The sequence below is a fragment of the Miscanthus floridulus genome, chromosome 2 (assembly GCF_019320115.1).
Source record: "Miscanthus floridulus cultivar M001 chromosome 2, ASM1932011v1, whole genome shotgun sequence".
In the NCBI taxonomy this organism is placed as follows: Eukaryota; Viridiplantae; Streptophyta; class Magnoliopsida; order Poales; family Poaceae; genus Miscanthus; species Miscanthus floridulus.
In genome coordinates this window covers 64,226,263-64,296,992 of record NC_089581.1, presented here as the reverse complement: position 1 = coordinate 64,296,992, position 70,730 = coordinate 64,226,263, and the positions used below count along the sequence as shown (strand labels likewise).

General features: G+C 47.2%; 4 protein-coding genes across 5 annotated transcripts; 2 read left to right on the top strand and 2 right to left on the bottom strand.

Annotated features, from left to right (window-relative positions):
* Positions 1–3,124: 3,124 nt before the first annotated feature.
* On the bottom strand, positions 3,125–3,472 carry LOC136536643 (uncharacterized). The gene has a single exon (XM_066528866.1). It carries the CDS (start codon positions 3,470–3,472, stop codon positions 3,125–3,127), a length of 348 nt encoding a protein of 115 aa, XP_066384963.1.
* Positions 3,473–11,850: 8,378 nt separating this feature from the next.
* On the top strand, positions 11,851–16,546 carry LOC136538993 (ras-related protein RABC2a-like). Its single transcript, XM_066530917.1, has 6 exons — positions 11,851–12,393; positions 13,689–13,757; positions 14,533–14,598; positions 15,047–15,168; positions 15,448–15,576; positions 16,153–16,546. Exons 1-6 carry the CDS (start codon positions 12,246–12,248, stop codon positions 16,261–16,263), a joined length of 645 nt encoding a protein of 214 aa, XP_066387014.1. The 5' UTR covers positions 11,851–12,245; the 3' UTR covers positions 16,264–16,546.
* A 1,555-nt stretch (positions 16,547–18,101) lies between these two features.
* Positions 18,102–18,920, top strand: LOC136536642 (vegetative cell wall protein gp1-like). The gene has a single exon (XM_066528865.1). The coding sequence runs from the start codon at positions 18,102–18,104 to the stop codon at positions 18,918–18,920; it is 819 nt and encodes a 272-aa protein (XP_066384962.1).
* Positions 18,921–23,403: 4,483 nt separating this feature from the next.
* Positions 23,404–35,589, bottom strand: LOC136525477 (protein fluG-like). Of its 2 annotated transcripts, none has more exons than XR_010776513.1 (18): positions 35,205–35,589; positions 33,664–33,915; positions 33,336–33,402; positions 33,124–33,240; positions 32,932–33,037; positions 32,681–32,837; positions 32,503–32,598; positions 28,644–28,692; positions 27,794–28,059; positions 27,314–27,486; positions 26,191–26,311; positions 26,027–26,079; positions 25,814–25,943; positions 25,517–25,662; positions 24,600–24,788; positions 24,104–24,336; positions 23,786–23,893; positions 23,404–23,659 (listed from the first exon to the last, which is right to left on the bottom strand). XR_010776513.1 is itself a non-coding variant. In XM_066518451.1 (18 exons), the coding sequence occupies exons 1-18, from the start codon at positions 35,370–35,372 to the stop codon at positions 23,597–23,599; spliced, it is 2,529 nt and encodes an 842-aa protein (XP_066374548.1). In that variant the 5' UTR covers positions 35,373–35,589; the 3' UTR covers positions 23,404–23,596. The 2 variants fall into 2 exon arrangements, 1 of the variants encoding a protein (XP_066374548.1); XM_066518451.1 differs by having other exon boundaries at positions 23,786–23,928.
* Between the last annotated feature and the right edge of the window lie 35,141 nt (positions 35,590–70,730).

Below are 70,730 nucleotides of genomic sequence, written 5' to 3'. Positions count from 1 at the left end.
GCTACCCGTCCATACCCCCCTTAATAGTACGACCAAAGGAAAAACAAAGTCCTAAACTACTCTAAGTGTCTCTCCAACACCAAACGACACTTAGAACTAGTCCATCCTTAACCTTGTCATCCATCCTTTGAAAACCAAAACAATTTCATAGGGGCATAACAACCATGATTGCCTAATCAATCTCCATTACCATGACCTAACTTAATTGCCTCTGCAAAACACACATTAGTCATAGTAATTATGTATTGTCATTAATCACCGAAACCTAACTAGGGGCCTAGATGCTTTCACAAGGGATCAGGAGAGATGGACTCACAGACCCAGGCATCAGGCGTAGCCAAGGCATGAGAGGGATTGACCGAGATAGAGTCATGAATCTAGGCGTCGGTCATGCTAAGGCGTTTGGACATGCCGAGGCATTCGGATGCAGGCGTTGTGCACAACGAGGGATCGATCGAGCCGGAGTCGTGGATCCAGGCGCTGGGCGCAATGAGGGATCGAGCGAGTCAGAGCCACATATCCAGGCGCTGTGCGTAGCGAGGGATCAGGCAAGTTGAAGTCATGGATCCAGGCGTCGAACGTGCTGAGGCGTTGGGCATTCCGAGCCCCTGAGCCTCATTGGGCTTGGTAGGGGTCGGTCGAGTTTCGTGCATTACACCGTCCATAGTTTCTCACAATCGGAGAGGATGAGCTAATGTCCCCTGCCTCGATGGCTCGAGTGGTGCACTCGGTGAGCTCGCTAATAGGCACGTTCGAGTGTAATCTAGGTTCATCGTTTGTGATGGGGTCAACATAGCCCTCATGTGGTATTCCATTGCTCCTTAACCCACAACTCAGTAGATGCCTAGATTGTTCTAGAGACTAACCTAGGTGGCCCACTGGCCTCCCCTCGATGGAGATTTTGTGGGAATAGTTTGAGGTTAGGATCGAATGAGAAGGTTGAGATGACCTTGTCTGCTTTAGAGCGGACTGGGCGAGGGTCGCTCAAGGCTCATCTATGTTTTCTCCCCTAGCTCTGTTTGACACAGGATGGCCTCGAGCCCTTCGTGGGTCAGCCTTTGAACCTCGGTCGGTCATTGCTCATGTTGAATGAGGCAACTGCCGCTTCATGACACAACACGGAGCGTTGTGATGCATTTAACTGTATATGCGATGCTTTGGATGTATGGAATGAATGAATGCGTGCTTGGATGAATGAATGTTCATATAAAGAAATAGTGAGGGTTGGTAATGTTACCTTGATGACTCGAGTGATGGGGTTTGAGGAGCTCCTATCGGATATGTCCGATCAGGATCCACGCTCGTCATTCGTGATGGAGTTAGCATGGCTCACATGGGGTGTCCCTCTGCTCCTTACCTGCCTCTCAAAGTGTGCCTAAGCTGTCTGATTGACTCAGGAAGCCCGATGGTCTCTCCTAGGTGGAGATCCCATAGTTGGGCCTTTTCAAGTCCTGCCTAGGAAGGCAGAGAGCCACCTGCGCACAGTTGCGTCTTGTTTCTCGCATCCGGCGTGCAGTAGTGGTGGGCCATACCTAGGCCATGTCTCGTCTAACCAGGCACTGTCTCATCGGGCAGGGTGCGTCCCATCGGTCAGGGCGTGTCCCTTTGTATCCCATTCGCATTGAATGGGGGAAGGGAAAGGTTTTTTCACCCCAATCGCTCGCATTTCCCAACTATTGCGCCTTCTCTTTAAATAGGGGAAGGGAGAGGGCTTCTCACTGCAATTCTTTGCCTATTCTCCAACTGCAGCCTCTCCTCCTTCCTTCTCACCAAGAGTGTTTGTGTGCCATGGCGGTTCCTAAGTGAGAAAGAGGGTAAGCAAGCGGGAGAACTCATAGATCTATTCATGAATCTGGAGTGCAATGTTGAGCTGGAGGCCACTCAAGGTGGTGCTAGCCGCCTTCATCGAGAAGGGACTGCTTCCACCGAAGGAAATGGCGCACTAGATCCTATGCGAACTCCTTGATGAGCGGGGCCTAGAGCTACAGCGCCTCAATCTGACTGGGGTGCTACGTGTCGTCAGCTTTGTCATTGTCTATGAGGCCTTCTTCAAGATGGAGTCGTACATGGACTTTTTTGGCAGATCTTCCTCGAGAGAGCCTTGTCGGAGGGAAAGCCACCTAGGACCGCGCCGGTGGGGGTTTCGCCCCTGCAGCTGCTCAGGTCAACCAGTTCATAAAGTTTGATGAGATGTCAGAGACATCCACCAGCCATGGTGGCCATACTTTGGCAGGCAGCGTCCCTAGCCAAGGGCTGCCCTATCTGTATGGGAAAGTCTAGAGCTCCATTTTCTTCTGCTGAGCAACTATGGGGGCGACGCCCTTGAGGTACCTGTTGCGCTTCGCTAAAGTCAAGGGAGCAGAACTAGGCAAGGCCCTTGCGAGCATGACTGAAGGCGTGCATCAAGAAGATGTCACCCAGCCTACGGATAGAGTAGAGGTCGGGTCGGAAGCTCTGTCTGAGCCAAGCGTTGCCCCATCGAAGGGTGAGCAACCTTTTATCTTTACTGGTCGTGTTGTCAGCCGATGCCTCCTAGCAGCCACAGTAGAAGTAGCCAACAGATGTAATAGTTTAAGTTTGTGGGTGAGCCCCCATGTTTATAGTTGCTTTGACGAATACATCATTTTCATGTCTGTGATGAATTACTTCATTTGGGGAAGCTTGTCCCAATCGTTCCTTATTTTACCTTAGCATAGCTTTGTTTTTATTCTTTCTTTTTCATACCTATTCGTTCCTCCTGTAGGCTGCAACCTTAAGAGCCTGGGTGTGGCCCACGAGGCTCAGCCACCCGTAACCATAGGTTGGGGCAAGATGCGATCGGTTGGAATGTTGAAGCAAAGTTACGTAAGATAATTAAAGGAATAGACTACGCTTTTGTTCGGGTAAAAAATGTATTTACCATATGATAGTAAACAAGAAGAGAGGTGGTATTGCACCTTCGTGGAGCCCCTAAGCGACCCGGGCTGAAAGTGTTCGGGCCTGGGTGCTCTATAGGAGCGAACATTGAATGAAAAAACGGTAAGACTGAATTTTTAAGGGAAGAAACGATGTAACTGTTCGATGTTCCAAGTGTTGGTGAGAATGTTGCCATTGTCGTCCTTCAGTCGGTAGGCGCCCGGTCGGATTACTTCGGTCGTCGTATAGGGTCGATCCCCGCCGCCTTAGTTTCCTCAAATGGGCAGAAGGCCATTGAGGAGGTTGGTTTGTTGTAGTCCAGGACTACTGGGGTCGACAACTCCCCAAGCCATGGGGGCTTAGAAGAGTTGATGACAGCAGTGGTGAGCTCGTAATGCTCGCGGTCACACATGAAGGCGTGTGAGAAGGTGCTACCCACAATGATGATGCTATTCGGTCCTAGTATCTTCAGCTTTAGGTAGGTGTAGTTGGGGACTGCCATGAACTTGGCATAGCATGGCCACCCCAAGATGGCGTGGTAAGACCCCGGGAAGTTCACCACCTCGAAGGTGAGCATCTTCGAGCGGAAGTTGGCTTGGTCACCAAATGTGACGGGCAGGTCGGTCTACCCAAGCGGGTATGCCTGTGCTCCTAGGATCATGCCGTGGAAGGGAGAGCTCACTGGTCGGAGCTCCAACCAGGGGATGCGCTTGGTGTCGAGGGTGTCGACATAGAGGATGTTGAGGCCACTACCTACGTCCATCAGCACCTTGGTGAGGCAGTTCTTGTGGATGATGGGGTCGACGACGAGCGAGTAGCACCTCGGTCTGGCGATGTGGGACGGATGGTCTCTCTGATTAAAAGTGATCGGAGATTCCGACCTACGAAGGAAGGAGGGGACGGCCATTTCGGTGACACACGCCTCTCGGTAGCGCACTTTGTATTGGCGCTTGGAGTAGACGACATCGGATCCGCCGAAGATCATGATGCATTCCTCGGGGTTAGGGAAGCTGTCTCCATCCTTGCCCGACATACCTCCTTTCTTGGCTACTACCTCCTTGCCCTTTCCTTCTTTTGGCTCGCTGGCCTATTGTAGGAAGCGCTTGAGGAGCTCGCAGTCCTTGTAGAGGTGTTTGACTGGGTAAGCATGGTTGGTGCAGAGGCTATCCATGAGCTTCCAAAGTGGTCAGGCAGGCCCTGCTAGGGCTGCTTGCCTGTGCAATCAGCTGTAGCGACCAACATGGGGTTGGCCGATCGACGTCGATTCTTTTTGTTCTTGTTGCCCCTCTATGTGGAGGGGCCCTCGTCTTGGTCCTCGTGCTTGGCCTTGCCTTTGTCTCGACCTCCATTGAAGACCACTCTGACTACCTCCTCACTGGAGGCGTGTTTCATGGCAACATCGAGCAGGTCGCGGGTGGTTTGGGGCTTCAGACAGCCAAGCTTGTGGATCAAGGACTCGTAGGTCATCCTATAGAGGAATGTGCTGATGATGTCTGCGTCGACAACATCAAAAAGGGAGTTGCATGACTTTGAGAACCTGCAGATGTAATCCCATTGGGACTCACTAGGCTCCTACTAGTAGCTCTTGAGGTCCTAGGAGTTTTCGAGGCAGGCATCCGTCCCCTGGAAATTCTCAACGAAGACCCTCTTAAGGTCTGCCCAGTCACATATGCTGTCGTGTGGGAGGAATTTGAGCCACGCTCGAACATGTTCCCCCACGTAGATGAGGAGGTACTGAATGATGAAGTGATCATCATCCACTCCCCCGGCTCGGCAGGCGAGCCAGAAGTCTTTGAGCCATATACCGGGATTTATCTCCCCGGTATATTTAGCAATGTTGGTCGGCAGACGGAAGTGCTATGGGAATGGCGCTCTCTAGATGCACTGGCCAAAGGCCTATGGTCCTAGGCCATCCGGGCTAGGACTCCGGTCATTGGGTCAGTGACCATGCCTAGGGTGCGTCTCACTGGTCCCCTCGATGGTCCAGCCGGAGCTCATGTCACCTGCTCTCACTGTCGCCCGATGGATGTCATCATCATGCTGGGCCCGACACCTATTGCTGATGATGCTATGAGCGTCTTGGTTCGGCCCAAGGCATTCGCACATAGGCGGTCGGTGTGGAGCGGGTGCCATGTCAGGTTGTGGTGTAGCTGTGCCCTCCTATTCTATGCTTGGTGACTGTAGTGGCGAGCGGATGGAGTGGTGCAACTAGTGCGTCCCTGCTCCCCTAGTGGGGAGAGAGGTCACGACTCGATGGTGCGACATGGAGCTCTCCGCCTATTGAACGGCGGTGGTTTCCACCAGTGCCCGGAGGTTTCGGTGGATCGCCTGTTCCTAGGGGTTGTCTGGTTCGGGAAGGCCACATAGGAGCATCACCGCCACGGCGATGTTCTAGCCAGCTCGAGCGAACTTTGGGGATCACTCCCCCCATCAATGATGTTGTGCTAGACCTAGCGGGCATGACCCTGAGTGTCACTCATCGGGTTATGCGCATGGGGCGCATCGTGGTGCGTCGAGCGCGCTAGCGTAGGTGGTGGCTGGTTCTACCGCCTTTGTCATAGCTCCTCGCCGTGCGCCTGTGCACACGTGAGGGCATCCGCGCGAGGGTCCAGAGGTGTGTGGGTCTGTAGAGACTCTACTACCACCGGCAGCTATCCTAGGGCATCCACCATAGCGCACTCCCAAGACAGAGGGTGGCTAGGTGCCTTGATGTCACCGATGCTAGAGCCATCGCTCTCAACATCGTCATCCATGAGGTCGTGGAAATAGGTGGGAGCATGGTTCGCCATCCCCACAAATTCAGATGTGAGAGGGGGCGGCGCCAGCATCCTTCGGAGCCCCCGGGCATATGCGTCCATGGGGGACGCAAGGCCATAGGGGAACCAGTCGCATGGCGGTCGTGGCAGGGACAATAGGGTCCCTCCGGAGAATCGGTGAAAGATAGTAAATAGCGAGTAAATAACAAAGCATACATTACTCACATCAGGATTTGAGTAGAGCGTATGCTCAAAACATAGCACAAGCGCCTCGCCATTGAAGTTGTTGGGAGTCCCAGAGCCAACGGAGGGCATGCCTCCTTCGACGGTCACCGAAACAATTGCCTCCTCACGGAGGTGCAGCACACCGAGCTGGTCGGCGACAAAGTCTAGGCTTCTAAAGAGGAAGGCCTAGGACGTCTCTAGGATGGGTGGAACCCCCATCCCAACAGGTGGGAGTGCGGGAAACTCTAGTGAGTCGAAGCGAGTTGCTTGAGCCCGCCATGGCAGAGATGGTGGAAAGATGGGCCATCCGATGACCAAAAGTATGAACATACGACGTCTTCCCCATGGACGGCGCCAACTGTCGGTGCAGAAAGTGACCAACACGTACATATTTGTAGTTTTGCCATACGTTGTGATCAGACGTGGTCTAGCACTCAATGACATAGGGTTTATACTGGTTCAGGCAACATGCCCTACGTCCAGTTTGAGTTGGTCGGTGACTTTATTCCTAAGCCTAGGTGCTCGAAGTTTGTTGTGGGGTTACAAATGAGAGGGAGAAAGATGGGGGGTGCAAGAGGTCTGGTTGGACTCTGGTCTGAAGGGCCGAGAGTGACAGGAGCTCCGCGCGTGCGCTAAGTGTTTGAACGTTTGTTGTTCATTGGGATCCTTGGTTGTCCGGATCGTGTGTGTGTGTGTTGTTCGAGTTGTTGTGAACTGATCGATCTTCTTATTGGGAGAGAGCGCATCCCCTTTTATAGATGAAGGGGACAACCTTTATGAGAGAGAGAGAGAGTATGCATGCCACTAAGTCTTGTTGCCTACGCCGTCGGGTACAAGATGATTGTAGGCGCCCATAACACTGTTGATGTCAGACGCATGCGGGAGGTTTTTATTGTGTTCTCCATGTAGGGCAAATGATGGCGCCTACAACACTGTTGACGCCTAGAGGCATGTGGGGGATCCTTACCATGTTTGTCATGGTATGAGAGTTGATGGCGCCTATAATACTGTAGGGCAAATATCGACGCCCACAACACTGCTTGGGTTCTGATATGCCTAAAAGGTTGTAGGGCACCCTTCTAACATGTCCTATTGGTACTGTCCTACAGGTGTACAGGGTATGGTCCTTGGTTTTATGGTTGACTTGAGCGTCCTGCTTTACTTGCTCTGCCCGTTTTCCTGGTCCTCATCGAGCGGGCGTCCCCGATCGGTTGGTCCCAGTCAGCTCCGACTACACCAGTCGGAGGAGAGCTGTAAGCAAAGGTTCGGTGTGTCCCTAGTCGAAGATGTGGGTCGGAGTTGGAAGCATTGTTGGCCAGGCCTTTCGGTCAGAGAGGCAGGCTAGAGTCGGAAGCGAGGCCTTCCGGTCAGAGAGGCGGGCCAGAGTCGGAAGCGGGCATCGTTCCTTCTTGGCTAGGCCTTCCGGTCGGAGATTGGATCGCCCTTCTGGCCTATCGTTAGGTTTTTGGGCTGGCCCAGGAGTTGCGTGTCATTCGCAATGTTGTTTGCTGGGCCGAGCCTTTGTTGGGAAGCCGGTCCATGAGGGACCCTGGGTTTATGAACCCGACACTTACTATTTGATGATTTCCGTGGGGTCAACCGGATCGATAGCAGCCATAATAGCAGTTCTAGACTAGATTTATCAGCTACCAAGCTTCGCTTAGGGTTAAACACGTCCTAACCACATGCTATGTTCAATCAAGATTAGATCAAAACGGCTAAGCTAACTGAGACCATCGTCAAAGCGAGATGCAAATGGAGAAAAGCAACAAGGCGATGATTTGAAGAGATTTAAAGCATATCTGTTTCAATCTTAATCGAGCAGGGATGATTTTGTTACAAATAGTAAGAAACTAATTATAACAAGATTGATAACTAGCAAATCTATTAAAAACAACAAGAAAACCCTACCGATCTTGATAGATTCAGCCGATAACTAATCCGTATCGAATTTGTATGAGATACGTGTTGGACCGATATAACCGTACAAATTTTGATAAGAATCGAGGGTAACTTGTATTAGTAATTGTAAGAGATACGAGCCGGACCGATGCAACCTTACAATTAACTGACGATAACTAACTTCTACCAAGCTTGTAAGAGGTCAGACCCAACCGATGCAGCCCTACAAATAAAATATAAGTCACGACGAATACTCATAGACAAACCTGAGGTCGGACTTAACCGATGGCAGCTCTGCTTGCTGAAGAACTCACCGAAATTTACTCTACTACTCCTAGGGGGTGGCGTAAGCCGAAAAGTAAAGGTACTGGTTCTTGATTGATCGCTGAGATGTCTGTTACAATAGTCGGGGTTTAGTATTTATACCCAAGACTTGACTAAGAGTCCTGGTCGAATAAGTCCAATCACAAAACTTAGAAAAGAAAATGAAACATCCTAATTTAAGATAACTTGGACTCCAAACTTCTCCTTTTGTGGAGATCATCATGTTTTCCTGCTCCCGATCAATGCCATTTTCGTTGTCGGAGTCTCCTTCGAGATGACGATATTATTGAAATCCAGTTAACTCTAAACAGCGCCTTGATCAGCCGATTTGGAACTTATCATGGCTCTTTTCGGTACATTCTGAATTATGGGGTCTCATGCAACGAACCAAATTCTAGTGTCATCAGGTATCTAAATGTAGGCGTACAACAAAAGCTATGTAAGAGAAGTCAAAATAGACTATAATTTAAAACAGAGGGAGTACTTACTACACTTTGGTTGCACATTGAACACAATTTGATGGAAAGAAAATTCACCAAAACTAGGTCTTAGTTATTGTACTGTGTCTTAGAGCAACTCCAAGAGACACTCTTCTATATCCTTCGTAATTGCTAGGAATAGAGATTTTGATAAAAATACCCTTCAACAACTTCTTTAATTGGTTATATCCAAATATACCCATCTTTTATTCTGGATTTCTCGCTAGCCAAAGACAATGAGAATGGCTCTCTGCAGTGCAAATAAGATATAGAGAAACTGTTAGAGTGGAAAGATATAAAAACCGATTTTTTAATGCAAATAGCTCTCTAAATGATGATTCAGAGAGTGAGCTTTAGAAAGACTCTTGGAGATGCTCTTATATGTAAATCGTCCAACCATATCAATATCAAATTTTCCTTAAAAGGATTCCATCAAATTATTACACAAGTACTTTCTAGTATGCCGATACTATGCTAAAACTATAATTAAGGCCTCATTTGGTATGACTCTAAATAGCTTCGGCTCCTCGCTATGGTGCATGGATTGGAGCAGACGAAGCTAGTGAACCAAAATAGTAATTTTACCGGCTTCTAATTCATTTTGATAGGACAAATAAAAATATTTGCTTACTACAGTGCACGAAGGAACCGGTGCCAAAGCTAATCAAAGCTTCACCGTAGTTTATTTGGCATTGAATCGCCGCCGACAAGCTCCGCGCTACCGCTGGAGAGCTTCGTGTTGCACGCCAACATCCACGCGTTGTCACTGGGCTCTGCGCACACTGCCGCCGGCAAGCTCCACGCCACTGAGATCTGCGCCATCGATGAGCTCCGCACTGGCGACCTCTATGGCATCGAGCTTCATGCCAACGTCGAGCTCCGCGTCGATGAGTCTCCGTTCGTCCAAGCAGCAAGAAGATGCTACACTGAAAGCATATGTTATAAACCTATGTTTCAAGTATTTCGGTTGTTTCAGATGCATGTTGCAAGTGTTTCATGTGGAATGTTGTATAAGTAGATCAGGATGTTGTATATGTTGCGAGCGTCTGTTTTAAATGTTTTATCTGTTTTTTCATATGTATGTTGCATATGTTTCACACATGTGTTGTAAGTGTTTCATCCGGATGTTGAATATGCTTTGCAATGGATTTTCAAGTGTTTTAGATTTTTTGCAAGTGTTTCAGATGTATGTTTCAAGTGTTTCATCTGTCCTCAGACGTATGTTGCAAATGTTTTATTTGGATGTTTCAAAAGTAGATTGGGTGTTGCATCTCTCTCCTCGCCTTTTGCTGCCCCGCCTCAGTGTCTCCTCCTTCTCCTAGCGCCGGCTAGGCATCCGCTGCCCCCTCCCCCTCTTCTCGATGCTGGTGATGTTCGGGGCGGCATGGCCCCACGTGGGGGCATGAAACAGCACGAGAGACGGACAGTCCGTCCAGACGTCCAGACACTAGCAGGTCCATTTCTTTTTTCTTGAAGTAAAATAGAAGTGCTCGCCAGAGTGAATATCTATCTATGTCCTAATCTATCTATCTATTTATAATGTGGACGGAGAGGGGAGTGTCCAGTGTCAGTTTCAGATTTGTGAATGTGGCTTGGTTGGTGCGTCAGTTTCAGATTTGCGAAGGAAATGATTGGGCTATTGTCGTGCCTCTATGCCTATTCGTGAGGTCTGTAATGGCTGGGCGACAATTATGGAAAGAGTAGACTCCTGATGCACATTTTTATAGCACTACAATAAGTTACTAATAGCCACAAAGAAGGAAGGAAAGTAAGGCTGCGTTCTGTTGGTATGAAAACCAGTCGGATTTTACTGTTTTTGGATAAAAAACATTGTTTACGCTCTCATAAATTCCTCCAGATTTATCCAAATTCCTCAAAATTCCTCCAAACGAACAGGCCCTAAGTGGGTTGTAAATTGCACGGACAATTAATGGTCAGGATGGCGATGGCTCCTTAAGATCCGATGGCTGAAACAATGGTGATGACGTGGCACAACATGGGAGTAGAAAAGTAGGATTAGTGGGGGGTTTGTTTTATAAGAGATATAGATTAGGTTTTATGGAAAATCAAACTCAAAACATTATACTTTTATCATGGTATAGCACACCTGCAAATTTGAATTACCATTAGTTTTTTTTTCTCCCATTATAAGTTTATAACACACAGGACATAAAATCTAGTAATTTATTTTTTTCATTTACTTTCCCACGAGTGATTGCGTGCAGACGCCACTGCCTTTAGTTTTTGTTTCTTGGCAATGAGCTTGTCTCCCTTTTTTGGGTACCCTCCCATGAGCAAACTGGCAACCAAAGCGGTGGATGCATGGAGTCCTCGTGCCGGGTCAGCAAACGTGTGATCATCTACCTGATTTGATTTGCCGAAAAGGATGGATCAACAAAACGGACACCTTTGTCTTTACAAATCACCCCTCCTGTGATGCATCACGATAGTGCTCCGTCCTCCCTGTATACCAACACGCCACAACAAAAGCCAAGCTCCTTCCTTTTCCCTTATTTTTTTTCTCCTTCCAGGAGAGCCGAAGCAACGCAGACAGATGGACAAATTAAGGCCCCATTTAGATGCGAAAATTTTTAGCTTTTGGTTACTGTAGCACTTTCGTTTATATTTAGCAAAAATTGTCCAATTATGGACTATTTAGGCTTAAAAGATTCGTCTCGCCAATTACAGGCAAACTATGCAATTAGTTATTCTTTTTACCTATATTTAATGTTCCATGCATGTGCCGCAAGATTTGATTTGACGAAGAATCTTGAAAAATTTTGGATTTTGGGTGGGATCTAAAAATGGCCTAAACGAACACACCAACCGAGTCAATGCCGTTGCGTATACACAGTCGCGAAAGGTACTGTATGTCTGTATCGCAAAATCGTATCCAATGCGCCGATAACAACTGACAGATACAAGATACTTGAATGCATATATATTTTTATATACACACACCATCAGTATTCGCTTGTTTACACACCATCAGTGTCGAGGCAGAGCGTCGCAGTCACGCGCACGGCCACGACCAGGTGTCCCGTATGATTGCGAGGTAGTGGTACTAGAGTTTTTGAAATCGTGTCGCTGTCAGTAGGTAACCGGCGCATGCCAGCTCCTCCTCGGATCCTACCGCGAAAAAATGTTCCCCGGTCGCCCATAAAAAACGGGAGTACTGGCTGGAGTGGAGTAGCGTGGCGATCCATCGTCACACTCCATCCCCCGCGCCAGACCTCCAACAGAAACACGACGCAAGCGCAGCCGAGACGTCCGAAATGCGAGACGCCACGCGCTCCTGAGACGAAACAAGCCTGGCACTGGCCCGGGCGGCTGGGCCTCGTGTGCGCGCGGCGCTGACCGCCTGGCCCCCCCGCGCCCTTGCCCCAACCCGAGCGCGCCGCTTCCCTGAATGACCGCAGCCCTCTGCCACAACCAGCCGTCACCCACGTCTCCCTCCCTCGCTCGATCTCTCTCTCCCTCGGTCAAAGCCAACACGACAACACGCCAGTCTGCTGGGTAGCTGTCCCCCTCGCTCCCTCCCTCCCTCCACGGCGCCGCTGCCGGCCCCGCGCCCTCTATACCTCCGCCCGCCTCCCTCGTGCCACCGCTCTGCCCCGCATTCCGCGCCCGCCTCGCCACCGAATCGGGCGGAATCTGAGGGGGTATGGGGTCGCCGGGTGCGGGGAGCAGCGGCGGCCACGAGTGCTCCTTCAAGATCCTCCTCATCGGGGACTCGGGCGTCGGCAAGAGCAGCCTCCTCGTCAGCTTCGTCGCCGCCTCCCACCTCGACAGCGACATCGCCCCCACCATCGGTACGCACGGCATCCGTCGCCACGCCACGCCTCTGCTGCGCTCCACCTCCACTCCCTCGCTTGCTGTCCCTCCGCCGTACCACCACGCCGGGCCCGCGTCGATCGTAATCGATTCCGATCGCACCACTAGCGCTAGCTAGCCGCACGCGACTGCAGCACTGCTGCCGTGTCAGAACAGGGCAAGACCTAGAGCCTCGGCGTACGCTCCTAGCAGTAGCAGTGGTACATCACCACTAGGATTCCGAGCTGGACGAAGCCATCTGTGGTGGAGGCCGAAATCAAGACGGCGTCCGTGCGTGAGCCCCTCACTGCCTCACACCAGGAAGAAGATGGCGCCCTTGCTCTGCTGTGGCATCGCCATCACCCTCACGGGAGAAATTTGGAAACGCGCCTCAATTATTGCCTCTTCATTTTTTTTCTACTCCGAGTCTACTATGTGTAGCTCTATTAATTACTCCGCGGGGGGCGGGCGATCCACCACTTGTGCCAATTCTAGTCTCAGCGTCGGATCGACCACGAGCGAGACGGCCAAGTTTAGTGAGCAAAACTTCCACCATTTTTTAATGTCGGAGCTGGCTTCTGCTCTTGTACTGGGAGTTACTGCAATGCTTGCACCTTTCTTCCTGTCAGTTGGGGGGAGTTGGGAAAATTTCGCAGATGCTGTCACTGCTGTACCTTGCACTCTTGTGCACAGGTGGTTAAGTTAGCTTGGATAACTAGTTTACAAATTATGCTGGTTAGATTGGTTCCCTGATCCCACTTTCCCTTCCCTCGTGCTATGCTGTACCACTAAACTTTAAAAGGGCAATGGTGTTTTTTTTTCTTTTTCAAACAAAAAAAATACAGGTAATCATGTCTAAAATAATATTTCAAAAGAAGTGGTTCGCGTGCCCTTAAACCCGGCTTATCCGCTTCTTTTTTCATCCGGAACAGTGTTTTCCTCTCACAAATTCCTCCAGATTCTTCCAGATTTCTCTAGAATTCCTCCAAGCGAACGGGCTCATAATATGCTGAAAATAGCATATACTCTTTATGCAAGAAGACCTGATCGCACACAAATCTTCAAATAAAATTTGTTATTCTTATTTCCTGGCAGCCTGCTGTTTCAGAAAATTTCAACTTGAGTATTGTAGTTTATATGCTATCCACTGAGGATGGTTCTGACATGCCAATTATATTTTCCTCCGCGATTCCAGTTTGGTACTTCAGCATTTTTCTGTTTTGCATGCTTCTGGTGCGTGACACTTTTATCTAATTAAATGGCATGCTGTCTGAATTTTGTTACTTGTTGCCAGGTGTGGATTTTAAAATCAAGTTCCTTACAGTTGGTGGAAAGAAACTAAAGTTGACAATATGGGATACTGGTAAGTACTTAGATTATGCAAAAAATATCATTTTCTGTTTGTTATTATATCTCTGATTCTTGATGGGAATACACAATACTAGCAAGGCTGTTTTGCATGCAGTTTGGTATCAGCATCAGAACTTGTTGGGCATTCCAACTTTGCTGCTAAATGCTTCTGTTTCTACTCATTTTAGAATTCCACCCTTTTCTGCTCTCATTACTGTTAGTGGTTTGAGAATCAAGGTTTGCTTTTCAGCTAATATATCTGGTTTCTTCTTCCATGCCTGTCCTTACATCATGGCTATAGGGGTTTCTTATTCACAGATTTTAGCTCCACTTTGCTGCTTTGCGCCTAAAATAATTGGCTACTTTCGCCATGTTAGAACTCACATCCCTAAAATCATTGCGACCCTAGGTTCCATTAATATTAAAAGTTTTGTTGTTTAGCCCCACTAACTCCTTTACCCAAAGGTATCTCAGTGCTTCACCATGTTACCTCTGTCTACTTTTGCGAGAACTTGAAGGTTTCTAAGTTATCTATTAACAGCATAAATTATGTTACGTTGTTTTCTGATATTTTCAATATTCCAAAAAACTTGGAGGCCTTCGTGTGCTTTTTGTTTATGTTTCTTTGCGGGTTGGCTCTTTCTCAAGAGCTTGTGGTTGTACTGTAGCCTATTGAGGCATGTGTGCCATGGAGGCAAAACCTTCTGCTCTTTTTTCCCTTCAATGCAAGGCAGAGCTCCTGCCACTTTCTTTCAAAAAAATAAATAAATACTTACAATGCTTTGCAGCTGGCCAGGAGAGGTTTAGGACAATTACTAGTTCTTACTACAGAGGTGCTCAGGGAATTATTCTAGGTAAGACAATATTTTTACTACAAGTTGACTGCTTAAATATATTGGAACATCACACTAGTCATTTTTTATTTGGAAACCATATCCATATCTTTGTCATGTTTCGTCATTTTATGAATTGGATCTCTGACTTAACTTTGGACGATAATTCCAAATGGTTGCGTCCCATGGACAATTTAGTTGCTACATTTATGGAATCTGAATACCTCTTATGATTAATTTTTAGTGGTGAATAGTCTAGAGAATTTTTGGACATTTGGTCCATATTCTTATTTTTCATGCTTTAGTTATTGCATTTTATCTGAATCCTTCTGCCTAGGTTGATGATGTCGAAATGCATCATGATAACATCTAATGGAAGTTTTGCCTATGGAATTTCTATCCGGCCCTTCATCTTGTTCTTTCATACTTGGATTATTTAAGGTCTAATGACTTTGTATTTCACTCCTAGTATATGATGTCACAAAGAGAGAAAGTTTCTCAAATTTGTCTGATGTTTGGACTAAGGAAATAGAAGCAAACTCAACAAACAAAGACTGCATAAAAATGCTTGTTGGAAACAAAGTTGACAAGGTACCATCTCTGCCAGGAACTTTATTGTTATTTCTTTTCTGGAAACTTTTTTTTTTAGGAAACTCTTTTCAATGTTTTCTGGAAACATTGTGTCTCATCTAAGAATTTCTTAATACCTGTTGTTGCTACGCAAGTGGCATCTATACAGTCTTTACTCTTTTACTCCTTTTTAACCCCTAACATTCTGAAGTTCTAAAAAGTAAAACTGATGGGCTCTTTAGGGGAGAATAACTACATTTCCTACTTCCTATTTTTTATTTTGATGGCCTCATCTTGCAGGACGATGAAAGGATGGTCACAAAAGAAGAAGGTCTTGCTTTTGCTGAAGAATCTGGATGTCTGTTTCTTGAGAGCAGTGCAAAAACACGAGAAAATGTTGAGAAATGTTTTGAAGAACTTGCATTGAAGGTATGCTTGGAGAAAGATATTAGACACATAATGTTATCCACTTAAAATCCTTCTTTCTTTTAAGGGGTCAAGGTGGGGGGAGGTGGTTATTTTGCCAGGGATTGGGCCGGGAGCCCTGCCTGGATATGGGCCCCCCTAAAGAGGCTCTATGATTTGGTGGGTGCAATTAATTGCATGGGCTGCTAATGTTCCCATCGTCAGATACCTTATGGCACCATTCACACCGAAGCTTGAGACATTAGTTGGTTCTGATTAAACTAGTAATTCAAATAACCAAACAAAAACCTTATTACTCTACAGATAATGGCCACATATAATTCTTTACGCTTGCTGATGCTTTGCACAATTGCACATTTGGTGAGGTGTATTGAAGAAAGTGCAAAAATTCCCATAAAAAGCAAATGGAAAATATTCCTGCATGTTAGTGCTACAAGAAACGTGGCTGTTGCTGTTCCTAAATGGCATAAATTCATTAAATGACTAATACACGGAAGTAGATGTTTTCTTCTTTGCTGCTAGAAACCTATTTTATGTATTGCGTGAACTAAAACTCAGGATCTTGCTGTTATCATGCAGATTCTTGATGTCCCTAGTCTCCTGGAGGAAGGGTCTTCTTCGGTTGTCAAGAGGAACATCCTGAAACAGAAGCAGGAGAGTCATGCAAAGAACGGTAGTGGATGCTGTTAATAGATGCGCTGATCCACACGACACGGTTTGGCTGTCTTCGTGTGCGCTGCCCTGATGTTCTGCTGTACATGAGTTGTATCTAGATGGTCTTGTGAGTAAAAAGGGGTTAAAGAATCAGCTTTGTTTGGGGGTGGGGAGTGGGCATAATTGATTTGTACAAAGGACATGGCAGTTTGGTGTCATTGATTTTTTTTTTCCTCATCTCCAGTTTGGTGTAGCAATTTTGTTGTCGCCCTAGCAATGGAAATATGGAATCATCTCGTCTCTCTCCACAGTATTGTACTAGCTGGCCTGCTGAGGCAATTAGCGTTAGGATTGGGCTTACAACGCCTAGTAGTAGCGCCGATGCTCGGTAGCAGCACATGAGGAAGCAGGCTAGTTTTGGTTTGTGGTCGTTGCCTTTGGGGAGTTTTGGTTTGTGGTCGTTGCGTTTGGGGTGGACGGGGGATATCAGTTTCTACTGTTGTTTGATTGGGGAGTAAGTGGGATGGCTTGGTATAAAAAAAAAATCTTAGGGATACAATCATTCTCTGTGAGGAATATGTGTCTTAAATGCTAAAAAATTAGTTTAACTTGAACCAGACTTGGAATTACATCCTTTCTGGCATGGAGGGAGTAACAACGAAAATTCTCTTGCACCTGCATCGTAATGGTAAGAAGCAAATGCCGAATAGAACTTGGCTCCCAAGTCCCAACCTTAGATTAGGCCCTTTTCTCTAAAAAAACATAGGTTAGGCCCATTGCTATGGGTTAAGAGAAAATTAGGATTGAGAGACCAGGTGATTATAGGCGAACTGAAGGTAGCTTAGTTCGTTGGGTCCTTCACTTAGGTTCAAAACATCAGCTAAAAATGAGTGCTCATATTTTTTTCTGTATTTATTTTAGAATTTAATGATGCTATTTTTGCGGTAATAGACGATATACTCATCAACATCAAGACACCTGTGATTAGCCAATCTCAAGATATGCTAGTTTAATCTTTTTAGAGATGCTCAGAGGTGAGATTATTTTTTAGTGTTTGACGACATACAACCTGTTCGGTTGGCTGGTTCGTATCATTGCTGGTTCGTGAAGAAGTACTGCTGGCTGATTTGTGTGAGAGAAAAATACTGTTCCGACTAGAAATTTATGATCGTTTACGACAAGCCACAGCCAAACGAACAGGCTGATAGCTGTCGACAACGAGATACATATGGTTTGACAATCTCGAGATACATATGCCTGTTTAGTTTTTCAAAGCGCTTACGTTCATGTGAATCTGTTCTGATTCGCAAAAGAAAGATGCAAGATTATAGGCTGATCAATGGTAAGCCAACCAGTGAGGCAATAGGGTGACAACTGACAAGTGGACGGCAGGACGGGCATCGCGTGAAGGGCAGCAACCCATTTGGCCGGAGAGCCTAGGGCCGATGGTTGAAGGCTCTGTAGCGGTTACTCACCGCCAGTGGAAGAAAATAACGAGAGTTTACATGTGCCTATTGTTATGACCGGCTTAGCCTATAGCTGGAGGAGGCCCATTAGTGGCTGATAGCAGCCGCAGGGGTTAGGAGCCTAAAGGCCCATAGTATTATTTCAGTTATTTCTATTAGCTATAAATATCAATTGTAAGACACTTGGATAATTAAGCTAAGAGTAATCACATTACTCGGCTTCCCTCTAGGAGCCGGGAGTTCCAGAACCCTAGCCGTCATCTCTCTCTCTCTCGTCGTGCGATCACGGCGCCTCGCCGCCGTACGACGTTCAAGCCCCGACCACCGATCTCTCACAGCTACAACCTCCGATCGACAAGGCACAGAGAGCAGCTGCCTATCAACCTGGTATCAGCGATCTCGGGTTCGATGTCGCTCCCTCTGCCCACCTCTTCCACGCCGCCGATCGTGGCCTCCACCTCCATTCCGCTGCCGTCCACCTCCGTGCCGCTGCCACTCCCTACCACCAACGCCATGATTCCATCGTCCCCAATGCCGCTAGGCTCCGCAGGGGCACCCGCTGCCACCGGCGGGCCGGCCGTCCTCACGCCCGAGGAAGTCACGCAAGCCATCCTCGATCTGGGCCACGCAGTGGGCGAGATTCGCGCCTTCCTGGGCGGATCAAATCACGTGCAACCGTCTCCCCAACCGCAACTCCCACCACGCCCGCCGCAGCAACAACTGCCGCCGCCGCTGCCGTCCACCGCGATCGCTACGTCAGGGATGGCGCCCCAGTACGGCATGCCGCCCGAAGTGCACGGATCATCACCACGGCCGTCCGTGCCGAACCCAGCGGGTGGGGTGCCGATCCAACAAATTCAGTTCCCGCACTCCCCGTCCCCGCTGCCGCCCTGGCTGTTCGCGGTACCGCCGGCCTATTCATCCTCCACGACGCAGCCATGGCTTCCACCACCACCATCCTCTGCCGGCGTCGGGTCCTCCTACGGGGGTGCTCCGGCCCCGGGGGTCCTCTATGGTGGCACCGACGGGCCGCTGTTCCACGGCAGCAGCGTGCCATCGTCCCACCCTTCAGTGGCGCCAGCTCCGGACGCGTACGGAGGGGGGCCTGCCTACGGGGGCGTCCCAAATGATGGTGGCGTCGCATCCAACCATGGCGGCCAGCCGCCATTCGGCGCCTCCAACTATGGCAGCCATGGTAGCCAGCCGCCGTTCGGCTATGATCCGTAGGCCAAGTTCTACAAGCTCGAGTTCCCAACATACGACGGCACCGTTGATCCGCTGAATTGGTTGAACCAGTGCGACCAGTTTTTTCGCGGCCAGCGCACGGCGGCGACCAACCGTACCTGGCTTGCGTCCTACCATCTCCGCAGGGGCGCACAGACCTGGTACTACGCCTTGGAGCAGGACGAAGGCATGCCGACGTGGGAGCGTTTCTGCGACTTATGTCGCCTTCGCTTTGGGCCGCCACTGCAAGGCAGTCGGCTGGCTGAGCTCGGGCGGCTGCCCTTCGCCACGACTGTCCAGGAGTTCGCCGACCGCTTCCAAGCGCTCGCCTGTCACGCACCGGACGTCTCTACGCGCCAGCATGCGGAGCTCTTTGTCGGCGGCTTACTGGAGCACATCAGGGTGGATGTCGAGATCCACCGCCCGCAGGACCTACAGACGGCGATGCACTACGCCCGCGCATTTGAGCGGCGGGCGGCTGCGACTCCTCCGGCGCTTCCTGCACGCGCCGCCCGACCGGTCCAACGGGCGGGCCTTCCAGCGGCGCGCGCACCAGGGGCCGGGCCGACTGCGCTTCCTCCAGCGGCAGGAGCAGGCGCCCCGGGCGGCCGCGCATTCCGGCGACTCACGCCAGCCGAGCTGCAAGAACGGCGCCGCCAGGGGCTCTGCTACAATTGCGATGAGCTCTACGCCCCGGGCCACGTGTGCCCGCGCCTCCTTTACCTGGCAGCCGACGACATCATCGAGGAAGCCGCGCCGCCACAAGAGGCTGTGGTCACGCCGGCTCTGCAGGAGGAAGATGCCGCTCCCGAGGCCGATGTTGCTAATGTCTTTGTGGTCTCCCTCCGTGCTTTTGCAGGCATTCAGACGTCCAACACCATGCTGCTGCCGGTAATCATCAAGGGGGAGCGCCTGCTGGCATTGCTCGACACCGGCTCCACCCACAATTTTCTCAGTGGGGCGACGATGAGGCGCCTTGGGTTCGCTCCGGATGGCGGGGAACACCTCCGCGTCACGGTGGCCAATGGGGACAAACTTCGCTGCGCTGGGCTCGCCCGGAACGTCCCCATCACCATCGAAGGGGAGACCTTCACCATCACGTGCGCCGGCATCGACTTGGGCTGCTTCGACTTCATCCTCGGCTACAATTACCTGCGCATGCTCGGCCCCATCACTTGGGATTTGGAGGCCAAGACCATGGCGTTCTGGCGCGGCGGACGCCGGATCCAGTGGCAGGGCGTGGGCGGCCCTGACCCACCAGAGCCTTTCCAGCAGGCTACGGCGGCTACCGTCGCCGTCCAGCAGCCCCTGCTGGATCACCTCCTCGAGCAGCACGCGGCCATCTTCGATGAGCCACGCGGTCTCCCTCCGGCGAGGCCGTATGACCACTGCATCCACCTGCTGCCCGACACGGCCCCGGTTGTCGTCCGACCATACCGCTACCCCCAGCTGTAGAAGGACAAGCTGGAACGCCAGTGCGAGGCCATGCTCACCCAGGGCATCATCCGACCGAGCACCTCGCCGTTCTCTGCACCGGTGTTGTTGGTCCGCAAGGCGGACGCGTCTTGGCGTTTCTGCATTGACTACCGCGCCCTCAACGCCAAGACGTCCAAGGACAAGTTCCCGATCTCGGTGGTGGACGAGCTCCTCGACGAGCTCCATGGGGCTCGCTTCTTCACTAAGCTCGACTTGCGGCCGGGCTACCACCAGGTGCAGATGCACCCCGACGACATCGCCAAGACTGCCTTCCGCACGCACCATGGCCACTACGAGTTCCTAGTCATGCCGTTCGGGCTCTCCAACGCGCCGGCAACGTTCCAGGCACTGATGAACGACGTGCTTCGGCCCTACCTGCGGAGGTTTGTGCTGGTTTTCTTCGACGACATTCTCATCTACAGCTCGTCGTGGGCGGAGCATCTACAGCACATCGCCATCGTCCTCAACGAGCTTCATGCGCACCACCTCCACCTCAAGCGCTCGAAGTGCTCGTTCGGGGCCACGTCAGTGGCCTACCTAGGTCACGTCATCTCCGCTGACGGCGTCGCTATGGACGCCGACAAGGTGGCCGCAGTCGCGGCATGGCCACCTCCACGCTCGGCCCGGGGACTTCGTGGCTTCCTGGGCTTGGCGGGCTACTACCGGAAGTTTATCCAGGAGTTCGGGCTCATCGCGGCTCCCCTGACGCGTCTCTTGCGGCGAGACGCGTTCGACTGGGACACGGAGGCTGCGGACGCCTTCCAGGCGCTAAAGCGCGCCCTCACCACAGGGCCCGTGCTCCAGATGCCCGACTTCGACAAGCTATTCATGGTGGACTGCGACGCTTCGGGTGTGGGGTTCGGCGCTGTCCTTCACCAGGGCGCCGGACCTCTCGCCTTCTTTAGCCGCCCGTTCGCGGCTCGACATCTCAAGCTTGCAGCTTACAAGCGCGAGCTCATCGGTTTGGTGCAGGCCGTGTGCCACTGGCGGCCATACCTTTGGGGACGACACTTTCTTATTCGCACTGACCATTACAGTTTAAAGTTTCTCTTGGATCAGCGCTTGTCCACCGTGCCTCAGCATCAGTGGATCAGCAAACTCTTCGGCTTCGACTTCACGGTGGAGTACCGTCCCGGTCGCCTCAACACCGTGGTGGACGCCTTGTCTCGCTGCGACACAGAGCGGGGGGCTGAGGGCACGGAGGGTGCAGCGTGTGCTCTCTTGGGCCCCTCTTTCGCCTTCCTCGACGACGTGCGCCGCGCCACTAGGGAGGCCGAGGATGCCCAGCACCTGCTCCAGCAGCTGGCCGCCGGGGCGCTGGCTGCCCCCTGGCGCCTAGATGGTGGGTTGCTGCTACATGGCACCAGGATCTTCGTCCCCGACCACGGCGACCTGCGCCCCCAGGCGCTGCTGCTGGCTCACTCGGCCGGCCATGAGGGTGTCCAAAAGACGCTCCACCGCCTGCGCACCGACTTCTACATCCCGGGCGATCGTGCGCTGGTACAGGACTGGGTGCGCCATTGCAGTACCTGTCAGCGCAACAAGACGGAGACGTTGTAGCCAGCCGGCCTGTTGCAACCGCTGGAGGTGCCCTCCCACCTGTGGGCGGACATTTCCATGGACTTCATCGAGGGGCTGCCCAAGGTGGGCGGCAAATACGTCATTCTCACGGTGGTCGACCGCTTCTCCAAGTACGCGCACTTCATCACGCTCGGCCACCCCTACACCGCCGCGTACGTCGCCCGCGCCTTCTTTGACGGCATCGTCCGGTTGCACGGGTTCTCCTCCTCCATCGTCAGCGACAGGGACCCGGTGTTCACCGGAAATGTTTGGCGCGACCTCTTCCGATGCGCCGGCATCAAGCTGCGCATGAGCACGACTTTCCACCCCCAGACTGACGGCCAGTCCGAGGTGGTTAACAAGGTGATCGCCATGTATCTTCGATGTATCACAGGTGATCGTCTGCGCGCATGGGTGGATTGGCTATCTTGGGCCAAGTACTGCTACAACACTTCGTTCCACACGGCCCTGCGCGCCACGCCATTCGAGGTGGTCTACGGTCGCCCTCCACCGCCCATCCTGCCGTATCAGCCGGGGTCGGCCCGTTCCGAGGCCGCCGCGACGCTTCTCCGAGACCGGGACATGATCTTGGCCGAGGTGCGTCAGCGCCTTCTCCAAGCGCAGGAGCTGTCTAAGAAGTACTACAACGCCGGGCACCGCGACGTGGAGTTTGCGGTCGGGGATTGGGTTTATCTGCGCCTGCTCCACCGGACGGCTCAGTCCCTTGACCCTCGGGCGAAGCGCAAGCTCGGTTCGAAGTTTGCCGGTCCGTTCCGTGTTCTGGAACGCATCGGTTCCGTCACCTACCGCCTGTAGCTTCTGGAGGGCGCACGGCTTCACGACGTCTTCCACGTGGGGCTGCTCAAGCCCCACCGCGGCGATCCTCCTGCAGCAGCCGGCGAGCTGCCCCCGGTCCTCGACGGCCGGCATCTTCCTGCTCCAGAGCGCATCCTGCAGGCGCAGCAGCGTCGCGGTGAGTGGCGCCTGCTGGTCAAGTGGCAAGGCCTTTTCGACGACGACGCCACTTGGGAGTCTCTTCCGGAGTTCCGCGAGCAGTTTCCTGACTTCCAGCTCGATGACGAGCTGTTTGTGCAGGCGGGAAGAGATGTTATGACCGGCTTAGCCTATAGCCGGAGGAGGCCCATTAGTGGCTGATAGCAGACGCAGGGGTTAGGGGCCTAAAGGCCCATAGTATTATTTCAGTTATTTCCATTAGCTATAAATATCAATTGTAAGACACTTGGATAATTAAGCTAAGAGTAATCACATTACTCGGCTTCTCTCTGGGAGCCGGGAGTTCCAGAACCCTAGCCGTCATCTCTCTCTCTCTCTCTCGTTGTGCGATCACGGCGCCTCGCCACCGTACGACGTTCAAGCCCCGACCACCGATCTCTCACAGCTACAACCTCCGATCGACAAGGCACAGAGAGCAGCTGCCTATCACCTATCGTTTCACATTTTAAAGAACCTTTATATATTTGATAAGAGAAACACCGGGTATCAAGTTCAGTCACAGGATATGAGAATCCGAAGTTAACCGTTGGAACAGAATTTATTCTTCCACATAGTCTCTCGGTTGGTCATACAGTGAAACCCCCTTGCCACGCCCAAGAAAACGTAGCTTCTCATTCCGTTCGTTGGCCCTAGTAACGGTGGATGAGATCGTTAAATGCACCCGGATTCTTCGCGAAGTGATCGATCTCAGCCTGCGGGGAAAAAAAATGCCGGAATGGTGATGGAGTCTAAAATGTTTTCGTACAGAATATTTAAAATTAAAACAATAAAAAGAGATTAAAGCATGCTAAAAGAAAATAAAATTAAAGAATGCTGACCTTCCGTATAGCTATCGCAGCTGTGACAAGTTTATCACCAATTAATTCATGCAAAACCTTATCTGCAGAAAGCGCTTCTACAGATTCCTGCAGGCTCTGCGGTAGCCTCTTCAGTTTGGAAGCGTGATCAGAAGGGTTTGATTTTGCAAACAGCACGAATCACATAAGGTATTTGCATACTGAGGTAATGATGTTTTCTTCTAGACATATAGTACTTCATCCAGTACCGAACGGCAAACGCTTGTCACTTATCGGATCAAATGTTGTTAGGATTGTTTCCAAATATTACCGACAAGGCCAGGCAAAAGGAATTCATACCAATTGGTTCGGGCAACTTAAGGTCTCTTCTTAGCCCATCGATGCCGGCAGCAATGATAGCAGCAAGACCCAAGTACGGATTTGCGCAACCATCGAAGGATTTGATCTCGAAGTTGCTGACTAAATCAAGAGGCACACCAGGTGGGCATGCGGTTCTTAATGGAGCTTCCCTGTTCTCTTTCCCCCAGCATTGATAAGCTCCACTCCAAGTATCTGGTTGAATCCGGTCATAGCTATACACAAAAAAAAAAAAAATCAAGTGAACCTGATCATTAAATAGGGAGCACATAACATACTGTTGAAATGGTTTCATCAGTACAGTTTCCTGGCATTTTGTCAGAGGAGTAGCAAATTATGCTGTCTGGATTATAGGGATAAATGAATTGACATCTTGTAAATATCATGCAGCTTATGTGAGAAACAAAGAATGTCTTGAGTTATCAAGATTTCAATTGAATTACAGGGCATTCTTAGAAGAGTTAATAGAAGACATTACCTGTTTGGGTGAGGAGCAGTAAATGCCAATATTGATGGAAGATGATGATACACTCCAGCAAGGAACTGTTGTCCAGTTTTTGACATTCCATGAAAATTATCTTTACTTGACCCCATAAAAACATTCTGACCATTCTCCCACAAGCTCAGATGCACGTGAGAACCAGATCCAAGATCATTCAAATCAGGCCTGGAAAGTGTCCAGGCAGAAGAAAGAATCAGATATCAAATAAAATAGGGCCTGTTTGGTAGGCTGCACGAGGGTGGCCCGTGAGGATGGACTGGGCCAGAGCAGATATGAGCAGGCTAGGCTGGGCCGCTGGGGAGGTGCAACCAGCTTTGTTTGGTTAATGTGTTTAACCAGAGCCTTGCTCCCCATGTTTGTTCGGCTACATGAGCTGTGGGCCATAGCTTGTGAGCACGGGTCGATCCTAGAAGAAAAGAACCTCATTTTCGTTTCCCCAGGTGCAGGCTTTTGGCTGCTTTAAGCGGCATGCCAAGCCTGGCCCGCCAGGCTTTCCAGCCTACCAAATACAAGAAGCTGCAGCCCGTCAGCCAGGCCGCTCGTGCAGGCAAACAAATAGGCCCATAAAGTTTGAAATGATTGGTGATCATCCAGTATGGACCAAGTATAGCTCATATTTCGGCTCCCTTCAGCACCAAAAGAGTTTCAACTCTCTTTTGCCTGGCCAAATCTGTTCACAAACATTTTGCTACTAGCACAAAATGAGGTAAACAGACAAATCCATTCTATGAAGCTAGTACTTAAATTGTTTCTGTTTAATTTAATAAATTGTTAGCTTAATTTCACTTTACTGTTTTTCACCTATGGTCACAAGATAAGTTAGTCTCCATTATCGAACCATAATGTGGTGAAACTTAAATGAGCGGACCTATCTATGTTGACCCATAACTTACTTTGGAAGAAATGTTGCTAGCAGTCCATGCTTTCGAGCAATCGATTTAATAGTCTCACGGGCATATATGAGTTTGTCAGCCGCAAGAGTGCACAAGATATACTTCAAGGCTATCTCAAACTGCCCTTTTCCAGCCTCAGCATGCAACTGCCATTTTTTAGAGGAGAGGGGGGAGGTAGAGGTACACAGAAAAAAAAAAAATCAATCAAGAAATCATTGCAAATGAACTAATAAGTTTGACATCAAATGTTGTACTTCGACATGAAATTTTTGCACATGACAAGTGTAAAGCCCTTACCTGCTCAACAATAATGCCTGAAGCTTTGAGGGAAGAATATACTTCTTGTAATATGGATGATGCGCCATCGAATGCTGAAGTTGAGCAGTAATTGGTATTATCATATGGAACCCATTGCTCAACTCCATCACTGCAGAGATTTTCTATTCAGATCCATAAAGAATAAAAAAGGTTTTAAAACTTTCAATAGGAAACATAGCCTGGAAGAGCTACCTTACTAATTTTCTGCGAAGAAAAAATTCATTCTCAAAACCTGCCTTCATTGTCTGAAAGGATAAATAACTAAGCATGAATACCAAAACAAATGCAATTTAGAATCCATGAGGCGAAACGGCCTTCGAAAATTTAGACAGGAGAAAGTGTGGATTTATTCTTACCACATTGAACTCATCTAGCAGAACTTTTGTGACTTTCCTCAAGGCATTTCTAGGACAGTATTCCCAGCCTTCTCCAGGCCTTATTTGCATGTCAGCCATCACCATTTCCTCGCGTCTTGACCTTGTAACAAGAGTAATCTACCATTAACATAATTAGAAGTGAGGCTTCTACAAACATAAAATTTATACTAGCATAACCAAGCCAACTTTAATAGGTATATTAATATTATTAAAAGAATAAAACATGATGTCTTAATGCATTTGATGAATTAATATGAACTAAACAAGAAAACAGAATCACTAGATGGGCACTTTTGAGTCCTGCCCTGGCCCTGGTAGTTGTGTCACTTGCTTTTGTCATAGGCTAAAAATTTGTGCTTTCCCTAAGTAAGGTGGGTGTGTTGTGTTATGGGGTTTCTTATCTCTGTGTACTCATCTTTCTTCTTAATGAAATGATATGCAGCTCCCCTGGGTGTTCGAGAAAAAAACCAAGAAAATAGAACACTCTTAACCATAATGTAGCAATTGATTTTTAGAGTTATAACATAATTTAGTTTTTTATTTTACAAGAATATTATTAGGTGATTACTAGTAAAGGAATGAGACTGGCATGCTATTTCAATATACCCTATTCTAGTACTCTCTCCGTTCCAAATTTTAAGTCGTTTATGTATCTAGACATAGCATATATCTAGGTGCATAACAAAAATTATGTACCTTGAAAAAACAAACAGACTTACAATTTGGAATTGAGGGAGTAGTAGTTACCCATATAATTAACATAGGAACTTCAAATGCATAGATATGAGAGAGGAATAGGTGAATAGCAACAGAATGTAAGTCAGCATATCATTGATGTGGAAACAGGAGTAAGCAGAAGACAATAAATAAGAAGAACGAAAACAAGTGTCACAATGGGTGTGTCAACTGAAAAGTGTACTTAAGAAGGAACTGGGCTGAGTTCAATTGGTGTGCACTCCCACCAACCAGGTTAAAGTCCTCTTCAACACGAATTTAGGTGGTTCTTTGTTCATGTTTACATTCACAATGCCACATTGTTCCTCCTAGATTGATCAAGTTATTTAAAAAGGTAGTAAAGAATGTTCAAAACAATCAGAAATACCATGGGATCCTAAGAAGTGTTGGCATATCTGGTACAAGTCTGATCTCGCCTACACCAGTAAGGTTAGACCCATCTGCTGGGCCATCACAAAATGAAGTCATTCCCATTGCTGCAAAAGTCAGACCAACACCCTTATTCCTTGTAATCTCATAAAATCGTCCAGCTGGCACAACCTGGAAGAATTCTTTGAGAAGTGAATAAAATATGATGTACTATTTTCTCAAGACTCAGAAAGAACACTTGCAACTATAAGAACATACTTAACGTGCTATGTTGGTTGTAGGTGTAATATGCTGGGCAAAGTTCATTATACAAGCGTATATAACTTTGTATGGAGCAGATAACAGTGCAAGAGAAAAATCAACTGATAACTTTATTTTCCATGGTAAAACTAACAGAGAACTTTATCGATCCATGGATCATGAGAAGTATCAATACTTCGCATCATATTGCAGTATGTGGTCAGAAAAAGGTACTTACGCGGCATCTATATTGACCAGAAGCATCGCTCCAGATTATTCGAACAAAGAGCACATCTTCTTCAACAGAAGACAATGACACACTGTCACCAACTATGGTAGTTTCATGATTTATTGATCCGTTGACAACATTTAACTTGTACAAATGCAATGCATTTCTTCTAAAGATGTCCTCAACAGCTTCGATGGCTTCCTGAATGCTAAGGTCTCCATCTTCACATGCAGCAGATAGGACACGATAAACAACATCCCGTGCCCTTTTTGCACCTGTGAATCAGCACAATGTATGAATCAAGAAATGAAACATTAAAACAGCATATATTAAATACATATTCAATATGTAGATACACCCTTCCATGGTTCACAATACAAACTGTAGCAAACATATCTATAAATCAAAATCCCATCACACAACAACAACAACAACAACAAAGCCTTTAAGTCCCAAACAAGTTGGGGTAGGCTAGAGTTGAAACCCAACAGAAGCAATCAAGGTTCAGGCACATGAATAGCTGTCTTCCAAGCACTCCTATCTAAGGCTAAGTCTTTGGGTATATTCCATCCTTTCAAGTCTCCTTTTATTGCCTCTACCCAAGTCAACTTCGGTCTTCCTCTGCCTCTCTTCACGTTACTATCCTGACTTAGGATTCCACTACGCACCGGTGCATCTGGAGGTCTCCGTTGCACATCCTTTCTAATCTCTTTGTTCATGGTAAAAAAAAAAGTATTTTTGCTTATCCTAATGTAAGCTACCATTCGTGCACCTTGATTTCTGATAAGATATTTAACATTTGTACCGATATGCAATGCTCCTCGATCATTTTATGAACTATATAAGATGATGAATGTACCTAGATAATATGTCTCTGGAAAAGCATATCCATCTGTACTGAACATGACCTGAAAATTTTTGCAAATTAGAAATACCAAGCAAAGTGTACCTTGACAAGTTGAAATACATAGGTTGCTCATATCTAAGTGGCAGCAAGACAGTCACATTCATCAGGATATATATATAATCAATCAAAATGGAGTAATGTTACTAAGGTGACATGATACTGAATATTAAAGAAAAACACTAACATCAGTAAATTGAATGTATTGTAGCACAAAGTAGGAACAAGATACTTTGTAATGCCTAAGATGGAAGGTCTGACTAGCCATCACTGAATTTCTACGGACAGCTTCCAGGATAGGTACTTGTTATGATGAAAGAATCACTACTGGCAGGAACCAAGTAGCGTACTAGCACTAGCAATTTTTTTGAGAATGTGCATTGCACGTGTGTTTCATCAAGAGAAGTGGGAAGTGCAACAACGCGTCAAAAACAGTACAGCAAAACAAAGGGGGAAACAAGAAATTAAGCTGAAACGAAAGACTAAGAACTACAGGTGTAGAGTTAAAACTGAAATCCAAAACAGAAACTGAACAGGAGAACAGTACCACTTCCCACCGACTGCAGCCAGTCACAGGATATCAAAACTGACGATCAAACAAGGAAGGCCAAGACAATGAGAAGAGTACTTCATTTTGATTGACTATATCAAAACTGACACAGAGGCGTTGAAAAGGATGAAAGGAGGTAAGGCGATGGGACCGGATGGTATCCCAATCGAGGTGTGGAGATGCCTCGGGGACATAGCTGTAATATGGTTAACCAAGCTGTTCAACCATATTTTTCGATCGAACAAGATGCCTGATGAGTGGAGGAGAAGTATATTGGTACCGATCTACGAGAATAAAGGGGATATTTAAAGTTGTACAAATTACTGGGGAATTAAGTTGATGAGCCATACTATGAAGCTATGAGAGAGAGTTATCGATCATCGCTTGAGAGCAATAACGCGGGTCTCTATGAACCAATTTGGTTTCATGCCCGGAAGGTCAACCATGGAAGCCATTTTCTTAATAAGACAAGTTATGGAGCGGTATAAGAAGAAGAAGAAGGACCTACACATGGTTTTTATTGACTTGGAGAAGGCTTATGATAAAATACCAAGGAATGTTATGTGGTGGACTTTGGACAAACATAAAGTCCCAACGAAGTACGTCGGGCTCATTAAGGACATGTACAGCAATGTTGTGACTAGAGTTCGAACAAGTGATAGAGACACGGATGACTTCCCGATTAGGATAGGACTACATCAAGGGTCAGCTTTGAGCCCTTATTTGTTTGTTTTAGTGATGGATGAGGTCACAAGGGACATACAAGGGGACATCCCTTGGTGTATGCTTTTCGCGGACGATGTAGTGCTAGTTGATGAAAGCCGGACAGGAGTGAATCAGAAACTGGAGTTATGGCGGGAGACTTTGGAGTCCAAATGTTTTAAACTTAGTAGAACTAAAACTGAGTATATGAGATGTAACTTCGACACTACTACTCGGGAGGAGAAAGATGTTAGTTTGGAAGGTCAAGTAGTGCCTAGGAAGGATACCTTTCGATATCTAGGATCAATGCTACAGAGGGACGGGGATATTGATGAAGATGTTAGCCATATAATCAAAGCAGGGTGGATGAAGTGGCGGCAAGCGTCTGGTGTCCTATGTGACAAAAGGGTACCACAGAAGCTAAAAGGCAAGTTTTATAGGACGACGATTAGACCTGCTATGTTGTATGGTGCAGAATGTTGGCCTACGAAAAGACGACATATTCAACAGCTAAGTGTCGCGGAAATGCGTATGTTGCGTTGGATTTGCGGTCATACAAGAAGGGATCGAGTTCGGAACGATGATATACGTGAGAGATTAGGGGTAGCGCCAATTGAAGAAAAGCTTGTCCAACACCGGTTGAGATAGTTTGGACATGTGCAACGGAGACCTCCAGATGCACCGGTGCGTAGTGGAATCCTAAGTCAGGATAGTAACGTGAAGAGAGGCAGAGGAAGACCGAAGTTGACTTGGGTAGAGGCAATAAAAGGAGACTTGAAAGGATGGAATATACCCAAAGACTTAGCCTTAGATAGGAGTGCTTGGAAGATAGCTATTCACGTGCCTGAACCTTGATTGCTTCTGTTGGGTTTCAACTCTAGCCTACCCCAACTTGTTTGGGACTTAAAGGCTTTGTTGTTGTTGTTGTTGTATATCAAAACTGACAGTACTTTTGCAGATTGGTGACACAAGACGATGAGAAAAGTTAAAAAGGAGTGACCACTTTAATTATTCTCGGTGCCTGGATTATATGGAAACATAGGAATGCATGTGTGTTTGAGGGGGCATCTCCATCGGTTAACACAATTTGGAGTGAGCTGAAGGATGAGCACAGCCTTTGGTGCATGGCTGGTGCGAAGAAACTACAAGGGCTAGGACTTGCACTTGGAACCTAGGTCAGTTTGGGCTAGGTCGAGTCGTGTTTGTTCGCTGTGTTTGAACCATGAGTCTGTAAATGTGTTGACAGCTAAAAATGTCATTTTTGACATTTTGTCAATATGCATAATGGACTCCACCGTTGAGTTCCTCTCGTCAAGATGGTCAAAAAAACATATATGGAATGCTCAATTTGGAATCCGGATGAAGGAGTTATGCCCTCTGGAAGGCTTTCTATCCTGCGCAAGTCAGAACTTCCGACTTGCGCAGGGTCAGAAGTTCCAACCCAGGAGAATCCAAACTCTTCCAAACTCGTGGAAAACTTGAAGATTGCGTCTCGGAAGGGTTTCCTACTGGGATAAGACCACCCCCTCTATATATATTGGAGGATCATGGCCGATTGAGTTATCCAACATCCAATCGATCTTTTTTACATCTATTATCCTTTTTACCCTACTTTTCCAATCTCCTGCCGTTCGGCGGATCTCTCCGTGAGATTCGATGGCGTTCTAGTTGGCCTTGCCAATCCTAGGACAACCTCGGCATGCATCTCCCCGACGGGTCTCCCTAGGAGGTGTTCTCGAGATCTATCGGCGAAGGACGGGTTTCAATCGGCCTAATCGATCTCTAGATCGGTTTTGTTGGTCTTGAAGTTGTTCGCTGCTTTTGGCGTGTGCGACCTTAGGCGTTCTAGCCATTGCTGGTGTGTGATCCGAGATCCAATTCGGCGTCAACAAAATGCCTCACTCAGAAGACTTGGATGAATTCTATAATTTTTTTAATAAAAAATGCATAAGTCTACAGCCAAGAGTGGCACTCAAACAGAATGGTCATAACTTGTTCATAAGCAGTTAAACCCAGACTAAGAATGTCTGCCTATGATATGCATCAACCACTTCTGGAGAAAATAATCTGGCGCGACATATTTAACCAAGAAAAAACAGACCCTTGAGGAAAGATAGGCCTAAAGGCTTTGATCTAAGAGGCTGGCCACCCATGTGGCACTCCCCATGCCAGCAGCTGAAGATAGTCTAAACAGCGAGCGAGTGAGGGAACTTTTAATGCAGCACAATGGGGGCTCGAACCACATGGGTGGCGTCACAACTGATGCTCCCACCCATCACGTTAGCAGTGCGTATGCCCACTATATTTAACTGCAGTATTGTCTGTTACCAGAACTTGAATTCTGGAACATTTCCTGCTACTGCAGCATTTTCTGTGTTTATTAAAACTTAACCCAGCTAGTGTAGTGAGAGTACAGAGTGAAATATGAACAATATGATCGATAGTGAAGACAGGATAAAACTTAGTTCTGTTTTTAAGCAACACAGGATCATAAGGTAGACTGAATTAATTTCAGAACTTGAACTTTTCTAGAAACTGTTAGTCAGAAGATGGACGCTTTACCTTCTTTATGGGAGCTAGCTCCAGAAGCTCTTTCAGGGATGATGTCATTCCATGAACACTAAGTTTTGGAATCGCCAAGCCAAAATCAAGGTAGACCTGATTGTTGTTTTTTAGGGATGGATAAAACTTAAAAGCCATGAAACCAAAATATATGCAATAGGAGAAAATCAGGATCTACCTGGGAGTAAACAGATGCAAGATAGGATGCTTCCTTAGAAAATGGATAAGAAGCATGTAGAAGAACAATTTGGCACTTAGCAAATCTTTCGTCCTCAAGAACAGCACGCAAATGTAGTGGGTTGCACTTTCGCAAGTCCAGGTCCTTATCTCCAAAACTGAAAAATGTATAGGAGTATATGTACATGTATTAGATATTGAAACAACCAAAATATAACATTGCTTTCATACTAGGAGCCAAATTGTCGTCACCCTGTGTGAATTTGCACTGGCAGGTTACGTGAAACAGCAATTCCAAGACTGCAGGTAAATAGATAGTCAATCAGGTTCTTGTTTGTAATCCGAAATGGCCTAGGACCTGAAAAACATGGAGGAACATAATTGCAAATTTTGTTGAGATTGTTTTAGGCGTTCTATCTCCATGACAAAAAAAAAAGTGTCTACCTGTTAGCTCCTTACGAAGACCATCCTCTGCATCGGTCTTGCTAACATTGGGATTGATCTCTAAGCCGCTTCTATATGCAGCTATGCTTTTTAATGCAACAATTTGGTTAGAAATTGTGAGCAATAAGTTAAGGATATTCCTAAATCAAAATGAACTAAAGAAAAATAATTCAATTGGCTTGCAAAGGGTATTGAAAAATCTGGAGGATATGAATTCAGCTTAGCTATGTAGCTTTCAGTGAATGAGTCCAGTGTCCAGCTTGATCCACTGAATGACTCCTGAAAATGGTAATCGTGCAAGTTGACTAAACATTACTTTTTAAAAAGTAGTTAAAATGGATTATTAACTACAAATAGCTGATCTGATATTTCAGTATAAGAAATGTAATATAGGTTACTGGTTCCATAATGAATGGTCATGCTATTTTGCTAAAGTATAAATTTTTCCCAAGCAACCTTTGCACTTAGTAACAAAAAAAAAAGTGAATACAGAAAAAAAAATGTAATACCTAGAGAGAAAAACAAGAGAAATACACTCACATCATTGATGATTGTTTCTGCTAGCCTTTCTATTCTCAGAACTCTGCCAACTACAGGAGCAAATGCCTTGTGAGACTCCAAGTCTAGCATTTTGTCGAATGCTATGCCATCATCTATAAGGATGACAGATATGTTGGCAGCTTGGAAGCATTTGGAGCCAATCGATTTCAATCCTTCAGCACTTCTGAACTTCTCCACCTTCTCAAGTAAGGGCTTGCAGTTGTACAATGCAGCAATGTCCCTCAGGCTTCTCTGCATTTGAGCATTTCATGAGGTTCCACGGATGTAATGAGTTATATGATAGTGCACCCTTACGTAGGCTAGGTGCCTTATAAAAACATTCTACTACATAAACGGGCACATGCCTCGCGTCAGATTTCCCCACACGCTATTGAAAGAGAAATCTAACAAAAACATGTTGCAAGTGCTACAGTAATTGGCTGATCGCATGGCAAGGACAACGATACTTAGAGCAAGTATAATAGCAGGCTGTAAGCCGACTAAATACTGAGGTGGAGGAGAAAGGGGAGGAGAGAGAGGAGAAGCAGGCTGTAAGCTTACAGTCGGCTTGGGCACAAAAACCAAGAAAGCCTATGAGAGAGACAAGTGGGCCATGTATTAACTGTAAATAGCTAACTACTATATGAGTGAACTAAGAGAAGGCTGTAAGAACCTTACAACCAGTAAACCAGTTATATTATTAGCCTTGCTCTTAGGCCAAAAAGCTAGTAGAAGGCCTGCTGACTCTGTAATTACTAACATGGATAAAAGCTGCTGGAAAAATTGCCCCACAACCCCTGAGGCCATGGACACCAGCTCCTCATGTGCATATACGCAAGACTCGGTTCCAGTTTCGGAACAAGCAGCCCCACCACTCACAAGGACCCCAGGCATTCATGACTCATCAGGAGGCAAGGAGACAATCAAAGGCGGAGTACTATACAGCCACCACGTTCTACTGCACGATGGCAAGGCAGCCCATAATGCTGCTGCCATCTGCATGCCGCACTGTAGAAAACGACGAGCTTAGCATATTCTGCTAAAACAAGCTGGCCAACTGCAGTAAATTTGCATCCCTGTCTATCAGTTATATGTGCCCACCCTGCACAGCTGCACTACCCTCCAAAACCAACTAGTAGCACTTGTTAGTTAGCCGTAGGAGCAAATCTGCTAATGCAATCAAATCAGGACTACTTGCCACCTTCTAAAATAATTTTTTGAGTCGATCCACAGTACTAGTGAATTCAGGAACACGGAGCTGAATCGGACGTGTAGCAGCGTTTGCACATCAGGGACCGCCAATAAATAAAACTATTAAAAAATGCCAACGAAAACCTCAATCGACACGATCTAGCACGGTCACCTCCCATCAATGCCGCGATTTCGAATATACTGCTACCAGAGCACCGGTAGTACGGAATTAGTAGCAAGGTCCAAGAGCACAGGAGCGGGGAGGAAGCGGGGCCGCGGGGCGGGGTGGGAGTTGTGCTAGTGCGGAGTTAGTAGCGAGCTCCAAGAGAAGTGGCCGGCGGCGGGCGTACCTTGAAGGAGAGGGAGTGGGGCGCGAGCGCGAGCGCATCCCCCTCGGCCTCGGAGAAGCAGCGGAGAAAGGGGAACGCCGAGCCGTGCTCCACGAGGTTGTGCGCGTGCGCGTCCACCGCCGCCACCTCCTCCGTCGCGCGCCGCAGCGCCTCGTACCTCGCCTCCATCTCCCTCCGGGACCCCCCCCTCCGCGGTCGCCGCCGCCGCTCGCTGCCTCAAGGATCTAGTACGTAGAGAGGCGGAGCGAGTCCGTCACGTTTGACCAAAGCGGTGGCTCTGACTGCTGGATAGCCGGATTGGCGGAGGCGAACGACGCACGGCTGCAGCACGGAGTGCCGAGTTTTTATATAGCGGGGCAGAGGAGCACCGCCACGGGCCGCGCGCGCACGCGGCACGCCCCACCCACCCGCTCCCGTTGCCGCTGCTGCTGCTCCTGCTCGGCTCTAGAGTTGCAGGGGTCTTTGTTTCAAAAAAAAAGGGGTCGGGGTGGACGCGGTGGTGGAGCTGTGTCTGACATGCAGGTCCCGCCCGTCAGAATTAAAGAATTGCAGAGTTGAGATTTTCACTAGGGGCGTGTTTGCCTGTTTGCATCAGCGGAAAATTGCTACCTGTGCTGACTGGCCACTAGTATCTTTGTATTGACTGAGTTGACTAACAAGGCTCTGTTTGATTCCTCTAATAATAACTTTTTGTTAGGTGGTAATTCATTTTAAGGTATTAATTGGATTATTAGATGGGGTGTTTAATCCACTAGAGATAATAATTTTAAGAGCTAAATATTAGCCGCTTGGATAAAAACAAAACCATCAGCAGTACTTTTCAATAAAAGAACCATGCTTTTTTTCTCTCATAACAAATCAACATAAGTATTAGTATAAACCAAATTTTAGCGAGATGGGCAGGGCCGGATGATGATCAGCCTGTTCGCTTGCTCATAAACAATCGTAAATTTCCAGCCAGGAACAGTGTTTTTCTCTCACACCAAACTAGCCAGCAGTAAATAATCCACGATACGATACGGCCTCCCGAACAAGCTGGATGACCTCAAGAGTGATGCCAGCTTTAGAGTCCGTGGATCCGATTTAACTAGGACGCCTTTGGATGGACGACACCTGTGGCAACCAAGTCAAAATTCATCAGTTGGCCGTAGAATCGATACCATGAATTGTTTGGCTACCGTGTCGTAAGCACAGTTCATTTTACGAACCTCGCGCCAACAACTGACTCTAGGCGCTTGATCGAATCAGCCGCTAGCTGAAGGCTGAGGTTGTTGACGAACGATCACTAAGGACACACCACGTACGCCAGCAGGTCGATATAGCCGAAGAAGTCGTCTCTAGCGGCTGTGGCCAATAAAAAACTAACGGAATTTCTTTGTGGTGCTAAATATAGGTATGGTAGAGATTTGATGGAAAGCTAGCAAAGGCCAGCCACAGGGAGGAGGACCATTTAGCATGCGAGGAACACAGGATCAGGAGAGAGGGTGCCGGGCCAGCAAACAGCCGCTCGATCTTTGACGATTCTTTCTCGAACCCGTGATTCAGCCGGGCGACATGTTTACCGCCCGCGCCATTCTCTCATCTATTCTTTCTCCTCCAGCTCAGATTTTATTGACGTGGAGCAGCTCTTAGCCTGCTGACTAGACACCACTATACTTGTATACTTGTACTTGCTCTAATTAGCCCTGGGCATTCGGTACTACCGAACCGAACCGAACTGAATCCTCGGTTCCTCGGTTCTTCGGTTCCCAAGAAAGTCGCTACCGATCGGTTCTTCTAAAGAATTGGTACCGATGAAATTCGGCTTCGGTTAGTTCGGTTCGGTTCCGGTTCCGAACCGAACTAACCGAACAACTCCGGCTTCCAAAAAATCAGCGACTCGGGAGGGCGCGCCAGACTCTAGGCGGGGATGCGGCGCCGCGGGAGGTCGGCCGTCGCAGGGGGGCGCCGGGACTCCGGGTCTCCGGGAGGCGGGAGTTTGGTTCCTCGGGTAGTTCGGTTAACCAAGGGGAGGAACCGAATTAACCGAACAAATTTTGGTTCTTAGGAAATGGGAACCGAACAGGGAACCGAGATTTCGGTTCTCGATAAATTCGGTTCTGTTCTCGGTTTTTTCGATTCGGTTCTCGGTTTTCGGTAAAATTTGCCCAAGGCTAGCTCTAATGCGTCAATGCCTACGCCCTCTATGGCCCCGTTCGCTTCGCTGAAAAAACAAGCCGAAACACTGTTCTGACTGATTTGTTGTGAGAGAAAAAAAACTGTTCTGACTAAAAAACAAACTAAAAAAGACGGATTATAAGAGAAACGAACAGGACCTACGTAGTCTCCACGTATGAACAAGTGCTCATAAAGGTCTGTACAACGCACACACATGGCAGAGCGCTTATAAGCAGGAGACTTTTTATGCCATGGTGGAGGATACAAAGACGCTTCAGCCCGGCATCGACGCTCGCGCAAGCGGCCGATGCTCCAGGCGCCTGATGCGTCCCTAGGATGTGGGGCACAGACTAGTTTGAACGAAAAAATAAAGTTAGCAAGAGTTTGTTGCGTTGTAGAGTGAAGCTCTTATATTGTTTCTCTCTCTTTAAGAGTCTCCACCAGCAGCTCTATATTATATATGGCCTAAGGCTATTTCCAACAGAAGACTTATTGTAGAATCCAAATTTAAAATAGGTCTCTAACATAATACTTATAGCATCCAATAGAATACCTATATGGAAGACCCATTTTAGATGTCAGGAGAGACATAACACAAATCTGAGTATTCTCTCTCCTGAAGACCCATTTGCATAAAGGGTTGTCTTTTAGGTCTTGTTGTTGGAGAAGACCAAAAATAGATATTGAACCTGTCGGTGCGAAAAATGACCAACAAGTAAATATTTATAGTTTTATCGTGCATTGTGACCGGATGTAGCTTAGCACTCAATGACACAGGATTTATACTGGTTCTGGCAACATGCCCTATGTCCAGTTCCAGTCGGTCGGTGACTTTATTCCTGAGCCCAGGTGTTTGAGGTTTGCTGTGGGCTTACAAACGAGTGGGAATAAAGAAGGGGGTGTTAAAGGTCCGGTCGAGCTCTGAACCAAAGGGCCAAAAGTGACGAGAGCTTCAATCGTGCGCTAAGTATTAGAGCATATGCTCTGTATAGCTTTAGAGTTCTAGAACTGTGGAGCTGTTCAAATGCTTAGAATGTCTAAAGCTAGCGAAGAGAGAGAGTTGAAATAATCATCCGCTTTTTAAAAGAGAGCGCATCCCATTTTATAGATGAAGAGAACTGCCTTACAAGTTTAGAGAGAGAGAAAGATAGTGTGTGTGCTATCTAGTCTTGTTGCCCACGTCGTAGGGTACAAGACGGTTTGTCGGCGCCCACAATACTGTTGACGCCTAGATACATGTGGCAGGCTTCATCGTGTTCTTCTAGTATGGCAAATGTCGGGGCCTACCATACTATAGCACAAATGTCGACGCCTATAACACTGTTCGTGTTCTGACACGTCTGAAAGGTTGGAAAGCACCCTTCTAGCATGGCCTGGCGGTACTGTCCTATAAGTGTGCAGGGTACGATCCTTGGTATTGCGATTGACTTAAGCGTCTTGCCTTATCTGCTCCGCCTGATTCTTGGGTTCTCACCGAGCGGGCGTCCTCGGTCGGTTGTTCCCAATCGGCTCCGACCGCGTCGGTCGGAGAAGAGCTGTAAGTAGAGGTTCGATGTATTCTCGGTCGGAAAAGCGGGTTGGAGTCGGAAGCGAGTGTTGTCCCCTCCTTGGCCAGGCATTCCGGTCAGAGACTAGATTGCTCTTCTGGCCTGTCGTTAGGTATCTAAGCCGACCCAGGAGTCGCACGTTGTTGTAATGCCGTCTATTGGGCCGAGCTTTTGCTGAAAAGCGGGCCCATTGGGGACCCTGAGTTTATAAACCCGACAGGAGCCCTGAGCCCTTTTGAGACTTCTGCGAAGTCATGAAGGGGCTATTTATACTCATTGTACGAGAGCAACAGATGGGTGCAAGATCGTGAGTCGTTGTTGGGCGTGATGGAGCGCGGACCCAGACGTCGGGTGTGGCCGAGGGTGAAAGCATCTAGGCCCCTAGTTGGATTTCGGTGATTAATGTCAATACAAGATTACTATGACTAACGTGTGTTTTACAGAGGCAATTAAGTTAGGTCATGGTAATGGAGATCGATTGGGCAATCGAGGTTGTCATGCCCCTACGATGGAAATCGTTTCGGTTTTCAAAGGATGGACGACAAGGTTAAGGATAACTAGTTCTAAGTGTCGATTGAAGTTGGAGAGACACTTAGAGTAGTTTAGGACTTTGTTTTTTCCTTTGGCCGTACTATGAAGGGGGGTATGAACGGGTAGCTTGACCTAGTTGAGTCTAGTGAGTTAGGTGTGGTGCACACTTGTTAAAACTAGCTCTAGGTAGCTCCTATGAATGCCTAAAATCCTTTGGAGCAAACTTCATTCACATATGTTCGGAAGTTGGAAGTGAATGGAGGGTCAAATACTGACCGGACGCTGGCTCCGGTGCGACCGGACGCTGGCCGCAGGGTCCGGTCAGTTCATTTGACCGAGAAGATCAAGTCTGGTGTGACCGGACGCTGGGAGGTCATGTGACCGGACGCTGAGGGCCAGTGTCCGGTCAACTCCAGTAAGGGTCCAGACTTGGAAAAGTGTGACCGGACGCGTCCGGTCAGTGTGACCGGACCCTGAGTATCCAGCGTCTGGTCGTTTACAGTAAGCATCCAAGAGCGACCGGACGCGTCCGGTCGGTACTGACCGGACCCTGACAGCATCCGATCATCACTTGAATGCTGGTTCACGGGTTGAACTGACCGGAGCGTCCAGTCATCACGACCGGAGCGTCCGGTCATCCCGCAGAAGCTCATAACGGTTAGTTTTTTAGGCTGGCTTATAAATAGAAGCTCCACTCGTGAGTGGAGCATCTTTTGCTCATTCCAACAGCTGAGAAACACGTTTGTGAGTGCTAAGAAGAGCAAGATCCTAGTGAGGTGTTTGTGATTTGAGAATCCAAGAGAGTAGCCTCACTAGCAAATCAAGAGTAGCAAAGTGTGCATCCATCTTCTCATTAGGCTTCGCGTGGTCAAGTGAGAGTTCGTGCTTGTTACTCTTGGTGATCGCCATCACCTAGACGGCTTGGTGGTGATTGGGAGTTTGGTGTTCACCCGGCGGAGCTTGTGGGTGACCCAACTCAAGTTGTGAGCGGTTTTGGGTGATTCGCCGCGACGGAGTGTCGAAGAATCAACCCGTAGAGAGCACTTGATCCTTGCGCGGATCAAGGGGGAGCTACACCCTTGCGCGGGTGCTCCAACGAGGACTAGTGGGGAGTGGCGACTCTCCGATACCTCGGTAAAACATCGCCGCGTTCCTTTCTCTCTCTACTTACTTTGAGCACTTACTTTGAGTATTTACTTTGAGCAATTCAATACTTGTTTTACATCCATAGAATTGCTTGCTAGAGTAAGTTTGGAACATAGGTTGAGAGGTTGTCGTGCATTAGTTTAATATAAACACTTTTCTAGGCACAAGGGGTTAATTGGGCTATCCGTAGGATTTGATTATTGCAAGAGAATTTAGAATTAGCCCAATTCACCCCCCCCTCTTGGGCATCTTGATCCTTTCAATTGGTATCAGAGCCTCGTGCTCACTTTTTAAGCTTAATCGCTTAGAGCAAGATGTCTCACGGGGATGGACCTCCTCCTATCTTTGAGGGAGATGATTTTCCATATTAGAAAATCCGCATGGAGGCATACTTAGAAGCTCTAGATGTTGGAATTCTTAGAGCCGCCTCTCAAGGGTTCCCCGCACCTAGGAATGCCGCACAACTTCAAGGCGATGAAGTGAATTATGAGAAATGGAATGCAAAGGCTCGCAACACCATTTTTAGAGGCCTTTGCAAAGAGGTGTTCAATCGTGTAAGGAACCACAAAGACGCCCATGCTCTATGGTCGGACGTTTGTGCGCTCCATGAGGGAACCAAGAGTGAGCGTGAGAAACGCTATCATCTTGTGATTAAACAGCTAAATTCTTTTGAGATGTTTCCCAAAGAAAGTGCTAATGAGATGTATTCTCGATTAAATGTTCTTGTAGAGGAAGTCAATGGGCTTGGACTTACTCAAATGTCACCATCCGATGTTGTGAGAAAAATCTTGAGTGTCCTCCCCATTGATAAATATGGGCACATTGTGACCGTGCTACATCAAGGTGATCTTTCCACCGCTACACCGACACAAATCTTGGGAAAGATCAATGCTCATGAGATGTACATGCACATCACACCACAAGATGGCTCATCCTCTACAAAGAAGAAAGAGAAGGACCTAGCATTCAAAGCTAGCCAAGACAAGGGCAAAGCAAGACTTGAGTATGAGAGCTCAAGTGATGAAGATGATGAAGAAAGCCTTGCCCTCATGGTGAAGAAGACCACCAAGATGCTAAAAAGGCTAAACAAGAGTGGCATCAAGTTTGATGGCAAGAAGAAGAAGTTCTTCACTAGCTCAAGAAGAAAGCCAATCTCCGAGATGGATTGCTACAATTGTGGCGAACTTGGTCATCTAGCTCATCAATGCACAAAGCCCAAGAAAGACAAGTTCAAGAACAAGGGCAAGAAAGATGATTCAAGTGATGAAGATGAAAAGAAGAAGAACAAGCCATACAAGAAGAGAGATGGCAAAAAGAGGGAGTTCTACAAGAAGAAGAAGAGTGGCAAGGCCTATATTGTCGGTGATTGGCTCACGGACATTGATTCATCAAGTGGATCATCCGATGATGATAGTGACGATGAAAAGGTGGCCGCCATTGCTATTAATATTGCATCTTCACCACCACCATCGCCATCATCCTCTACGCACCTATGTCTTATGGCCAAAGGTGAACGCAAGGTAACTAAGAGTGATGATAGTAGTGATGATGAACATGCTAGTGATGATGATAGTGATAGCGATGATGATGACTCACCTACCTATGATGATCTTGTCAAAATACTAAGAAAATATACTAAGATCATTAGAAAGAGTAGAGCTACAAATGAAAAACTTGATGCTAAAAATGACTCACTCTTAGCTAAATGTGACACATTAGAAAAGGCCAATGATGAGCTCAAAGAAACAAATGATTCTATATCATCCAAACTCAAGGAGCTCAAATCTTCTAAGAAAGAGCTTAAAGATAAAAATGATAAACTTGAGTGGGTGCACAATGAGCTTATCACTAGTCACAATAAGCTAAAAGATGAATATGCAACTCTAAAGATCAATTATGATACCCTTATTATTGCACAAGAATTCTTACCAAATGAGCCACATGATGCTACTAACCATGTTGTTAAGATTGATATAGCTACCTCATGTGATGATTTAATTGATGAAAGCATTGAGCATGGATCTAGTAGCAAGGGCAAGCAAGTGGTTGAGTGCAATGACTATGATGAGTATGTCAAGCTCAAGAGTAACAATGAGAAGCTCATGAAAGATCTTGAAGAAATGAAAAGTCACAACACCATTGTGCTAGAAACTCTTGATCATGACAAAGAGGTGATCCTTGAAAATGAGAAGTTAAAAGAAGAAGTCAAGAAACTCAAGGAGGAAGAAGAACAATGATCTTCTCAAGGAAGAGAACAAGAAGCTCAAGATGGAGAAAGAGCATCTCAAGGTGGGATTGAGCAAGTTTGCTAGGGGCAAGCATCTCCAAAGTGAGCTACTCATGAATACCGTCATGAAGATGGATAGAAGTGGCATTGGATATATGGCAAGTATAGAGAAGAAGAAGGCTCAAGCTCAACACCAACAATCAAAGCCAAAGCCAAAGCCAAAGAGATGTTTTGAATGTAGACAAGAAGGCCACTTTGCTCATGAGTGTCAAACTCCACCGCCACAACCCTTGCCCAAGCATGCTAGACCCTTTGCTTTCAATGCTCACTACATGCTTAGAAAAGATTCAAGTGGAAAGATGAAAGTCATGTTCTTGGGTCCCCCCAACAAGAGTAGGCCTAAGAAAATTTGGGTGGCTAAGTCACTTGTTGAGAAGGTGAAGGGCCCTCAATAAGCTTGGATCCCTAAAGCTTGAATCTCTTGTGTGTAGGTGAACTACAAGACCGGTGGAAGTCATTGGGTTATTGATAGTGGTTGCACTCAACATATGACCGGTGATCCTCGTATGTTCACCTCACTAGATGAAGAGGTAGATGGACAAGAGAAAATAACATTTGGAGATAATTCAAAGGGCAAGGTTAAAGGATTGGGCAAAGTGGCAATATCAAATGATCATTCCATCTCCAATGTGCTCTATGTTGCTTCATTGAGCTTCAACTTGCTATCCGTTGGGCAATTGTGTGATCTTGGCTTTCAATGCTTATTCACCGAGAAGGAGGTGGTTGTATCCAAGGTAGATGACAATCAAGTGATATTCAATGGATTTAGATACAACAACTTATATCTAGTTGACTTCACCTCCGAAGATGCAAACTTGAAGACTTGCCTATTCACCAAAACAACACTTGGGTGGCTATGGCATAGAAGACTTGCTCATGTTGGGATGAGCTCACTCAAGAAGCTTATGAAGAATGATTTGGTGAGAGGGTTGAAGGATGTGAAGTTTGAGAAGGACAAGCTTTGTAGTGCATGTCAAGCCGGCAAGCAAGTTGCAAACACTCATCCAACCAAAGCTTTCATGTCAACCACAAGAGTGCTAGAACTCCTACACATGGATTTATTTGGACCAACAACATACAAGAGTTTGGGAGGAAATCTCTATTGTCTTGTGATTGTGGATGACTATTCAAGATATACATGGGTGTTCTTCCTTCATGACAAATCCGAAGTTGCATCTTGTTTCAAGAAGTTTGCCAAGAGAGCTCAAAATGAATTTGAAGTGAAGCTCAAGAAGATAAGAAGTGACAATGGCAAAGAGTTTGACAACACAAATATAGAAGCTTATTGTGATGAAGTTGGAATCAAACATGAAGTCTCCGCAACCTATACTCCTCAACAAAATGGTGTAGTTGAGAGGAAGAATCGGACTTTGATCACTCTTACAAGGACAATGCTAGATGAGTACAACACCCCCGAAGCTCTATGGGCGGAAGCAATCAACACCGCATGTTATGCATCAAATCGCCTATTTCTTCAAAAGTTCCTTGTCAAGACTCCATATGAGTTGCTCAATGGGAAGAAGCCGGACGTCTCCTTCTTTAGGGTGTTTGGTTGCAAGTGCTACATCTACAAGAAGCGGCAACACCTAGGGAAGTTTCAAAGGCGTTGTGATATAGGTTTTCTTGTTGGTTACTCATTGAAGTCCAAAGCATATAGAGTATTTAATCATGCCACCGGCTTGGTTGAAGAAACATATGATGTGGAATTTGATGAATCTAACGGCTCCCAAGGAGCACATGAGAATCTTGATGATGTAGGTGATGAACCATTGAGGGAGGCTATGAAGAATATTCCGGTGGGAGACATCAAGCCAAAAGATGATGAAGATGATGTACAAGTCATTAATCAACCCTCTTCATCAAATGTACCACAAGATGGTGAAAAAGTTGGGAGAGTAGAAAATGAAGATACTCATATCTCCCATGAGCAAATGGTGGTACAAGCACAAGATGTTGATGCTCCACAACCTCCTCCTCAAGTGGTCAATAGAAGAAATACACCTCTCCTACAAGATCATCCACAAGATCTCATCATAGGGAGTCCAACAAAGGGGGTGATGACTCGATCTCAAAAGCTTACTTCATTTATTGCTCATCACTCTTTTGTCTCTTGCTATGAGCCTACCAAGGTAGAAGATGCTCTTAAAGATCCGGATTGGATCAATGCCATGCATGAAGAGTTGAACAACTTCACTCGCAATGAAGTTTGGAATCTTGAAGAGCGACCAAAAGATGCAAGAGTCATTGGAACAAAGTGGGTGTTCCGCAACAAGCAAGATGATCAAGGTGTTGTTGTGAGGAACAAGGCAAGACTAGTGGCAAAGGGGTTCTCTCAAGTTGAAGGTCTAGATTTTGGAGAAACCTTTGCACCGGTTGCAAGATTAGAAGCCATCCGTATCCTTCTTGCATATGCATCACATCATGAAATGAAACTATATCAAATGGATGTGAAAAGTGCATTCTTAAATGGCTTTATTAATGAACTAGTCTATGTTGATCAACCTCCCGGGTTTGAAGACCCTAGATATCCTAATCATGTTTATAGGTTGTCCAAGGCACTATATGGGCTTAAGCAAGCCCCAAGAGCTTGGTATGAGCGCCTTCGGGACTTCCTTATTGAGAAGGGCTTCACCATTGGGAAGGTCGACACCACACTATTCACCAAGAAGCTTGATGGGCATATCTTCATTTGTCAAGTATATGTTGATGATATCATCTTTGGATCATCAAATGAAGACTCATGCAAAGAATTTGGTGAATTGATGTCTAAGGAGTTTGAGATGTCAATGATTGGTGAGCTTACATTCTTTCTTGGTTTTCAAGTCAAGCAAATGAAAGAAGGCATCTTCATCTCTCAAGAGAAATACACAAAAGATCTTCTCAAGAGATTCAAGATGGATGAATGTAAGCCAATCAAGACCCCAATGCCTACCAATGGACATCTCGACCTAGATGAGGGAGGTAACTCGGTTGATCAAACTCTCTACCGTTCCATGATTGGTAGCTTGTTATATTTAACCGCATCTAGGCCCGACATCATGTTTAGTGTGTGTATGTGTGCTAGATTTCAAGCTAGTCCTAAGGAAACTCATTTAATTGCCGTAAAAAGAATCCTTAGGTATCTTAAGCACACACCAAGCATTGGCCTTTGGTATCCCAAAGGAGCTTTATTTGAATTAATTGGCTATTCCGATTCGGATTACGCCGGATGCAAAGTTGATAGAAAGAGCACATCCGGAGGGTGCCATTTGCTTGGTAGATCACTTGTGTCTTGGTCCTCCAAGAAACAAAATAGTGTGGCTTTGTCCACCGCCGAAGCGGAATACATTGCCGCGGGTGCTTGTTGTGCACAAATATTATACATGAAACAAACTTTACTAGACTATGGAGTAGTTCTAGAGAAAGTACCTCTTTTGTGCGACAATGAAAGTGCGGTAAAACTTGCAAATAATCCGGTTCAACACTCTCGCACCAAGCATATAGATATCCGCCATCACTTTCTAAGAGATCATGTAGCTAAAAATGATATATCACTAGAAGGTGTAAGATCCGAAGATCAATTAGCGGATATCTTCACTAAACCGCTAGATGAGGCTACATTTTGTAGATTGCGGAATGAGCTCAATGTACTTGATTTTAGTAACTTCACTAAAAATTGAGCTTGTGTTGTCCCTTGCATTCATTGTAATATACAACATGTTTAATTTGTGGCAATGCATATAGGGCTTGTCTAACATGGTTAAGATAACCGCCGAAAAGCGTGTGAAGAAGCTTAACCTTGGATCAAACTTGACAAGCAACTAGATTTACTTACAAGCATTACATATGCATGAATGTTTGTTTGTCGTTTTGTTCCATTTGCCCTCTTGTTGCCTATTTTCTTAAAAAGAATTATAGCCTAAGGCAAAATATTTTGAAAAATATGAGGGTTTGAGAGAGGTCACTCACATCAGTCCCAATTGGTGTTTATTTGGATCTTATTCAAGTTGGGACTTGATTGGGAACAGGCAGCGCAAAGGAAGGTTGAAGGTTTGCTGAAAAAGGTGCACCGGACGCTGCACCGGACGCTGCTGTCCAGCGTTCGGTCAGTTCACAGGAGGTGAACTACTGATGAAGGAGTGATCGGACGCTGCGTCTGTGCGTCCGGTCAGAAAGGGCTCAGCGTCCGGTCGATCGGAGGATGACAAAGTTAAACTGACCGGACCCTGCCTGCGTCCGGTCATGGACCACCGGACGCGTCCGGTCACGATTCCAGAGGATTTGGACCTCTCTGAAATCGACCGGACGCTGGGTAGTAGCATCCGGTCGCTACCACCGGAGCGTCCGGTCAGTGGATCTCGCGCGTCAAGGACTCTTTTCCCTTTTCCTTTTCTGTCGCGTTTTGGGGGTTATTTATCCGAACCTTCATTCTTCTCCCTTGACCTAACCCGAGCCACCGTGAGCCATGCCGCCGTAGCCGCCAGCCCAAACGCCGGGTCGCCGCCGTCCCTTGCGCCGACCGTCGCGCCACCTCGCCCGGCCCCCGCTGCCAGCCTCGCGCCGCAGTCCCGCGCCTGCCCAGCCGCGCGTCTCCGTGCCCCTGCCCCGCGCCACCACCGGCCAGTCGCAGCCACGTCGCCAGTCTCGCAAGCCACCGCCTGCTCAGCTCCTCGCCGGCCTTCTCGCACCCAAGCTCGTCGTTCCATCGGTGCCAAGGCTGAAAATCCTCGCCAAGTGATCTTGCCCTATCCTCCCATTGTTTGGTAAGGCAAATCTTGTGGTTCAATCTTGATCTCCAATTGTGACCTAGATCAAATTCTAAATACATTGATTCCCCATTGCATTCAGGGCGTTTGACCTAACCCTAACCGGTTCCGAGATCCCCCACGTGACGTCTTATCTATTCTCGGATCGCTGATCGTCAGGTAGAAAGCCACTCGATTCAAGTTCGCATCTAAAATTGCTTTCTCTATTAGGATTTCGCATCTATTAGATATATGGTATTTATTTGTATATCCATCTATTCTATCGTGCAGCGAGTCGGTTCCGTTGTGTTTCGTCTGGCAGTTGGCAGTAAACTCGGAGCCAAGCTCGCGAGTAAGGATCGAGGCCAAGCCTCGAAAGCAGCAGTTTGACAGTTGATCTTCATCAGCGACAGTTCACCATCTTGTCAGTTCAGATGGCTCGCACCAAGAATGTTGGTGGTGGTCCAGGTGATGATGATCGGAGGCCCCCGCCTCGTCAGCCAGCCGGATCCAAGGGCAAATCAACCAAGCAAGTAACATCCAAGAAGCGGAAGTACCCCGACGCAGAGACAGCCAGAGCAGCAGCTGTTGCAGAGGCCGCAGAGCGTGCCGAGAGAGGTGGCACCCGCAGGGGAATTGTCATTGCAGATCAGCCAGTTTCACCCGCAGTCAGAGCTGCGATTGAGGAGGTTGAGCGTCGTCATGGTAGTCCAGCTGGGACTGCCACGTTTGCAGGACGACGGGTTGCCATTGAGGAGGGTCCGTCAGCACAGCAGCAGCCTCCACCAGCAGAGCCTCAGCTAGCCCAGGAGACTCAGGAGAGTCAGGAGACCGAGCCGGCACCTCAGCTACGCCGCTCGAGTCGTACCAGTGCTGCAGTTCCACTGAGGCCAGCTACACGGCGCAGGGGTTCACGCCCTCCGCCCAGACCATAGGGTCCGCCTCCAGTGGTTCACCTCGACTTGAGGGCCGCTACAGCCAGGCAGGTTCAGCAGCTGCGGTTTGTTGAGTTTGAGGTTTGGTTTCCTCCGAGGAGGGATGAGAGAGCAGCTGAGGGGTTCTACACGCCACTACAGGAGGATTTCTACAATGCATATCTAAACAGTGGGGCAGTGTTCAGATCACAGAGGGTCTGTTCGATAGAGTCCATTGTGGCAGCAGCCGAAGAGGGCATTCGGCAATACTTGTCATATTTGCCAGGACTGTCAGATCTGATTGGACGGACAGGGATATATGTACCTTCTTGGGTTCGTCAGTTTTATGCCTCGCTCTACATCGATCCTCATCACAGATTCATTCACTTTGCCTTCAACGGCAAAGACTATAGAGTGACGAGTAGCAGGGCCAGAGAGATACTGAGACTACAGGAGCAGCCTGTAAGGATGCATGAGGTTTGCTATGGACATCAGGAGCCTCCCAGGCGTCCTCATGGAGGGTTGGTGCCCCCTACAGACTTAGTGCGCCATTGCTTCAAGGAGCCATTTGGTGAGGGGTCGAGCAGGAACCCCAGTGACTTGACTCCTACAGCGAGGATACTAGAGGCCATCATCAGGAGGACACTGCTTCCCAGGTTGGGATACAGGGAGGGCCTGACTCGCTTACAGCTCTGGCTTCTCAATGCCATCATGCAGATGACAGTGTTTGACATCTGGGACCTCCTTCTTTCAGAGATGGAGGATACTATAGCTGAGGGATTCAAGGGTCGCAGGCAGCTTCCCTATGCTCACTGGATCACATTTCTCATCCGCAGAGTTGTGATTGATAAGCCCCCTGGCATGATGGATGAGTATACTAGGTGCCACTACAGAGTTCCCAGCTTACAACCTATCACAGAGGATCAGACACGCCACTCCTCAGGCACCCAGTCAGCCTAGCCGTCGCCCCGATGTGCCAGAGTCTGCAGCTCAGCAGGACGAGATCATCAGAGGGATTGCAGCCACTGAGGAGGCGGAGCTAGAGGCACAGCAGGAGGTGAGTGAGTACAGTGACAGCTCCGACGACGACTACCAGCCTATACCTCAGATGCCTCCACGCAGACACGATGTAGAGGCAGGTAGCTCTAGTTCTGCTCCACCTGCTCCACAGACAGACCCCGCTCTCATTGCTATTCTTGAGCGGATGCAGCAGGATCAGACACGACAGGCACAGGAGACAGCTACAAACTTCGCTTAGTTTCAGGCTCGTCAGGACGAGTTTCAGCGGCAGCAGCAGCTCCTTCAGCACCAGCAGTTACTTATGCAGCAGCAGCTCATGGGATTCATGCAGCATGTAGTGACAGCCATTGGGATTCCACTGCCACAGACTTCGCCCCAGCTTGCACAGCCTCCTACCACTTCGACGACTCCAGCAGTACAGCCCATCGGGCTTCAGAGTCAGGGACAGCCTCCAGCTCAGTTTACTTCACCTCCTGTACAGGTGTCTCAGTGGTTAGCCTTCACCTGGTGTAGCCCCGCAGTTCACTCCTTATCACACGGGTTTCTCACCAGAGCAGACTTCCTCGCTATTCGTGCCTGAGTCATCAGTCTCCAGGAGTCTTGGAGCATCATTCAGCGAGTTGACCGGCATGCCTACTCCGCCTCACATGCATACTGCCGGTCCGTCTACAGCAGCTCCAGCTATCATGACTACTCAGAGGCTCTCCTCGTCTGTCGCCTCGTCAGATCCTACGACAGACATACTTGCAGCTTCACAGGCAGCACCAGCACCAGCTCAGACCCAGACCGCTTCAGTGACATCTTCCTGCTTCAGAGGGTCAGTCAGTTCAGAGCTCAGGGTCAGATGATGATGGCGCCCAGTTCCATCCTTGCTCCACGTACTTCAGCGCCCGACTCATCCGCTGCAGCCCCGCCGACCGACCCTTAGGTTTTGGTGTTTGACGCCAAAGGGGGAGAGGGTTTGAGTATGTAGACTTAGGGGGAGCGAGTTTTAGGGGGAGCTAGTTATCTAGTATTAGCTTATTATATACATTTGGAGTTTTATTTGTGTGATACACTATTACTTATGCATTCGTGTGTTTTCTTTCATGCATACTATTATATATACATGTGATAGTGCTATCTACATGATTGTGATATTTGACATGTGTGATTTCTACTTTGCTTTATCTATATGTCATATCACTTGTGGAATGCTCATTTGCTTTTGCTTCCGCGTTTTTACTTCGAAGCAAATGAGCTTTGTTATTTGTACTCATGCTTAATTCATATCCTTTGAGTACATTGTGTTGGCTTGGGTCATATAAGCTTGACTAACTCTTTTGTTCTTATTGACAAAAGCTTATATGAACCAAGCCCGTCAAAAACCTCACTCCATAACATACTCGAGGTGGTATTGTCATCAATCACCAAAAAGGGGGAGATTGAAAGCATCTAGGCCCCTAGTTGGATTTCGGTGATTAATGTCAATACAAGATTACTATGACTAACGTGTGTTTTGCAGAGGCAATTAAGTTAGGTCATGGTAATGGAGATCGATTGGGCAATCGAGGTTGTCATGCCCCTACGATGGAAATCGTTTCGGTTTTCAAAGGATGGACGACAAGGTTAAGGATAACTAGTTCTAAGTGTCGATTGAAGTTGGAGAGACACTTAGAGTAGTTTAGGACTTTGTTTTTTCCTTTGGCCGTACTATGAAGGGGGGTATGAACGGGTAGCTTGACCTAGTTGAGTCTAGTGAGTTAGGTGTGGTGCACACTTGTTAAAACTAGCTCTAGGTAGCTCCTATGAATGCCTAAGATCCTTTGGAGCAAACTTCATTCACATATGTTCGGAAGTTGGAAGTGAATGGAGGGTCAAATACTGACCGGACGCTGGCTCCGGTGCGACCGGACGCTGGCCGCAGGGTCCGGTCAGTTCATTTGACCGAGAAGATCAAGTCTGGTGTGACCGGACGCTGGGAGGTCATGTGACCGGACGCTGAGGGCCAGCGTCCGATCAACTCCAGTAAGGGTCCAGACTTGGAAAAGTGTGACCGGACGCGTCCGGTCAGTGTGACCGGACCCTGAGTATCCAGCGTCCGGTCGTTTACAGTAAGCATCCAAGAGCGACTGGACGCGTCCGGTCGGTACTGACCGGACCCTGACAGCGTCCGGTCATCACTTGAATGCTGGTTCGCGGGTTGAACTGACCGGAGCGTCCGGTCATCACGACCGGAGCGTCCGGTCATCCCGCAGAAGCTCATAACGGTTAGTTTTTCAGGCTGGCTTATAAATAGAAGCTCCACTCGTGAGTGGAGCATCCTTTGCTCATTCCAACAGCTGAGAAACACGTTTGTGAGTGCCAAGAAGAGCAAGATCCTAGTGAGGTGTTTGTGATTTGAGAATCCAAGAGAGTAGCCTCACTAGCAAATCAAGAGTAGCAAAGTGTGCATCCATCTTCTCATTAGGCTTCGCGTGGTCAAGTGAGAGTTCGTGCTTGTTACTCTTGGTGATCGCCATCACCTAGACGGCTTGGTGGTGATTGGGAGTTTGGTGTTCACCCGGCGGAGCTTGTGGGTGACCCAACTCAAGTTGTGAGCGGCTTTTGGGTGATTCGCCGCGATGGAGTGTCGAAGAATCAACCCGTAGAGAGCACTTGATCCTTGCGTGGATCAAGGGGGAGCTACACCCTTGCGCGGGTGCTCCAACGAGGACTAGTGGGGAGTGGCGACTCTCCGATACCTCGGCAAAACATCACCGCGTTCCTTTCTCTCTCTACTTACTTTGAGCACTTACTTTGAGTATTTACTTTGAGCAATTCAATACTTGTTTTACATCCATAGAATTGCTTGCTAGAGTAAGTTTGGAACATAGGTTGAGAGGTTGTCGTGCATTAGTTTAATATAAACACTTTTCTAGGCACAAGGGGTTAATTGGGCTATCCGTAGGATTTGATTATTGCAAGAGAATTTAGAATTAGCCCAATTCACCCCCCCTCTTGGGCATCTTGATCCTTTCAGAGGGGTTGGGCGCAACGGAGCGTGGATCTAGGCGTCGTACCGTCGAACCAGCATGTTGATCAGCGGCCGTTTAGGGAGTAGGCAGTGTAGTGACCATGCGTCCGTCACTGTGGTTTGATGTGAGTCCCCTAGAATGACATGTCACAGAGATGGGTCGTGCTGAGATGTGATCGCTCCCTGCACAATACCAGAAGTTTGACCTAGGGTTGTATTTTCTGGCCCGTAGTGGTTGGCGGCGGCGCGAGCTTCTGTTAGGGACCATGTCCATGGGATCGGACGAAGCGGGGCCAGCCCTCAGACGTCGGTCGAGGCAAAGCCAACCTTCAGGAGTCGAATGAGGAGGAGCTCAGCAAGAGGTGTGGCCTTGGTGGTCTTAGAAATCATCTGGGGGATTTTTTGACTTGCTAGCGGGTGCGCGTGAGCCCGCATGAGCGCATCCGGTGGGTGCAGCCCCGAGCCCCCAGACGATTTGGGAAGAATCACCTGAGGGATTTTTGACTTGCTAACGTTTTGAGCCATTGTTTCCGAGAGCATGGACCCTAGCGTCGGGCGCCAACCCAAACATCGGGTGTGGCCTGGGGGTTAGGCACGACGGAGCGCGGACCCAAGTGCCTGGTGTGGCCAAGAGGTTGGCCTAGTTTCGTGCGTTATCCCATCCGTGGTTTCTGCAACCGGAGGGACTAAGCTAACGTCACTTGCCTCGATGGCTCGAGTGACGTGCTTGGTGAGCTCTCTAATGGGTATGTCCGAGTGGAATCCGGGTACGTCATTCATAACGGGGTCAACATAGCCCTCATGTGGCATTCCACTGCTCCTTAACCCGTCCTGGTAGATGTCTGAGCCGTTCTAGAGACCGACTCAGGTGGCCCGCTGGCCTCCCCTTGATGGAGATTCTATGGGCATGACTCGAGGTTAGGATCAAACGAGAAGGTTGAGATGACCCTATTTGCTTCTAAGCAGATCGGACAAGGACCGATGGAGCTCATCTGTGTTTTCTCCCCTAACTCTGTTTGACACGAGGTGGCCTTGAGCCCTTCGTAGGCCGTCCTTCAAACCCCGGTCGATCATCGCTCATGTCGAATGAGGTGACTACCGCTTCATGACGCAACATGAGGCGTTGTGATGCATCAATTGCATATGCAATGCTTTGGATTTATGGAATGAATGTGTGAATACGTGTATGAGGAAGAATGAATGAATGATTATGCATTATAAAATAAAATAAAATAGGAATGTTTGGTAAAGATACCTTGATGACTCGAGTGGTGGGTTTGATGAGCTCTTATCGGATGTGTCCGTCATTCGTGATGGAGTCAGCGTAGCCCACATGGGGCATCCCACTGCTCCTTACCTATCTTTCGATAGTCGCCTGAGCCGTCCGATCGACTTAGATAGCCTGTTGGTCTTTCCTCGATGGAGATCCTATCGGTGGGCCCTTTCAAACCCTGCCTGGGAAGGCAAAGGGTCATTTGCGTGCGATTGCGCCTTGTTTCCTGCACCTGGGTTGTAGTAGTGATGGGCCCTACCCAGGCCATGTCCCGTTTTAACCGAGCAATGTTTCGTTGGGCAGGGTGCATCCCATCGCATGCCTATCTGCGTTAAATAGAGGGAAGGGAGAGGGTTTTCTTCCCATTCCTTTGCCTTTCTCCAACTACTGTCTCTCCTCCTTCTTCCTTTTCTCCAAGCCCATTCATGCGCCGCGGTGGTTTCTAGGAGAGAGAGGGTAAGGCGAGGGATAGAGAAAAACTCATAGATTCATTCGTGAATCTGGGGCGTGATGTTGAACTAGAGGCCATCCAATGTAGACGAGGAGGTGCTGGCCGCCTTCGCTGAGAAGAGGTTGCTCCCGCCGAAGGAGGTGGCGCACTAGAGGGCTCCTACACTAGGGGAGGCTGTTTCGCAACCATGGGCTAACAAGGTTCTCTCCTTCCTCGCCTTACACGAGTGTGGGTTGGATATCCCACACACTGGTTCTTACGTGGGCTCCTCAACGAGTGGGGCCTGGAGCTGTAGCACCTCAATCTGGCTAGGGTGCTGCACATTGCTGGATTCATCACCGTTTGTGAGGCCTTCCTCAGGATGGAGCCGCACGTGGATCTCTTCCAATGGATCTTCATCGGGTGAGCCTTGTCTAAGGGGAAGCCACCTAGAACCACGCTGGTTGGGGGCTTTGCCTTGTAGAAGAAGCCAAGACCGTCAGGCTCCTACCCCGCGTACTCCCCCTATGACCCCAATCAGGGGTGGCATGGCAAGTGGTTCTATATCAGGAACTCAACAGAGGCGCCATTCCCACCGTTCATCAGAAGAAGGCCGGAGAGGCGGAAGAGCTGGTCATGGGGTCCCTCTAGTCGGTAGAATAAGCTGGAGGTCATCAAGGTAGAGCTTTAGAAGCTGGTGCAGCATGGCCTTGATGGGCTGTGGGTCTTCCACACCTTCTTGCGCCGTCGAGTTGCCCTACTGGCAAAGAGCAGGTGACTGATGTGGGTGTACTCTAGCCCAATGGATCCCGACCACGCGTCACTAGAGGAGTTGCTGAAGGACGAGGTGTAGAGTCGACTCGATCGGGTGCTGCAACTAAGGGATAAAAACTCCCTTGAAGAAAAGCCCGGACCACTTCACGCCGCGAAGCTATCCAATCTGGTATGCTCCCCTCTTCTTATTCCTTGACCTTTTCCCTCTCGCCTTCCCTTGTTTTGATTTTGAGTTGTCTGTTTCATAGGGACTCACGGGTTACAAATCCCAGCCGCATCTCTCGAGGGGGCCAGAGGGCGTAGCTCGGCAAGCTACTCTAAAAGTGGTAGCGCTTACCAAAAATAAGAAGAGAGTTGAGAAGGCCCAGAGGCAGTTTGAGAAGGAGAAGAAGATCTGCCGGTGAGTCCAGGGAGGTGAAAACTGGAGCGACGTGGAGGCAGAGCTTGAGTCAGAGGAGACCATAGAGATGGGTGGTGACGTGAGCACCTCCAAGGATGATGGAGACAGGGGCGTCGTCATGACCTCAGTGGAGCGTCGTGAGCCTATGGCCGCATCTGTCGGTGGTGGGCAGGATATGGAGAGGCATGGCAACGTTCTCGATTCAAGGAAGCACGCCACGAGCTTAGACACCACCATCAAGCGAGAGGCGAAGCGGGCATGGTCACCATGCCTTTAGAGGTGTCGTTGGCTTCGCACCCCCCCTGCTCTGAGCATGGCGGGGCATGCCGGCCGGTCGGAGGAGGCATCGTTGGCTTCGCACCCCCCTGCTCTGACTATGATGGGGCATGTCGGCTGGTCGAAGGAGTGTGCTCGTACCCCCACATCTTCAAGGTCGGCGCGTGCACGCGACCCATAATGGGGAGATGCCCCATCAGTTGCTCCAGAGCTAGCGGTCGTCGCCATTCATGGGCCGATCGAGAACCAGCTGGGTCGGTTCCTCCCTTGGTCTATATGAGGGGGTGTGGGTCATGACCCATGAGCGGTTGTCGTCTGTCAGGCTCATCGCCTGCAGGTCGAGGCTTCAGGGCCTTGTCACTTTCATATAGGTATGCATCTATGTTCCTTTTCGATCTCACAGTTGAGTTCTTTGAGCACGACTGACCTATACTTATTTGACAATGGCTAGGGACTGACAAGACTAGGCATCGCCCCACCTCCCATGTGGTAGGAGTGGAGACCTAGCCTACAGTGAGTCACGACAAGCGGCGAGGAAAGTAGACTGGTGGTAGTGCGACCTTCTCTTCTGGGGGTTGCGTCCTCTCAGCCGATCATGAGTACGGCGGCAATGGCAGTGGTAGTGAGGACAACGATCCCCATGGTGATGGTAGAGGTTGGGTCAGAGGTGACCCTTGTGATCCCTCCCCCAACAGCCACGATGGAAGAGAGGAGGGAAACCAGGCTCCCTGCCTCGCCTGGCGGAGGAACACACTGTTTGCTCTCTTGGTCAGAGTTGGAGGGGTCAGGAGGAGATGTGGCTAGGATGGAGGTAGAACATCTACCGACGAGCCACACAATCAAGATAGTGGAGATCCCCTACTCTAGCGAGGCAGGCACTAGGGTGGAGCTGCCAGCCATCCTGCCGTCGTAGGAGTTGGTAATGATCCGGTCATCGCACGATATTGCGATGGCTAGATCTTCTAGTGGGTCAGGGCAACCTGTGAGCTGGTGTGGCCCTACCTCAGCGACCCAAGGAAGGCTCAGTTCATCCTTCATGATGAGGAGGAGGTGGGGCTCTGGCACTTGCTTGAGGAGAGAGGACTATCGATGGAATCCGATCTCGCCCAAACCAAGGTGAGGCTCAATGAGGCCTTGGAGTGGGTTGAGCTCATCCATTAAGCGGTTTCAGTTGACCTGCCACATGTCATAGAGGTAAGCTTTCTATGTTTTTAGTGTTTGTCCTTGACTCCTTGGTCTTTCACTGGTTGTTTCAGCATGTTTGCTTCTCGCTTTATAGGATTTAGAGGCAATGTTGATCCGCAAGTCCCATTTCCTTCAAGAGGAACATGGTCAGATGGGGTGGGAAGCCATGATGTCATGGTGGGTTAACGAGCTTCAGCACCAGCTAGAATCCACCCGCCATGAGTCCCAAGACCAGACGGCCGAGGCGATGGGAGCGCGGGCGGCGGAACTGCTCACAGCGAAATGGGTGACTGCTGCCGAGCGGGGACTTGACACAGTGAAGGTACACCTGGTAGAGACCAAGGCCATGCTTTAGAAGTCTTTGGAGTCTCTAGAAATGAAGCGGAAGGCCCGGTCGGAGGCTGATCGAGAAGTTCTCACGCTATAGGGGCAGGTGCTTGGGGCGGAGGAGTCGAACGCTCGACTGCTCGAGAAGGTGATCCAGCAAGAGGAAGGACTCTCCATCCTCAAAAGCACCCATCTTGGTATGTACCTATTCTACCTTTGGTTGATGCATTGGTTTTTTCTTTCCTTTGCTTGTGAACTTGTCATCCTTTTTCTAGAACTAGGTGGAAAAATTGATTCTCTAGAGTGAGAACTAAAGATAGCCAAGACAACGATCAATCGGAGTGCGGTGGCGCTAGCCAAGTCCCTTGAAGAGTGACATGCTCTCAAGGGGGAGCTCGACTAGATTTGCAATGTCGCCTAGGTGGTCATTTTTGAGGTGTTCGGGTTGGCGCCGAGCACCAGTACACCCGCCGTCCAGCTAGCGGAGGTCCCGAACAAAGTTCGGGTGCTCATCTCCGACAGCATGTTCTATGAGACGTCGGGGGTGCTGACCTCAATGGTGATGCACCACCCGGACCTAGACTTCGCCACCATCTGCAGAGGGTACGATGATGGCTAGAGCACGGATGCGATCCATGCACTTGGGGAGAGCTTGGTGCCATATGCATAGATGGTGGCTGAGCAAGTCTTCACGTAGTGGGTGATGGAGGTTCATCGTTCGAGCGTGGCTAAAGGAGTGCACCAGGAAGATGTCATCCAGCCTATGGACAGAGTGGAGACCGAGTCAAAAGTGAGCGTCGTTCCACCTCCGACCGAGCTAAATGTCGTCCCATCGGAAAGCGAGCAGCCCTTATCCTCGTCGACCGTGCCATCAACCGATGCCACCGGGCAACCATAATAGAATTTAGAGTAGAAGCATTTAGTATATGTAAAAGATAAGTTCGTGGGGGAGCCCCCGTGTGAACAGTTTTTTTGTATTCATGAATACTTCAATTTTGTTTTTGTGATGGAATCACTCGTAAGGGGAAGCTTGTCCCATCCGTCTTTGTTTTCACCCTAGCATAGCTCTATTTTTTATCCTTTCTTTTTCGCACCTGCCCGTTTGACCCATAGGCTACAACCTTAAGAACTCGAGCGTGGCCCATGAGGCTTAGCTGCTCGTAACCGTAGGTTGGGTGTGATCGGTCGGGAGTTTAAAACATAAGTTACCTAGGGTAAATGAAGGAACGGACTACCCTTTCATTTGGGTGAAAAGTATTACTATAGTAAAAAAGAGGGGTGGTATCGCACCCTCATGGATACTATATGATAGTAAAAAAGAGATGTGGTATCGCACCCTTGTGGAGCCCCCAAGCGACCTAGGCCGAGAGTGTTCGGGCTAGGGTGCTTGTAGGAGCAAACATTGAATGAAAGAAAGCGGTAAGACCGAGTTTTAGGGAAAGAAACGATGTAACTGTTCGATGTTCCATGTGTTGGTGAGAACATTGCTATTGTCGTCCTTCAATCGATAGGTGCCCAGTCGGATCACCTCAGTCACCATATAAGGTCCTTCCCATGGTGGTGAGAGTTTATATTTCTCCTTAGTTGATTGGGTTCTTCGGAGTACAAGGTCTTCGACCTCAAGGATACTCCCTCTGATTTTTCTTTCATGGTACCTATGGAAAGTTTGCTGGTAACGAGCGGAGTGGATGATGGTTGTCTTGCAAGCCTCCTTGAGCAGGTCAACTGCGTCCTGCTAGCCTTCACTCTTGGGGCGCCGTGGTTGAGGTCGGAGGGCAACACTGCTTCATCTCCGTAGGCTAGGAAGAAAGGTGTAAACCCTATGGATCGGTTTGGGGTCATTCTCAGGCTCTAGAGGATCACTGGGACCTTTGCAACCCATCGCCCGACATACTTATTGAGTCGATCGAAGATGCGTGGCTTAAGTCCTTAGAGGACCATGCCATTGGCCTGTTCGACCTGACCGTTAGTACGGTATGTCTAACTGAGGCCCAGTCGATCCTGATGCCGTATCCATCACAGAAGTCTAGAAACTTCTTTCCGGTAAAGTTAGTTCTGTGGTCTATGATGATATAGTTAGGAACACCAAAACGACAAATGATGTCAAGGAAGAACTTGACCACCTCTTTCGAGCGAATGTTGGTGATGGGCTTTGCCTCTATCCACTTGGTGAATTTGTCCACCGCTACGAGTAGGTGAGTGAAGCCACCTAGGCCCTTTTTGAGGGGTCCTACCATGTCGAGGATCCAGACCACAAATGGCTAGGTGATGGGGATGGTTTGAAGCTCCTGCATAGGCAAATGAGTTTGCCGAGCATAGAACTGGCATCCTTCACCCCTACAGATGACCTCCTCTACATCTCGCAGCGCAGTGGGCCAATAAAAACCTTGACGAAAGGCTTTTCCGACCAGCGACCTCGGGGCCACGTGATGCCTGCAGATTTTGGCATGGACCTCAAGGAGGAGCTGTTTCCCTTGGTCAGTAGGGATGCACTTCATGAGTACTCCTGATGGACTTTGCTTGTAAAGTTTATTACCAAATGCGATGAACGTCCTGGCACGTCGAGCGATTCATCACACTTCAGTCCTTTCTAGTGGGGGAATCTCCTTGCGGAGGTAGGTGAGTAGCGGTGCTCTCCAGTTAGCTTGATCGAGTGCTATAACGGCGATGTTGGCGGGTGATGTCATCATGAAGACACCAAGGCTAGAGTGTGTCTGGATCAGACCTTCCAGGATGCGGGCAGACGGCTCATGAAGGTTGTTGATGAAGACCCCATATGGAGACGAAACCCGCCTGGCAGCCAATTTTACGAGAAAATCGACAGCATCGTTATCCTTTTGGGGGACATGATGTAGTTTGATCCCCTAAAATTTATCCTCGAGCTTGCGCACCTCCTAGTAGAGGCTTTTGCAAGCGGACTCCTTCATAACTTGGTCGACGACCAACTCTAAGTTGCCATGGGCGTGCAGCCGTGTAGTGCCGAGTTCGATGGCGATGCGCAGTCCGTTGATGAGGGCCTCGTATTTTGTGACATTGTTTGAGGTCAAAAAATGGAGATGAATCATGTAGCAGAGCCTACTCCCATCCAGGGAGATCAGAACCACTCCAGCCCCTGAGCCGAGCGCCATCACTGACCCGTCGAAGTACATCATCTAGTACTCATGGGTGACGTCTAGGGTTAGGAGCTAGACCTCTGTCCATTCAGTGATAAAGTCCATGAGAGCCTGAGACTTAATAGCGGTGCAGGGGATATACCTGATGTCATGACCCATTAGCTTGAGTGCCCACTTGGAGATCCATCCTACAACATCATAGTTGCAGACGATGTCTCCTAGTAGGAATGAAGTGATGACCATGACTTCATGGTCGGTGAAGTACTGCAGGAGCTTCCAGATCGCCATTAGCTTGGTGTATAGAAGTTTCTACACCTAGGGGTACCAAACCTTGGCTTTAGTGAGTACCTCTCCAATGAAGTATACATGTCATTGGACCTTTAGGTGGTGTCCCGACTCCTCCCTTTTGATGACTAGGGCGATGCTCATGACGTGGTTGCTTGCCATGATATAGAGGAGGAGGGGTTCTCCCCATTCAGGAGCGACGAGGATTAGGGCCGATGTTAGTGATGCTTTGAGGCTTTTCTAGGGCCTGTTGTGCCTCCTCAGTCTAGATGAACGCGTCTGTCTTTTTGAGAAGTTTGTAGAGAGGCATCCCTCGCTCGCCTAGCCGGGAGATGAACTGACTCAGGGCAGCCAAACAGCCGGTGAGTCTCTGTATGCCCTTGACATTGCGTATAGGGCCCATGTTGGAGATGGCCATGATTTTTCAGGGTTGGCCTCAATGCCACTTTCGGACATGATGTATCCAAGCAGCTTCCCTGTTGGAACCCCAAAAACACATTTTTTAGGATTCAATTTGATGTTGAACCTTCGAAGGTTTGCGAACGTTGCAGCCAAGTTTGCGATTAGGTCGCAAGCTTGAGCAGTTTTAACCACTATGTCATCTACATAGATGGCAATTGTTGGTTTTGGCCACTCGACTTGATCTGGTTGGTTGAGCGGGTCAATTTGGTCGGCGAAGCATTGCTGCATGCACCGTTGATAGGTGGCGCCAGTGTTCTTTAGACCAAAAGGCATAGTTACGTAGCAGTACGAACCATACAAGGTGATGAATGAAGTTGCGAGCTGGTCGGACTCTTTCATCATGATCTGGTGATAGCCTGAGTAGGCATCCAGAAAGGAGAGGATTTTGCATCCTGAGGTGGAGTCAACTATCTGGTCTATTCGTGGCAAAGGAAAATGGTCCTTTGGACACGCTTTGTTGAGGCAAGTATAATCAACGCACATTCTCCATTTCCTGGTCTTGTTTTTAACAAGAACAGGATTGGCTAGCTAGTCAGAGTGGTATACCTCCTTGATGAATCTAGCTGCCAGGAGTTTGGCGACCTCCTCACCTATGGCCCTACGCCTCTCATTGTCAAAGTGACGCATGCATTAGTTGGTGGGCTTTGAGCCCAGGACAAGGCATAATGCGTGCTCAGTGACCTCCCGTAGTATGCCTAGCATGTCAGAAGGTTTCCATGTGAAGACATCGTGATTGGCGCATAGAAAGTCGACAAGCTCGCATTCCTATTTGGCCAGAAGCTTGGCCCTGATTCGCACCGTCTTGGTTGGGTCGGTGGGGTCGATTTCCACCACCTTAGTTTCCTTGATTGGGTGGAAGGCAGTCGAGGAGGTTGGCTTGTTGTAGTCTAGGGTCTATTCCAATCAACTGTAGACCATACCATTACTCTCCACTACACAAAACTGAAATTGAAAACCATGACCAACAATTGAAATTGACTGACATCATAGTAAAGAATAGGTTTCCAATGCCTATGATTGAAGAGGTCTTAGATGAATTGTCTAGAGCAAAAGTGTTTAGCAAATTGGACATGAGGTCAGGCTATCACTAGATAAGAATGTTGCTAGAGGATGAACATAAAACATCATTTAAAACTCATTAGGGGCATTACCAATTCAAGGTCATGCCTTTTGGCTTGACAAATGCTCCAGCAACTTTTTAGTGTGTCATGAATCAACTGCTCCAACCTTTTCTCAAGAAGTTTGTTCTTGTCTTTCTAGATGATATCCTGATATATAGTAACTCCATGGAGTAACATCTCATACATTTCGATCAAGTGTTGAACACATTAAGAAAGAATTAGCTCTACCTAAAAGAATCCAAGTGCACCTTTGCCCAGGACAGTTTGGAGTATTTAGGCCATATGATCTCAACCAGAGGAGTCTACGCTGTCCCTAGCAAGATCCAGGCCATGTTATACTAGCCAGTACCAACATCCATGATAGAACTCAGGGCATTCTTGGGATTAATAGGCTACTACAAAAAGTTTGTTAAAAACTATGGCATTCTCACAAAGCCATTGACAGGTAGCCTGAGGCTCAAACAGTTTGCATGGAGCCCTATAGCATAGGTAGCATTTGATAATGTCAAGGTTGCAATGACCAGAATCCCAGTGTTGACATTAGCGAATTTCAAGGAAACATTTGAAAGCTAGAGTTTGGTTTTGGTGAATTGATGAAACCCTAAGTGCTAACCTACTTGCTCTAGTGATTATGAGATAGGTAACACTTTTCAAGTGATGGAGCAAATGGTGATGATCATGAAGGTAGTGATGGCCATGGTGATGATCAAGTGCTTGGACTTGGAAAACAAGAAAGAGAAAAACAAAATGGGCACAAGGCAAAGGTGAGATCCATAGGGCTATTTTGTTTTGGTGATCAAGACACCTAGTGGGTGTGATCACATTTAGGATAGATAGCCATACTATTAAGAGGGGTAAAACTTGTATTGAAATACAGTTATCAAAGTGCCACTAGATGTTCTAACTCATTGTATATGTATTTAGATTCTAGTGAGTGCTAACACCCTTGAAAATGTTTTGTGAAAATATGCTAACACATGTGCATAAGGTGATACACTTAGTGGTTAGTGCATTTGATCAAGGGTGGCAAAGTTTGTGACTTGGAGGTGCTGTCCCGAGGTGACCGAACGCTACTTTGGCAGTGACCGTACTCGGCTACAACATTCGGTCAATGGCACGCAAAAGGGGGCACGCTTAGCTAGCTGACTGGACTCTGGTCCAAGTGGTGACTGGACTTTGTCGGAGGTGCGTCTAGTCATGCTAACGTATGGTGATGTGGTGGCACGTAGCAAGGAGAAGGAGGAGAGGACGCTGGGCACGTCCTATCGTAAAAACCTTCTCTGGTATCTTACTGGAGTCGATCAAACTCCATGTTGGTAGAGCGTCCGATCATTGAGTGGTGCGTTAGGCCAGCGGCTTGGCGATGTTGGTGTTCATGTGATCAAACTCTACACGGCCACGTCCGATCATGGCGTGGCATGTTTGGTCAAACTTTAACCACACAGGCGCTGGCAAGTAGCTATTGGTGATCAGTGGCTTAGGTTCAAAGCAGGGGACATGTGGCGCTCATCAGGCGATCAGATGCTGGAGGCGTGCGTCTGGTCACTCTTGATCGGCGCGTCTGGTCGACCCGCAGTGAGTTGTCCCATGAGGCCATTGACTCTATTTCAAGGGGGCTTCTAATTAAGCCCCATGGTTGGCTTAAGCTCACTCTCTTAGCCATTTGTATTGACATAGCAACCTTGTGAGCTTAGCCAAAGCCCTCCCATTCATCTCCATCTTTAATTCATCATCTTTGTGAGATTCAGAGTGAATCCAAGTGCATTGCTTGAGTGATTGCATCTAGAGGCACTTGGTGATTGTGTTTTGCTATGGATTTCACTTGTTACTCTTAGTGGTTGCCGCCACCTAGATGGCTTGGTGTAGCGAGGATCGTCAAGCGAAGGAAGGTGATTGTCTTTGGCTCCAATCGTGGTGATTGTGAGGGTTTCTTAACCTTTTTCCGGTGGAGAGCCAAAAGGTACTCTATTAGATTACTCATGGCTTGTGTGATCCTCATCTTGTGTTGGTTGTGCAACACCTGGTTATGGGTTAGGCGTGTGATGCCTATTGGCACGTGAACCTCTAAGTGGGTGAATCGCCACAACGGGGACTACCTTGCCGGCAAGCAAGTGAACCTCGGTGAAAAATCATTATGTCATCTTGTTCCCAAGGATGTCTTGATATTCATTGTGATTGATTGACTTCATCTTGTGATTGGCTCATTCCTTGACACGGCGGTATAACTCACTATCCATCTCATGTATTTACATTCTTAGTGTAGCTAAGCTCTTTAGTGTAATTAGTTTTTAAGAGCTAGCTTGTGTCGGGTCTAGTGGTTAGTGAGGCTCTTTAGTTAGTCTTTGAGAGCTCACTAACTTAGTGTAGTGACATATCCTTTGTTTGCTTAGAGACTATAGAAACTAGAATTATGGTAGGTGGCTTGCATTTTTAGTAGGCTAGCACAACATTCGCTTTGCCTCATATTTGTCTAACCACATTACTTAGTGTTGTTGTAGAAATTTTTATAGGCTATTCATCCCCTCTATCCATTAGGATCTTTCAAGTGGTATCAGAGCCATGGTCACCTTGATTTGAGAATTAACAACCTTCGGTGTCAAAATGGCTCAAATCAACAACACCAAGAAACCACCTTAATTTGATGGCTCAAATTATCCTTATTAGAAGGCTAAAATGACAACATACATCAAGTCAATCAATAGAAAGGTTTGAAAGGTGGTGGAGACCAAGATTGAGGTAGCCAATGCTAAAGCTCTCGCCATCACCAAAGAAGTACTACTCCAAAACAATGGCATTACACTTAGTGCTATTCATGATGCTTTGGATGAAAGAACATTTGAGCAAATCAAGAACATTGAGATGGATCATGAGGCATGGAAGGAGTTGGAGGATTCATTTGAGGGCACTCAAGCCATGAAGGGTGCAAAGGCATATATTCTCAAGGAGAAGTTTACAAGCTTCAAGATGAAGAAAGATGAGACTATGCTGGAGATGTTCCATAGGCTTCAAGTGCTTGTCAATGATCTCAAAGCACTTGAAGAAGAGGTGAAGGACAAGGACATCTCCCATAAGTTCTTGAGATGCTTGCCATCAAGATTTGGCACATTGGTCACTATTCTAGTGAGGAGTGGTTTGGACACCATGACACCAAACCAAGTGTTGGGAGATGTGATAACCGATGACACATATAGAGATGATGATGAGAAACAAGAAAAGAAGGAGAAGAAATATGAGAAGAAGGATGAGAAGAAGAGTGTGTCTTTCAAAGCTACATCATCCAAGGGCAATGCAAATCAAGAATCATGAAGTGAAGATGAAGATTTGAGCTTTGATGAGATGGATGATGAGAAGATGGCTCTCTTTGTGAAGAGATTTGGAAAGTTCATGGTGAGGAAGGGCTATCGTGCTAGAAGAAAGAAGTCTTTATCCAAGAACAAGGAAGAGTCAAGAAGGTGCTTCAAGTGTGGAAGCAACGACCATCTTGTTGCTCAATGCCCATACAATAGCGACAATGATAATGATGACAAGAAGAGCAAGAAGAAGGACAAGAAGGAGAAGAAGGACAAGATAACCTTCAATAAGAAGAAGGGTGGTTCATATGTGGTCACTTGGGATAGTGATGATGACAAGACCACCAAGAAGAAGGCTCTTGCAAGCGTTTCCATAAATGAGAAGTCTTCTCTCTTTGACACTCCATCATGCTTCATGATTAAGGCCACTAAGGTACAAACTTGTGATGATGGATGTGATGAGGAACATGATAATAAAAGTCAAAGTGATAATGATGATGAACCAACTAAGAATGAACTACTTGACATGTTAGATTATGCTAAAGAATATTTTGACATTAAGAGAAGGGAATGCAAAGACTTACGAAAGAAACTAAAAGCTCTTAAGCAAGCCTTTGATGAGCTCAATGCATCTCATGAGAGGCTAGATGAAGCCCATAAGAAGCTTGGCAAGGCTCACAAGAAGTTTGGAAAAGCTCATTCCTCTCTACTTGATGAGCAAAATATGAAAGTCCATGTTGTGACATGTGATGTAGGCTTAACTTGTGTTATAATTGATGAATCATTTTATAAGCCTATCATTGTTGCTCTCACTAACCCTTCTTGTAGCACTTTTGCTTCTATCTCCTCTAGTAGTGATGATTTCACTTATGATGCCTCACTAATGGTTAAGAATGAGACCCTCAAGAAGGAGGTTAATGAGCAGACTCGCGCCTTAGGCAAAGCCTATGGTGGTAAGGACCGCTTGCTTATGTGCTTGGGTAGCCAATGAGCTTCTCTCTACAAAGAGAAATTAGGCTATACCCCCAAGAAAGGCAAGGTGGCCTTTGCTCCTCACAAAACTAGTTTTGTGAAGAACATTAGTCAGTTTTACACTAGTTTCAAGCAAGTTGATCACATAGAATAAATATGCATGAATAAGAAATCATGAGCTAATGTATTCTCAATTAAGCTTGATTCTTTCTATGTGCTTACTAAGGGTACTAATGGTGTGACGGCTAAGTTCATTGGTGCACCATAGATGGGCTCAAAGAAGAAAGTCATTTGGGTACTAAAGAGCTTAGTGACTAACCTTCAAGAACCCATGCAAGTTAGGTACCTAAAAAGAATTGATCTTCTTTTATATGTCAATTATAAAGCCGAAGGAATGTATTGAGTACTTGATAGTGGGTGCACTCAACACATGACTGGTGATGCAATAATGTTCAACTCAATCAATACCAATGATAGTAATGGCTATGATAGTATCACATTTGGTGACAATGACAAAGGCAAGGTCAAAGGGCTTGGTAAGATTACAATATTCAATGACATGAGCATTTTCAGTGTGTTGCTAGTTGAGAGCTTGAACTTAAATTTGCTATCTGTGGCTCAATTATATGATCTTGGATTTAAGTGCATATTTGGAGTAGATAATGTAGAGATCATAAGTGTAGATGGCTCTAACTTGTTCTTCAAAGGCTTTAGATATGAGAATCTATACTTGGTTGATTTTAATGCTAGTGAAGCCAAATTATCAACATGTTTGTTCGCTAAGTCTAGTATGGGTTGGTTATGGCATAGAAGGCTTGGTCATGTTGGAATGAAATAATTGAATAGATTGGTTAAGAATGACTTGGTTAAAGGCTTGAAAGATGTTGTGTTTAAAAAGGATAAGCTTTGTAGCTCATGTCAAGCCAGCAAACAAGTTGGAAATACCCATCCTAAGAAAAGCATAATGAGCACTAGCAAAGCATTTGATTTATTGCACATGAATTTATTTTGGACAACACAATATACTAGCATCAGTGGAAACAAATATGGCTTTGTGATAGTGGATGACTCTACTAGATACATTTGGGCATTCTTTCTAGTGGACAAGAGTGATGTGTTTACAACATTCAAATCATTTGTCAAGGACATTTACAATGAGTTTAAAACCAGCATCAAGTTAGAAGTGACTATGGTAGTGAGTTCAAGAATACTAGAATGATGAGTTGTGTGATGAATTTAGAATTAAACATTAATTTTCGGCCAAGTACACTCCACAATCAAATGACCTTGTTGAGAGAAAGAATAGAACCTTAATTGACATGGCAAGATCAATGTTGAGTGAGTATAATGTGAGTCAATCCTTTTGGGCCGAAGCTATCAACATGGCTTGCTATTGTAGCAACCATTTATATTGTCTCCCATTGAAAGAGAAGACACCATATGAGCTCTTGAATGTTAGAAAGCCCAACATTGCATATTTTTGAGTTCTTGGTTGCAAATGCTATATCTTGAAGAAAGGCACTAGATTGGGCAAGTTTGAGAAGAAGTGTGAAGAAGGATTCTTACTTGGATATTCAACCACAAGCAAAGCATTTAGAGTTTGGAATTTGGGTAGTGGTACTCTTAAGGAAGTTCATGATGTTGAATTTGATGAAACCAATTGTTCCCAAGATGAGAATGAGAACTTAGAAGATGTTAGAGGCATTCAACTTTCAAATGCCATGAAGAACATGGATGCTGGTGAATTAAGGCCTAGACAAGTGATTGATGAAGATGATCAAGCGTAAGTGCTCTCTAACTTAAATGTGCAAGTTGACACTAATCAAGCAAGTTCAAGTGGATCTCATGACAATGTGCAAGATCAAGTGGTTAGTACATCATCTCAACCCATTGATCAAGCAAGTGCAAGCAATCAAGTTCCAATACTCCAACCAACCAATATTGCAAGGGATCATCCATTGGACACTATAATTAGAGATATTTCTAGAGGTGTATAAACAAGATCAAGATTGGCTTCATTTTATGAGTATTCTTATTTATGTCATCCATTGAACCAAAGAAGATAGATAAAGTATTGAAGAATGTTGATTGGGTGAATGCTATGCATGAAGAATTTAATAACTTCATAAGAAATCAAGTATGGGAATTAGTTAGAGACCAAAGAGACACAATGTGATTGGAACCAAATGGGTCTATAGAAACAAGTAAGATCAAGATGGGATAGTAGTAAGGAATAAAGCAAGATTGGCAGCACAAGGTTACACTCAAGTGGAAGGTCTTGACTTTGAAGAAACATATGCCCCGGTTGACATATTAGAAGTAATTAGAATCTTGTTAGCCTATGCTTATGCCCACAACATCAAGCTCTATTAAATGGATGTCAAGAGTGTATTTCTCAATGGCTACATCAATGAAGAAGTTTATGTTGAGCAACCTTCTAGTTTTGAAGATGACAAGAAGCCCGACCATGTGTACAAGTTAAAGAAGGCATTGTATGGCTTGAAGCAAGCACCTAAAGCAAGGTATGAGAGATTAAGGGACTTCCTACTCTCTAAGGGGTTCATGATGGGAAATATTCACACCACTCTTTTCACCAAGAAAATTGGCAAGGATTTATTTGTGTTGCAAATCTATGTGGATGACATCATATTTGGATCAACCAATCAAGACTTTTGTGAAGAATTTGGAAAGATGATGGCTAATGAGTTTGAGATGTCCATGATTGGAGAGTTGAGTTACTTCCTTGGACTTCAAATCAAGCAATTGAAGAATGGTATATTTGTGAGTCAAGGCAAGTACATCAAATACATGCCCACAAAGTTTGGTATGAGTGATGCAAAAGCCATTAGTACACCCATGGGAACAAATGGTAATTTGGATAGTAATGCAAGTGGCAATATGGTGGATCAAAAGTTGTATCGGTCTATGATTGGAATCTTACTTTATGTGACCGCATCAAGGCTAGATGTCATGTTTAGTGTGTACAAGATTTCAAGCCTCACCAAGAGAAAATCATTTAAAGTCAACAAAGATAATATTGAGATACTTGAAACATACATAAAATGTTGGTTCATGGTATCCCAAAGGAGCAAAGTTTGAACTTGTTGGATATTCGTACTCCGACTATGCGGGATACAAGGTTGAAAGGAAGAGCACCTCGGGCACTTGTCAATTGTTAGGAAGATCACTTATTTCATGGTCATCAAAGAAGCAAAATAGTGTTGCATTATCAACTGCCGAAGCCGAATACATATCTGCCGGTAGTTGTTATGCACAAATTCTTTGGATGAAGGCCATTTTGAATGATTTTGGAATCAAGTTCAAACAAGTGCCATTGCTATGTGACAATGAGAGTGCTGTCAAGCTCACCAACAATCTAGTTCAACATGCAAGAACAAAGCACATTGATGTCCACCATCATTTCATAAGAGATCGTCAACAAAAAGGGGACATTTATATTGAGAATGTGGGCATCGAAGATCAACTTGTCAACATATTCACCAAGCCACTTGATGAGAAGAGATTTTGCAAGCTTAGGAATGAGTTGAACATATTGGATTTCTCAAATATATGTTGATGCACCCCCACTTATATGACATACCTCTTCTTCGAGCAATCCAAGGTAAAAGTTGATTGGCATGGCATACATTCTTTGCTAAAGACTTGTTTAGTGCATCTAGTCATTCCTCATGTCTTATAGGCTCCTTCATGAAAAACAAATGAATTTGATGCTTGTATGGTACTACTATTGCTTATATTCTTGATTTGATCTAGTGGTAGCATATGACATATTTATGGGCTTATAAACCTAGTGTTTGGTCTAAAAAATGAGTTATTAGTGTTTAACTCAATATGGTACAAGATAACCCTTGAAATGAGGTGTGAAGAAGCTTGTCCTTGGATCAAACTAAGTTAAATATCTTTCGTAAGTATTCTAGATTGAACCAAATTTGGAAAAATGATCCTCACCCCATTGATTGACATTGATAATCTTAACCTATCTAAAATTGAACCTTTGTGGTCATTGATGACAAAGGAGAACTTGCACAAAGATAACGTTGAATGACAAAGGGGGAGAACTTTGACATAGAGGGAGAGATATGATAAAGAAAAGGGATCAATTAAAATTTTGAGCACATAAGTAGGGGGAGCAAGCTCATAAACTTGATTGATGCATCTAAATGTGTATTTTATATGTTTGCTTGCATGGCACAAGTTTTAAATTAAAATTCTATGCTTGTGTGGTGTATGCTAGCTGTAGGTTTGAATGATGAAATGAGAAACTAGCATGCATAGG

What these genes read in the sequence shown, in the direction of transcription:
- LOC136538993 (XM_066530917.1), top strand. Translation starts at nt 12,246, where the DNA reads ATGGGGTCGCCGGGTGCGGGGAGCAGCGGCGGCCACGAGTGCTCCTTC. An exon ending in TTGGAAACAAAGTTGACAAG is followed by an intron (nt 15,169 to 15,447) that starts GTACCATCTCTG and finishes CTCATCTTGCAG; the next exon opens with GACGATGAAAGGATGGTCAC. An exon ending in TTGAAGAACTTGCATTGAAG is followed by an intron (nt 15,577 to 16,152) that starts GTATGCTTGGAG and finishes GTTATCATGCAG; the next exon opens with ATTCTTGATGTCCCTAGTCT.
- LOC136536643 (XM_066528866.1), bottom strand. Translation starts at nt 3,472, where the DNA reads ATGCTCACCTTCGAGGTGGTGAACTTCCCGGGGTCTTACCACGCCATC.
- LOC136525477 (XM_066518451.1), bottom strand. Translation starts at nt 35,372, where the DNA reads ATGGAGGCGAGGTACGAGGCGCTGCGGCGCGCGACGGAGGAGGTGGCG. An exon ending in CAGAAACAATCATCAATGAT is followed by an intron (nt 33,403 to 33,663) that starts GTGAGTGTATTT and finishes TACCATTTTCAG; the next exon opens with GAGTCATTCAGTGGATCAAG. An exon ending in CTAGCAACATTTCTTCCAAA is followed by an intron (nt 24,789 to 25,516) that starts GTAAGTTATGGG and finishes GACACTTTCCAG; the next exon opens with GCCTGATTTGAATGATCTTG.
- LOC136536642 (XM_066528865.1), top strand. Translation starts at nt 18,102, where the DNA reads ATGTCGCTCCCTCTGCCCACCTCTTCCACGCCGCCGATCGTGGCCTCC.